General features: G+C 34.8%; 1 protein-coding gene across 1 annotated transcript; it reads left to right on the forward strand.

Annotated features, from left to right (window-relative positions):
* Positions 1–42,972: 42,972 nt before the first annotated feature.
* Positions 42,973–52,272, forward strand: LOC145096832 (ABC transporter G family member 35-like). Its single transcript, XM_079034194.1, has 17 exons — positions 42,973–43,393; positions 43,487–43,696; positions 45,720–45,964; positions 46,193–46,323; positions 46,503–46,593; positions 46,688–46,989; positions 47,313–47,911; positions 48,003–48,273; positions 48,789–48,942; positions 49,029–49,243; positions 49,328–49,660; positions 49,748–50,122; positions 50,208–50,341; positions 50,657–50,884; positions 51,178–51,349; positions 51,423–51,677; positions 51,757–52,272. The coding sequence occupies exons 1-17, from the start codon at positions 43,005–43,007 to the stop codon at positions 52,027–52,029; spliced, it is 4,377 nt and encodes a 1,458-aa protein (XP_078890320.1). The 5' UTR covers positions 42,973–43,004; the 3' UTR covers positions 52,030–52,272.
* The last annotated feature ends 19,817 nt before the right edge of the window (positions 52,273–72,089 follow it).

The raw sequence follows: 72,089 nt of genomic DNA on the forward strand, positions 1-72,089 counted from the left end.
TGGTACTGACTCCGATTCCATCATTCCAAGCCCTTGTAGAATTTTGTTAAAAGATGCTTCAGGGAGAGCTTTGGTGAAGATGTCAGCCAGTTGATCAGTGGTTCGAACAAAATGAATTTCGACGTTCCCATCTTCCACATGATCCTTAATGAAGTGATACCTCAGTGCGATGTGCTTAGTCTTGGAATGTTGCACTGGGTTATGACAAATGCTAATTGCACTTTAAGAGTTGCAATATAGTGGGATCTTTTTCATGTTGAGTCCATAGTCCTGGAGTTGGCTTTGGATCCAAATCACTTGAGATGTACAGGAGGCAGCTGCGATGTATTCTGCTTCAGCGGTAGACAAAGATACACAGGTTTGTTTCTGTGATTTCCAGCTAACCAACTTCCCGTCAAGGAATTGGCAGCCTCCAGTGGTGCTTTTCCTGTCTAGTCCACAACCTCCAAGGTCTGCATCTGAGTAGGCTTGAACAAAAAAACCTGAGTTTGATGGATACCATAAACCGAGAGAGGTAGTTCGTTTGAGATACCGGAGTATGTTCTTCACTGTAAGCATATGAGGTTCACGAGGATTCGCCTGAAATCTAGCACAATAACAAACAGAAAACATTATATCGGGCCTGCTAGCAGTAAGGTACATTAGAGAACCGATCATCTGGCGATATAGCGTAATATCGACTGTTGGCTTATCCAAGGATGGAGTGAGCTTGGTGCCGAACGCCATTGGAACTTTAACCTTTGAGTCTCCCATCATGCCGAATTTAGCAAGGAGAGTCTTGGTGTAAGCTTCCTGGTTAATAAAGATGCCTTCGGGTCCCTGTCTGATATTTAAACCAAGGAAAAAGTTAATCGGACCCATTGAGCTCATTTTGAATTTAGTCTCCATCAGCTTTCTGAATTCAGCTGTTAAGCTAGGATTCGTTGAGCCAAAGATAATATCATCGACATAGATTTGAACAATCATAAGGTGGTTACCTTCCTTCTTACGAAAGAAGGTTGGGTCAACCGAACCTTGTTTGAATTTGGACATCTTTAAAAACTTGGTTAGCGTTTCATACCAGGCCCTAGGTGCTTGTTTCAGTCCATAAACTGCTTTGTCCAGAATATAGCAGTGATTGGGATATTTTTCATTGACAAATCCCGGAGGTTGCTCCACGTACACCGTTTCTTCCAGTTCTCCATTTAGAAATGCGCACTTTACGTCCATTTGGTAGACCTCAAAGTTCTTGTGTGCAGCGTAGGCAAGAAATATTCGAACAGATTCCAGCCTAGCTACAGGAGCAAAAGTTTCCTGATAGTCGATTCCTTCCTCCTGGCAGTATCCTTTCACCACTAGTCGAGCTTTGTTCCTTATCACATTGCCTTCCTTGTCCATTTTGTTCCTAAAGACCCATTTGAGACCAACAACCGATGCATCTTGAGGAGTTGGAATGAGGCGCCAAACTTTGTTTCTTTCGAACTCATTAAGTTCATCTTGCATAGCTTAAACCCAATCGGAGTGATCAAGAGCAGTGTTAACTGTCTTTGGTTCAACTTTTGAGACGAAAGAATTAAACATGCAAAACTCTACTTTTGAGAATAGAGAAGTTTGCTTTGCCTTCAGTTGAGATCGGGTCAGGACCTTTTCAGAGACATTACCCACAACCTGTGAAACAGGATGATCTCCAGTCCATTTGACAAGAGGAGGGTAATTTGGATCATATGATGGATCTAATTCAGCATTTACCATCTCTTCTAGTTCGGATTGACTGTCATCGTCATAAAACATGTCGGCATTCTCCCCCTCGACTGATGAGCTTTCAGGTAAATCTTGACTTTCCGGAGCAACAGGAGTTTCGGGTGGTGTCGAGCTTTCGGGTGTTGCAGTACCTTCGGGTGCAGTAGAGCTTTCGGGAGCTACAGTACCTTCGGGTGCAGTAGAGCTTTCAGGAGCTACAGTACCTTCGGGTGCAGTAGAGGTTTCGGGTGCAGCTGGAGAAGAGTTCTCCCCCTCAACTTGTGAACTTGGCTGTTTTGAAGAAGATGGATTCTCCCCCTCAACTGAAGCACCGTGCTGAGAAGGTTCAGTTGGAACTGATCCTCCTTCACCCAGTCGTTTGGTAGCGTCATCGACGATTTGCTTCAGATGATCAACTTTGTTGTCCGCTGCATTAGCTTCTGAGAGAGTAGCCTTCTCTGGTTCATCGAACAACTCCATAAACCGCTCAAACAAATTTGCAATCGAGGCTGTGACTTGGCCTGTTTGAGAGAAGATTTCTCCAACTATTTCTTCCGTGGCCTTCAGCTTCTTGACATAGCTTTCATCGAAAGTCACATAATACGTTTCTTCAATCTTCCTCGAACGCTTGTTTAAAACCCTGTATGATTTCGAAGTGAGAGAATATCCTAGAAAAATCCCTTCATCGGCTTTTACGTCGAACTTGTTATGATGTTCTTTAGAATTGAAGATAAAGCATTGTGAGTCGAATACGTGGAAGAATTTGACGTTTGGCTTTCTGTTGTTGATGATCTCATAAGGAGTAAGAGTGAAACGCTTATTCAGATAGGACTTGTTCTGCGTAAAACATGCTGCAGCAATAGCATCAGCCCAGAAATATAGAGGTAGAGAAGCGAAACTTAGCATAGTTCGTGCTGCCTCACACAAAGATCGGTTTCGTCTTTCGACAATCCCGTTTTGTTGAGGGGTGTAAGGAGCTGAGAAGTTGTGGCTGGTCCCTTTTTCAGCTAAAAAGTCTTCAAATTCTTTATTCTTGAACTCCAGCCCATTGTCGCTTCTGATGTTGCGAACGACTTTCCTCAGCTGCACTCAACCTGCTTGATGAACATCTTTAGCTTGAGAGTTGCTTCAGATTTGTGCTTCAGAAAGAACACCCATGTAAAACGTGAAAAGTCATCAACAATAACAAGAATATACTTGCTACCACCAATGCTTTCGATAGACGATGGACCACACAAGTCAATGTGAATCAACTCAAGTGGTTCAACGACTTTAGTGTTTATGATGGATGGGTGACTTTGACGACTCTGCTTCCCCATTTCACATGCAGCACACAAATGTTTTCGATCAAACTTGAGCAATGGAAGACCCTGAACATGACCTCCGATGACAAGTTTGTTGATATACATAAAGTTGAGATGGGAGAGCCTTCGGTGCCACAACCAGCTTTCGTCAGAGTGTGCTTTGGATAACAGACAGATAGCTGGATTTCCTTTGATAGGTTTGAGATTAAGAGGAAACATTTCGCCTTTGCGCTCCGATTTGAGAATCACTCTTTTTGTTTTCTTCTCTATTATTTCCGAGCCCTCATCATCAAACGAAACTTTAAGACCGGTACCTCCAACAAGCTGAGATACACTGATGAGGTTATGCTGTAGTCCTTCAACATATGCAACTTTTCTAATCGTGAAGTCTCCATTTGTAATCATCCCATAACCTTTTATTGTGTCGTATGAGTTATTCCCGAATTTGACATTCCCGCCGTTTGGAAGAGATCTAAATTCCCTCAGTTCTTCCTTCCTCCCTGTCATCTGACGTGAGCAGCCACTGTCAATATACCATTCTTCGTCGAACTGCTCGTCACTGATAACCTGCAAAAATCAAGCAGATTTAGGACCCAAAGTTTCTTGGGTCCACGTGAGCCTTTCACAGGAACAGGAATAGTAAGAGAGATGTCAACAAGATATGTTCTTTTTATTAAAGTTGTATCATCTTTCTTTTTAATGGTGAAAACTTTAATTTTGTTAGGATTTGTTACAGACGGTTTGGGTTCAGGATTTGACGTTTGGGGCTTGGAATGCTTTTGAACATTCTTGACTAAGGAAACCTTCGATTTTCCTTTCAAATCTGCTGAATGTTTTGGATTTTGACTTTGAACAGAATTGGATTTAGAATGGGGTTAAGAAGAATTAGAACGAGAGAAGTTAGACTGAGAAGTTTTGTTTACTTGAGGTTCTAGGTGCCCCTTTTGTTTTTGGTCATTAGTGGGACCGAACCTTGAACCTTGATTGCTTTTGCTCTCGGAACCGAACCTATGCTTTCGGTAACTGGTGTTCTCTGAACCGAACCTTTCCCTTCGGTTGTTATTCCTTTCAGAACCGAACCTGTCCTTTCGGTGTAACTACTTTCTTGCATTCTCATAGTACTTTTCTCTGACTTGGAATTTTTGTCATGATAAAAGAAATGGCGTTTTGAGATTGCCAAAACTGTTTTCGTTCTGAGAGATTCTTCTTGTATCTCAGATTCCTTTGCTGCTTCTGATCCTTTACTTGCTTCGGCTGTCGGTGGATGTTGGCTTTTTGCTTTTGCTTTTTGTCAGTCGGTTCACTTTGAACTGATGATGTTTCGCTCAAGGGAGTGACTTCTTCTATAGGAACTTCTTTTGTACCACTAGTACTTGGCACGTCGAAGTTATCAGGATTGTTTAGCGGCTCTGGCACATATCTTCCTTTGGTTTTCCAGGAAGTCCGCTCTGACAGACCAATAGTTTCGTCTGCATTATCTATAGGAGCAGACCAGAAGAATTCATCACAACCATCTGCATTATCTTCATTTACAATGGCTGTGAGTTCGGCTGTCTGATGTTCGGTTACTTCTGTGACCTTATATACCTGATTTGGTGTTGTTCTCACCTTTTGGTACACAACAGCCTTTTCTTCTAGAATCGGGGACTTATTTTGGGACAAACGAGCAAACTCCACAGAATTTTCAGAAATAAGATTTTTGTGGTTTTCTGGTTCACTCTTGATAAACTCAGAATAGTCAACTTCATCCTCTACAGAAATTTCACTCATATCATCATCCTCATTAAGCTCAGACGCGTTTTCAACATCTATTTTATTTTCTGAGCTCAAGTTGGCATTCAATGAGTCAAATTTTTGTATAGTTTCAGTCCTTAGTTTCAGTTTATCATTTTCATCCAAAAGGTTTTTCAGCATGTCCTTATGGTCCTTGGATTTTATGAAAGATTCAATTTTGTCTAGACCATACATGTAGGTTGGATTCACATCATCAGACGAAACTACACTTTCGCAATTATATGCTTCAGCGTCGATTTCATCCTCCTTGAATTCAAGGAAGGGCAAAATCATGCGATGAATTTTCTGTCCTATTTCACAGTTTAAATGAAGTTGAGTGATGTTAGAATAAAGACGCTTAGCAATTAAATAAAACACATTTCTTTCTTTCAAAAGTTTCAAATTGTCTCTTTGTAAATAAATGTTTTCGTCTGTGGATTTAATCAGCTCCGACTCCTTCAGCTCTATCCACATCCTCCGTTCCTCACTCTTTGATGATACCCTGCTTATTTGGTCAGTTAGGTTAGAATTGGTGACCCGTGTTTGAGTTAAACTGCTATCTAGATTTGAGATTCTTGAGTTTAAGCTTTTCAATTTTTTTTCATATGAGTTTTGTGGGACTTTATATGAAATAAAAACGGATTGTACCTTCTTGATTAATTCATCAAGCTCATTGAATTGCACGCTAAGAGGTTTTGCTGTGAAGCATAGGTCCTCTCGCTCCTTCGTTTCTTCATTCCCACCGTCTGTATTGTATCCCCTCATTTGAGATACATCCGTCACCATCAAGCACTTCCCACTGCTTTCTTCACCTCTAGCAACATACGCCTTTCCATGAGATGGCTTCCTGACCTCATCATCCTCTGAGTCGGTTGACCAGACCTACACACCACCGAACTCATCATCCGCTGCCGAACCCTGCACAATTAAAGCATTCATTGAAGGGTTAGCAGTAGCTTTCTTTCTCTTGATATCTTCCAGCTTTTTCATCAGCACAGCCTCTTCATCATTTTCCTCGTCCTTCTCTGCCATTTTCTTCAAGACACAGTCTTTGGCATAGTGGTTCTTTCCTCCACAGTAGTAGCAGTTCACACCAGAATCTCCTTCAATCAACTTCCTTTCTATATCGTGTTTGATCATCTTACTAAGAAGATGATTGAAGCGATTGAACGTCTGAGTAACAGTTTCATCGGGATTCTGCTTAAATTCGCCAAACTCTGATAAGAGTAAAGTCTGAATGGAATGCTCCAGATCTTCATCTGTGGAATATAACTCTCGCAGCCTATCCCAGATCTCTTTAGCAGTGCTGCATGAACTCACTAGCCTGAACGTATCGGATTGAAGAGCGAATCGAATTAGTCTCAATGCTTTAATGTTGCACTAAAACTTTTCCTTTTCGTCTTGAGCAACATCCTATACATCTTTTAACAGATCATTGTACTCTTTCTGAGTTTTAATGATTTTTGACGTTGCAGAATGAGCAAATGGTCCAGAAACTATTGCTTCCCAAATAAGGTATCCATTGTCTTCCGATCCAATGACATAATCTTCGAAGTGATGTGCCCAGACTTCATAATCCTGGGTGTAAAGAATAGGAATCTTCGTCGTTGATCCGATGTTGTTTGAGATATTGATGGGATTTGATTGTGACTCGTCCATGCTTGATCGTTTAACCTGTTTGAAAGATCAGACTTATAATGAATAATATTAGGGCAAAACAAATAAATGTTGAGTTACGTCAATTATAGAATGACGGCTCAATAAATATTAGTTAATGCGGAATAACCCTAATCGCAAACTCTTTCACAGAAAAGATGTGTATGAATTACATAGCCTCCCGCTCTGATACCAATTGATAAGTTATTAATTAACTTGATGATCGATTAGATCTATGTAACAGGTAAGCGATGAATATATAAACAGTAAATAACCCAAGTATGAATCAAGATGTGTCGAATGATTAGATTACTCAATCCTCAGCAGAGCTCGACTAAGAACTTCCGTTGTAGAGGATTCTAGGGTTACAAAAGATAAGAACTTGTATGCTATCAAATCTCTATCAATCTTACGTTAAGAATGCATGCAAGCATCTATATATAATAAACCCTAAACAAAACTCACGGATGGACAGGCCCATACCAGAGATACATATTAGACTAACTAACGAGCCCAATAGACGCAACACAAAATGCGACCCAACAATGATTTTCCATGATCCTAATTTCCCACAATCTACACTGTAGAACTCGAATTAAGGAAACACTAATTTCCATGAGGAATTAACCCAAAATAATCAAATAGCTCTTCAAGTCACCATCTCTCCAAATATACAATTGTATTCGGTTGAGTTCTAATAGAATACGCTACGAATTGAATTTCGGGACGAAATTCTTTCAACCGGAGGAGACTGTCACAGCCGTCAAAATTTGAGTCAGTTCTAGATTTGACTAAACTTAGTTGCACATATAGGCATGACACATACTAGACTTAGTAACTAGAAGCTAAGTTATAATCTACTAGAAACTTGGAAACAATTAGAAACGACGAACAGTGTACTTAGATTTCTCATGGTTATGTGAATTCTACAACTAATTAACTGTAGAGACTACCCATATTCGGTTCACTCTTTGACTCGAACACCTTTTCATGAATCATATACACACATCATTCACTTGACCTATAAGTAGAAATTAGGTCAAAGTCTTATAGAAACTTAAGTCAAAGTTGAAGACTAGGACTAGTATACTTGATTCCTCAATTTCGCTTGATTCTCGGAATCACTACATAGAATGCCAATAAACCGGTAAAAATAAATTACAAACATTATTTCTAACTTGAATAAGAGTTATGAAACTCTAAAATAGTTTGAAGTCTCAAAATTTAATTAATTTTGATATCTAAAGACTTACAAACTCCTCAAGACCCTAAAAAGCCCTAAAAACTCAAATTTATAAATTTTAACACCCAAAATTCCATAAAATTTGTTATCAACCACATAATATCAATTTAATATAACTAAATTCAGGAAAATGCAATCAAGGAAAATAAAAATTAAGTCATTGACATTTACCCTTAATTTATAAGACAAAATACAATTGAACCTTGTAAAAACTAAAGATGATTTTTTTATAAAAACTAAAGATGATTTTTATAAAAATGATTAGGAGGCCATATCTAATCCCTCCTAAAGTCGGCCTCCACCTCCCAAGAAATCTCTTCCTAAAAACACTCAATCAAGTTATTCACTCCTACACTCTTCTCTCATGTCTCTCATTTCTCTCTTACACTCTCACACACATTTTCTCTCTTCCTCTCCCTAACACACACGATACTCAAATCTTCATCTTCTAGTGGTGTTTATTAAGGTTTAACACAATTTTCCTTCATCTTCCTTTAAGTTTTACATGTTTTCTTGCATTTTCTCCATCTTCTACTCCATTCTAATGAAAGATCATGAACACATAAACATACACACACACACACACACTCACAGTTGTTATAATGATGGTGTTAGGATTTCATCCAAAAACAACTTACACGTTGTAAATGGTGAAATCCAAGGACCTAAACCTAAGTCAAGATCATGAAAATGCACTTTTCTAGTAGTTTTGGTGGAAAATCACCACTTGCAATCTAAGTTTTCTTTGAAAAATGAATTTTGAACATTTCAAACACATGATTGGTCTGCAAACCAACATGCATGTAATCATCTTCAAGCTTAGAGGCTTGACCATCAAAGTTTTTTGTTAAAAAACATTCAAGTAGGTTCATAAAGGATTTATTCCCAAATAAATATCTAAAACTTATTTTCTGTTCAAATTCAATTTTTCCCAGAATTCCATCAACAAAATGAGATGTTCCACAAATTTTCAGAAAATAATTCATTTCTCTCGAATTATTATAATTATTACAAGAATATAGGGCAATAATTCATATAAAATACTTTCTGAGATTTATAAATCCTAGGTAAATTCGTGAATGACCCCTAAAGTTAATGATGACAGCTCAGTGAGTTTCATAGATTTTTGTTGCAGTTTGCTTTGTTTAATTCAAATAAATCATAAAACCACTTTAAGGAATATGAAAATGGTATCTAATAATTTTCACAGCTCTTAACCTTTGTGTAAGATTTAGAAAAATATTTTCAAAATTTTTCATAACGCATTCCTATTTTTCCCCGATTTTTGTATTTATAATGGATTAAAAATAGGAAAAATAGTTCTACTTATCCAAAATTAATGAAAATTTACCAAAAGACCTTATAATATATTAGAACTCCAAATAAAAATTTGGATGATTTTTCTATTCAGTATGCTATTTTTCTTCTATTTTCTAAGATAAAATAAACTTAAATCAACAAAATCAGATTCCAGTAGATAAAAACCACCTTTGGTATTTTTCCCAAATTATTTACACTATAACTGAAGTTTACAAAAATATTTGTAATTTACTTTTACTGTTTATTAATTATTCTCCAATTAATAATCATTTAAGAGGATAAAACAAAGAAAAATAGAAAGACTAAATGAAAGATATCTTTTATATTTTTCACAGCTTCTACATGTATAATGACAGTGTTACAAAAAGTTTGGGCAATTTGGAAACTTTTTTCTATTTATTTCAAATTTTATTAGAATAAATGCACAAAAAACATAAAATTCGATTAAACAGTTTAGAAATCCATTTTAATATTTTTCACATCTTAAGTATGTCTAATTCTAGTATTATAAAAAGTTTGGAAGTTTTTATCATCTGGATTTTATTTTTCACGAATTTATATTGTTATGAAGGCATAAAAATTTGGAAACATTGTTAATCACATCAAAAATTCAAGAGAGGATTTATGGAAGACATCTACTATATTTGTAACAAAAATGTAAAATTTGATGAATTTTGGAAATTGCTTGATAATATTTTAGGATTTTTAGGAGTTTAAAACACCTTTAAATGTATTGAAATACCCTCAATTAATATTACAAAAATATGGAAAATAATATCCAAAATTATCTTAATCACATGAGTTATAAAATTTCACCATTTCAGAAAAATGTTTGTAACTTAACAATATTAGATTTTGACACCATATTGGCATAATTCTATTGTAGTAGTAAGTATACTAGTGTTAGATTTCGATTAGAGACTCACTAGTGAATACCATTACTGTAGGAATCAGTAGTGGTACAAGTGGAACGTAGTTGAAGGCACCATTTGCATCATCTCAATGTATTGTGAGTATTCACGACTCCCCCTATTTTCGGTTTTTATGTTTTGGGGTGGAAAAGCATGTCTAAAAAACTATTTATTGTTTCTTGTATTCAAATTGATTTGTATCAAACATGATTGCTATATTTTGCTATATTTCTCTATGTATGTCTACGCAACATGAAACATGTGTCCGTATCGTCTTAAGTCCCTTCCGTTTACACTTTAATCCAACCATTAACTCTTTGAGCCAATGGTCATTATGGATAACACTATTAGGAATTGACAACTCCTCACTCGCCCGATTGCTGCAATTCATGATACCATATAATCTATGGAACGATAATCATAGATCTTGATAGGGCATCAGTCATAGGCTTGGTTGGGAACTCATTGTTTGCTCATACACATACAAACTCGTTACTTATTATAGCAATAAACTTTGTATCTCATTATAACAACGAACTTTTATTACTGGAAACTTATATACATGTTTTAGCAGTGAAATTGTTTGCTCCTTGTAGCAACGAAATTGATTGCTCATTTTAGCAACGAAACTTGTTTACTCGTTTGAGTAACGAACTTTATCTTCCATGAGAATAGGAACGTTGCATCTCATTTAGTCAACATACTTTATCTCTCATGATGACAAAGAACTTTGTTTTTTTACAAACTTATTTACACATTTTAACAATATACTTTTATTATTGGAAACTTTTCTCAAAAATTTGATTTCAATTCATGGAACCAATATTATTTTGTTTATCTGTGAGTACTCACCAACTATTTTTATAGTTGACGCTCGTTTTACATGCTTTTTCAGGAATTATCGAGTAAGTGGCACTTAAGGACACTTCACTTTTAGGAGCATTCGCATGTGTTGTATTTCAGTTTACATTGTAATTTCATTTGAAAATTTGTTCAAACTCATTGTAAATTTGTAATGATTTTAATACTATGGTTGGTGTTGTCTTTTAACTTTTGCTATGAAACCCTTTGTACTGCCACGCCTCGTGTTTCCACTTTAGCGGGGTGTGACAGCTTTCCTCTTCTTTCACTTCCCATGTCCAATTGCCAGGACTGTGGTAACAGTAGGAGTGGATACAACTGACTTGCCTTTTAAACTACTTTCAGTGGTTCTCAGTAGGCCTTGAATCTTGCTCAGAGTGACTTCCTCCTTGTATATATGGTAAGTCATTCTGAACTTATCATAACAAGGAGACAAGGAGTGTAGGAAAATGTCAATAGCCTACTCTTCGTCAAAATTGACATTCAACTTTTGCAAGCGGTCCACATATCTTTGCGTCTTTTGCAAGTGGGTCGTGATGGACTCTCCATCCTTCATTTTTGTTGTTATCATGGAGGCAATGATTTCATTCCTTTCTTGTCGAGCACTCTGATGGTACCTTTCCATCAAGTCTTGGTGCATCTTGAAAGGCCAGAAGTCCTCGTAGGACTTCTGAAGCTCAGAAGTCATAGTGGCTAGCATGATGCACGAGACCTTTGTTGCGTCCTTCTCATGAGCCCTATACTCAGCTAGTTGCTCAGGAGTAGCAGTTTCTTCATCAATCTCCTTTAGCTCTTTGTCAATGACATATTCCATTTCCTCATGTCGAATGGCCATCCGAATGTTTCGAATCCAATCATTGAAATTCGACCCATCGAAAATGACCCTCCCACATAAGTTCATGAGGGAGAAAGAGCTAAAAGCATTTGAGTTTCAAGCGTTGTTTGAAGTAGACATCTGAAAAGAAAGACAAGTTTCATTAGATATAAATTCCTTAATATATCACCCCAAAGGAAATATTAAAGCTAGGACCCAAAAAAAATATTTCACAATTCGGAAGAGGGATGTTCTAATCCAATTGCAAAATATTTGAAGGTAGGTAATTGACAATTTACCAATTTCACCACCCAAAACTAAAATTTTAAATAATTAAGTTTTATGAAATTCCTAGTTCTTTGAGATTCATTAAACTTTTTAATGGCATGTTTAACTCTCGATTACACCCTTGAAGTTTGTGACTGGGATAACGAGGATCACAAACAAGGTGTGAATAACCATGTAAATATGTGTGGTACTCCTGATGTCATTTACCACCTAATCAATGTGCCGGTGAACCACACATGCTCTATTGATCTATAACAAACATCGAGCTACCCTTCGCCACCATTGTTATTCTAAATTAGTGTGTCGGGTAACCACACATGCTCCACTAACGGCTTGGCAAGGTGCATAGTGCAATTTCATGGAATAGCACCATTTTCACATTTTTCCTAAAGTAACTAAGATTGGGAATTTAGAAAAACATTTAGTTACTTTTATAATTATCATTATACTTTTTAATGAGAATTAAGGTCCTATCATACCCGTTCGGCTAACGACCCTCCACTACTCAAGGAAGCAGTGAGTGAGAGTGGACACTCATTCAATTGCCATTTTATAGGCAATTTCCTTATACCCCCTTATAGACCCGCTTCGTGAATGAGGCCAACTAATGGTAAGACTGACTGTCTTATATATATATATATATATATATATATATATATATATATATATATATATATATATATATATATATATATATATATAAGTATTAAGTTAGTAATATTATAATAGTATAAGGGTTGAATTTTAAACTTTTAAAACTCTAGGGTTTAGAATTTAAATATTTCAAAATTAAAACTTTTCAATCAACTTTTTAAATTCCAAAACTTGAGGGCAAATTTTGAAACTTTTCAAAACTCTCTTGGATCAATTTGAAAACAATTAAATTAATCATATAATTAACTATATCACAAAATTGACATAATCTAATTTCATATAGCAAGATGATTAAAATCAAATTCTACAAATAATTAATATTTTCACAAAATCAAGTAATTATCTTAAAATTTGACAATCATCATTTAATTGGATGAGAATAATCATTACCTTATCAGTAAAATCGAATTTTATTAGTCAAAACAGTTTCTGGTAATAATCCTAATCCAAATCTGGCTAAAAACTCAAAAATTCTGCCAACAGATGATCCAACTCGTCGAGTCATGAAATGGACTCATCGAGTTGGCTCTACTCGTCGAGTTCCATCATAGCATTCGTCGAGCCCAGTAGTCAGAGGCCAAAAATGAATTTTTTCCAGCATTGAAAACAATACCATTACATCAATATAACAGAAAACACCATAGGCTCTGATACCACTGATTGGTTTTGAGAACTATAACAATCGTATGGTGCACATACAACCCTAATGCTTTGGATCTAGGTTTTCTCAATTTATACATGCAATTTCATTTTATTCAAAGCATATACCCTAGCTAGAATGCAATTGGAGATATACAACATAAAAAGTAGTTAGATGAATACCTCTTAGTTGTAGCTTGTAGTTCTTGGTCTTTCAAGACCTTAGTACCTCAAGTGTGATACCTCTAATAAGTTACAAACACCAAAAGCAAATGGAGACTTATTAGAAAGAGGTTAGGATGCACAAATCGGCTAGGGTTTCACCTTGGAATTCTTATGGCCGATTTTAGGGATGCTAGGGGTTACTTTTTTAGTGTGGAATTCCTAGGGTTTCTTACATATAAACCCTAATTCACCATGACTCTTCACATTTGGTAGGCCCTTTGACTAAACCTTCATGGACTCTCATATAGGTTTAGTCCATCCCTAACTAACATGGATCATTAGCCCAAACTATAAGTATTACTGATTTACCTAATCAGTCCCTATAAATTTAATCAGTCTCTTTTAATCACTAAATTAATTCCAAATTAATTTTTGATCAATACCAATCAAATAATATGATTTCTCAATTAATATATTATTCATATAATATATTAATAAATCACAAATAACCACTTTCTCAAATATCCATCCTATCATATTGTTCCGGTGAAGGCAACCCAAAAGGACCATGCTACTACCAGGTCAAGTACATACCAATTATAGTTATGGGCTTAGAAACCTAATACAACAATTACCTAGGATGAAATGATAACTTATGGAGTCATTATACACGCCCTCTTTTGTTGATGATTCCGGGACATAATCATTCTAATGGGGAGATAATTGTAACGCCCACAGATTTGGGCTAGTTAATTTAGAGATAATAAGCGTCAAAAAATGACTTTTTGTTAGAAGATTATTGAATATAAATAATCTTAACCAAGTTATAGTATATGTCACAAGGATTCCGTACATATAAAGAACGCATAAATCTAACTTATAAAGAAGAAGTTATGACACATCAAAGTTTTACGACCAAACCGACATGATGTCGCTTAACGTAAAAAGTGAATTTTTGATAAACTACTTTTTAGCTTTATAAATCTAAACAAAAGTTGTAGTATACATTAACCGAGATCGTGTATATAGAGAACATCCAAATTTGACTTCGTATGAGGAAGGTATGGTTTTTCAAAGATTTAGCATAGCAGTGCACAACCCGAAAATCGAATTTTAGATCTGTCGATTTTTTATCAAACACAACCTAAATGAGAATTCAAGATCTCATTAATAGGAGCTCAAGGATATACATACATTCAAAAACGGATGTCGAATGACAAAGTTATGAATTTTTAACGGACTTTAACTATCTAAGCCTGTTAAAATATAGCTTTAAAAATAAAGTAAAAATTAGTCGATGACTTATAAATAAAAGTTGTTGATCTTGTCAATACCTACGTGTGGATATAAATAATGTCAAAAATGGAGCTCATATGTGAAAGTTATGAATTTTCTAAGAATTGTTGTTTTATTTGTGTCCTACACCATGTGTCAGCACCACGAAGCCTTGGTGCCTAGCCAAGGTCACGACGTGAAGGTTAATTTCACGACATGAAGACCCCCTGGATAGCTTAGAAATAGAGCCAAAAATCACTTCATTCTTCACACCTTTCAACTCCATTCTCTCCCAAACCCCTAAGGTTCCAACCCCTTTTCCCTTGCACATCCTAAGTGGTAGAAGCGAGCCCCGGAGCGCAGGAAAGCCCCAAAAAGAAGCGCTTTCGGTTCAGAAGTTCTACCCACACAGAACCCGATTTCTCGCTAAACCCCCTATAAGTGATTTATGCTTGCCATAATTTAAGTATAACTTATGTTTAAGTTCATTATCTTTATTATGAACCTATAAACAAGATTTATCAGTGACTCCAAGTCGTTAAACTGATTGATCTACTTATGGGGATGATGTTTAGATTGTATTTAGTGAGGTGTTTAAAGTGGGATTTCCAAACAGTATACTTCGTATACCAAACGGACCCTACCTCTGATATGATCCTACCTAGTTGTTCCTTACATGATAGATCATGAAAGTAGACTCCGAGTTAAAGATAAATCTAGACTAATAAATAGTCGCAGTAAATATTAGACTAATAATTAATAATAATGATACTAGGTTTCATCAAAGGAAAAGACAACTATTAGAAGCAAAGCGCTACTCGAATTTTGAGTCGTCACTTTAACAAGTGAAGTACATAGTAACTTTCATCTTACACATAGATATGAAGTATTTAATATTAATCAAGGTTGAAAAAACGCTCGACGTTAGCTAGTCGGTGGACTGGGGTCAAGGGATTAATCGGCTAGGCGGAGATTTATCGGGAGATTAATCGGGGACCATTAATTGCTAATTTGTTGAATTTTAAAAAATTAAATATGACTAATATCATATCAAAGTTCGTAAATACCACTAATATGATACCAAAATAGGTTAATATGATTAATACAACACTAATCATGCCTCAGATTGTTTCCATTGAAATAAAACTTCTTCAAAATGTTAAAATTTCATCGTTTTATAATGTTTCACTCATTATGTATGCAGAGATTAATCGCTATGCGCCCTTTAATCGGCCGAGTAGTGCGTAGGGATTAATCGGAGATCAATCAGGACCTAGTCGAGATTTTTACAACAGTGATATTAATACATGTTATATGTGCTTATTATCTATGATTCTTCATATCTATGCTAGACGAACGATTTATACATGTTTTACATGATTTAAACTGTATATATATTTTTATACCTAGAAATATATAGGTTAAAGATGGGTTGATGAATGATCAGTGATGAAAGATGATATAGATGATGAGAGGTGAAATATGATGAGAAGCCTTGACTATAAAGTTGATCCAGTCATCTAGCAAAGTATAAATGACAACCACAGACTATTCTAGACAGTCCAGTGGAATGTTAGCATGCTCGCAACCTGTAGGTATTTGTGAACGACGTATTCACTAGATGTACTCTAAAAACCCTGAAATCCATGGACTTAGTGCCTTACAAATGAACATTAGTAGCTATGGACTTGGTACCATACAAATGAACATTGGTAACTATGGCTAATAGATAACATCGATAGCTATGGACTTAGTGCATGTTTGATAAACCCTGACATCGATGGATTTCATGTCTATTCCTTAGAGCAATCCTTAGGAATAAATAAATGATGAATATATGATTCTTATGGTAGATCCTTAAGAATAAGGAAGATAATGGGGATGGGAAATTGGGTTAGTTGTTTGATGATTAAACATAATAATTATATTATTGTGGTTTGAAAACCCTATGTACTCACCAGGTTTCCCAACCTGACCCACTCAGTTTATTCTATCACAGGTGGCTATATGAAAGATATATTCTGCTGAGAGATCCAAAGAGTATTAGGCCACTAGTGTAATTACTGTAAGGCTCATAATATTTTATTATGCTTATGTTTTTGTATTGACGATGACATCCAAATGTTTTAAATATAAATACATTTCTTCAGAAATGTTTTGATAACATCTTTATCATGGTTTATGGGAACAAATTCCGCAATACTATTTTTCAAAATGGATACTCTGATTTATAAAATAAGCATAAATAGAATTTTTAAAAATGACTGTGCATTTGGGGATGTCACAGTATGGATTAGGTAAAGTTGTTAATTTATATCCGAGAGCATAGATCATTTCGTTGTGAGGATCGATGGGGTGGTGTAAAATTGCTTATATGAGGCGAAATTGTATATTCTAAGTTCTAATATATATATATATATATATATATATATATATATATATATATATATATATATATATATATATATAACATTGTGGGATTCAAATCCCTATGTACTCACCAGGTTTTGCAGCCTGACTCACTCAGTCTGTTTGTATCATAGGTATCAGTGTGAAGATATACTACACTGTGAGTTTCAAGGAGATGTAAATCATTAGTATCAATGGATGTAAGGTCTGTTTATGCTTATGTTTCTATATTGACGATGGCATCTCAATATTTTAATATAAATAAAATACATTTCTTTGGAAATGCTTTGATAATATATTTATCATATTTTTGGGACAAATTTCGTAATAATATTCTTCAAAAAGGATACTCTAATTTTTAAATAAGCATAATTAAAATTTTTAAAATGACTATGAATTTGAGGATGTCACAGACCTATGGGTTATATGTATAGTTAGGTATATCGTAGTTTCGATTTTTCCACTACCTAGGTTAGAGTGTATTTGATGCGTAGAAAACCCAACGATGATATGATATGATATGATAGAAATGTTTTATAATCTAAAACCCACTTAATGCATGATACATTATTGTCTTACGTATATCTTTTTAAGGTCATGTATCCTAGGTTGGACTTAAGGATAAAGGATTATACATGAAATTTAGAAGTTAAGAGATAGTGGGTGGAGTGGAGCTTATCAAGTTCCTTATTAATGGTAATGATGTAATTCAGATTTGCTTGCTATTATTGTATGGTGGTTAATGGTAACACTTAATGTTTTAATTGTAAATGTTTTTGTCGGATTTAGTTTTGTTAAAGGCGGGGTAATCCCTTGAATGATTTTATAACCATATCATTTTAAACTTTTAAAGAAAAATTTGGGGCTTTACACTTCTTGGCTAGTCATCTGGTGCTTGAGCTAATTCCTTACTCATAATAGGAACATACTTACAGATAATACCAATATGTGACATATAAAGTACATTTGGCATACTGTAATTAAATGTAAGTTCGTTTCAATTATAGAAAAAGTACATTAGTTGTACAGGTAATTAAATATGATTAAATGTAAGTTCGTTCCTATTTAATGTCAGTATGCGGGTAGAATGCGTAAAAATTCACATATACCCTTATTTCTAGCGTCAGTTCTATTCATTCTAAAAATGAATGAAGGAATAAAGCTTATTGTATAAATCTTTATTTAGCCTCAAATACTTCAACATTTACCAATACAAATTCTCATAGGCTTTTTATTGAAAGATTAATATTGTGCTTTGTCTACGAGTGTTACTTTGTAGACTAAATGGAAACGTTATTGGTTTAAATGTAGTCTTACATGGTTTGCCATTAATTATGGTTACTTTTGCTGAAATTCAAGCAGTTTTAGTCTTGATTTGCAACAAGTAGCCTCTGTATGATCTTAAAAATTCAATGAATACATAATTCAAATTACTAAAGTACTTATTACACTTCTTTTTTAATTTATATGAAATACTTATATTTATGCAAATTTCTCTTAGATTATTTTCAAAATGTGTTTTTGAAGTGGTCTTTAAATATTACAGTTGAGTGCAATCTATAAAGAACAATGTTTGGAAATTCTATTTTTTTTTCATTATCTTTAGTATAAAAGTCTTTTAAGGAGATGTTATTGAATCCTCTGACACAGTAGATAAGGCGAAAATCCACAAGTGGCACCCTAACATAAGTTACTTGTATATTCTTGCATTTACTTTTCTTGTTTTTATCTCGAGTGTAATATTAGATGATTTTCAAACAGATGACAGCGAGAAGCTTGTTAAACTTAGTGATGCAGACTATTACTATCACTACTAGAAAATTTGGTTTTACCTACCAAATATTACCTACCAAAAAATGTTGTTGGAAACATCCATCTAATTTCCTACAAACTTGCAACAAAAGTGAAATGCAACAAAATTTCAACAAAGTACCTACTAGAATAGATACCCTACATATTCTATTGGAAAAGTGTAGCTATTTTCCTACAAAACACCAACGAAAGTATTAAATAATATTTAAAATTAGTATTTTGTTGGAAATTCGTAGGAAAAGTAATAGCGGGAATTGAAAACGTTTTCCCACCTTTTGTCTTTGCTTCTCCCTCCTAATATTTGGAGTTAATTTTTTTTTTTTTAATTTTAAGATATATTATATAAAACAAATTAACAAACAATTATTAAAAATAACTAAAAATATAGAATTTGAATTGGATAAAAAAAAACTAAAATTATCAAGTTATTCACATTAGCAATAATAAGAAAATAAAAAAAACCTATAAAACAAATAAAAACAATAATTTGTTATGAAGTTAATAAAAACAATAATTTTTATCAAGTTAATGAAAACAGTAATTTCTAATTTCTAATATTACATATACATATAACTTGAAAATATACAAGGCTTTTGGTTTGCTTTGAAACAAAACGTGGAATTCAAATGTTCAATTAGCTTTATTTATTTATTTATTTTTGGCTTCCGTTGTAAATTTGTTGGAAAGTTCCGACAAATTTCCTACTAAATCAAAACCCTTACTCTCGGTTAACCTAGCTGCTCTTTACATTTGGATGAAAAAAAAGTATCGTTCTCCCCAAACCATGGCCGACGAATCCCTAAACAATCTCTAGCCACCGGCGATTTGTCCCACCACACTACCGTTGCTGTGATAAACCACCATCACAGCCGCTTCACGCCGGCGTTTCTCCCCACTGTTGCTGCGACACACCACCAGCACACCTGCTTCACGCTGACGTTGTCTCCATTGCCGACGCCGGATACTTCTAGACCAACACTTGCTTCCTCTGCCAGTGACTTCAGGTCAGTTGCTTGATACCGCCTCTATCAATTTCTACTTGTTTATCAAATAGTTTCATTTATTAATTTCTATCTGTTTATCAAATCTATCGGTATGTATGATTAGAATGTAACAATAAGTATGTATGTATGTCAATGTATCACTATGTGTGGAAGGTATCTGTGTGTAACAATTTGTATCTGTTCTTTTTCTCAATTATGTTTGAAAATTGTGCTCATGGATTACCTACTATTATAGCATTATTTTGATAAAATTTTGTGATGATTAATAGGAATCTTTTTTATAGAATTAATAAATGATAATTTCAGTTCATAACTCTAGATATACAAACTAACATAATAAATCAAGTACTTACACAATTAATAAATCTTTCTTGTAAAATATATCAATTTCCTGTAAAATATATAATTGTATCTTACTGTTGATAGATGTTACCTCATAAATTTCAAGACAAATCTGTTAATTAGTTACATTCTAACATTTGCACTATCTTAGAATTACATATCAATAATGGTGCCAAATAGAGAATGGATGTACACGATGAGAGTGCATAGTAATCAAAATTTTTTAATCCAGAATTTCAATACTATGTCAAGCAATTCTTGGATTATGCATTTAACAACGCCACAGTTGTCAAATATAGAACTCTAAGAAATGGGTTGGTGGTTTCTGAAATTAGATGTCCGTGCATAGATTGCAAAAATCGGACTTACAAGTCGAGACAGATGGTTGAATTTGATATATATCAAAACAGGTTCATGCCCAACTATTATCAATGGTCTGCGCATGGTGAGTTATATCCAACACAAGACATGGGTCAATGTTCAACCGCCGGACCGTCTCAAGATGTGGGTCAAGAGGACTCTGTTGATGCTGGTGTATATACAGGATACCATGAAATGTTTACAGAAAGCATGCACTAGATTCATGCCCCTTATTACCAACAAACGCCACAAAACCCAAATCAAATGGCCGATACTTTCTTTTCCAAGATGAGAGAATTCGATGAGCCTTTGTGGGAGGGGTGTAAGAAAGCTTCTTCACAATTCGCCACCTCAAGATTTTTACATTGGAAATCAGAGTGCAATGTTTCAGACTCGACATTTGAGACACTACTTCCTATATTAAAAGATTGTGTACCCGATGATGCAAAGATACCTAGAAACTTCTACGAGACTAAGAAAAAGTTAAAGTCATTAGAGATGCCGTCACAATGGATTCATGTTTGCATCAACCATGGCATGCTATTCAATGGCCAACATTCCGATTTGGATCATTGTGTAGTATGTAAGCAAAGTAGATACAAGAAGAATTCTAACAAGGTGCCTAATTTGGTCATGACCTACATGCCGATTGGACCAAGACTTCAAAGATTGTTCTATTCAAAGAAGACAGCCCAGAATTTGACTTGGCATGCAGATCATCCAATAAATCATGAAAAAATGACACATCCTAGTGAAGGAAAGGCCTGGATTCATTTTGACACAATGTTTCCTGCGTTTGCACAAGAGACACGCAATATTCGTATAGGTTTGTGTACTGATGGGTTTTGTCCAAATAATTCATCTGGGAGCCCGTATTCATGTTGGCTGTTTTTTATTACTGTTTATAACCTACCTCCTTGGTTATCTTTCAAACATGAGTACATGCAAATTCCTTTGCTCATTCCCGGGAAGAAGAATCACGGGCAAAATATAGATTTTTTCCTACAACCTTTAGTAGACGAGCTGAAGATGTTGTTCACTGATGGCATCGAAACTTATGATGCTTATTGAAAGAACAATTTTCAAATGAGGGTCGTACTGTTATGGACAGTTAGTGACTTCCCAGCTTATGCAATGTTGTCTGGTTGGAGCTTGCATGGGAAGTTAGCTTGTCCGTATTGTTCAGATAAATCAGGGTCATTTTGGCTTTCAGAAGGGAGGAAACCATGTTGGTTTGACTGTCATAGAAAACATTTACCCAATAGACACAAGTTCACCAAATATCAAATTAATTTTATGAAAAACAAGAAAGTGAAGGGAGGAGTACCCATTCCATATCCTTCTGGAGATGAAATTTGGGAGACAGTCCGACATTTCAACACTGTTTATAATGGTACTCCCTATGGTCCAAAGTATAAAAAACCGCGTGGGTTCAGGGTCACACATAATTGGGTAAAGAGGAGCATCTTTTGGGAGCTTCCATATCGGCGTAAATTGTTGATTCGACACAACCTCGATATGATACATATCGTGAAAAATGTGTTTGAAAATTTGTTTCACACAAGTATGGGCACCCCCAAAACCAAAGACCATTTCATTGCAAGGAAAGATATTGAAAAGCTTTGTGACAGACCTCTTTTAAACCCAATCCGTGAAAGCAATGGAAAGATTACCCTAAATAAAGGAGATTACACTTTGGAAAAGGACGACCTTAAAAAAGTGTGACAACCCGAAATTTATTCTGTCACAATATTCCATTTCCGTTAGTAAAATCGTTCGTATTTCAATTTTTCCGTTAACGTTCGCTTTAAATTAATTAAAGTGGGACTTTTATTATGACCTCATGAGTATCCAAACCCATTAGAAACACATGAAAACATCCTAAATTATTATTTAAAAATTTTTTAGTTACGACTACGTCGGGTTACAACAATTAAATCGGATACGACCAAAAACCTCGTTTAACGTAAGTATCGGATAGATTTCCACCGGGCCATCAACTCAACCCCTATATAAGGGATTGAGTGATCACATTTTGAAGCTTTTTCACTCTCTTAAAACACTTTCTCTCTCTACTCTCTCTCTAAAACTCGACTTTGATCCAAAACCACCCTTTTCAAGCTCCAATTTGGTAAGAAATTCATCCTAGCTCATAGTATAACATGCTTGGCTTTCAAATTCGTGTTTAAATCATGAAATAGGACCAAGAACTTGTGTTTACAGTCTAGGAACCCTCCCAAAACCGTGAACTCCTTTAAATGGGGTTTTGAAGCCCCAAAACCCTTCCAAACTACTTCTAATGCTTAGTTATGACCTTTGGACTTGCAAGAATGGACTTAGAGCACCAAAATCTTACCATTTAAGGGGTAAACATGAGTTTATGGCCCAAGAACATGCTTGGACCGTAAACCCTCATTCATAGACCTTAAACACCTTTTAAGGTGTTAAATTGCCCCTTAAACACCTCTAAAAGCTTCTATGAGCCTCCACGAGTGCATAGAACCTTATATTCCTTCATGAGACGCACCAAAACACACACAAATGATTCACAATTGAGTTTACAGCCCAAGAACATTCTTGGACCGTAAACACCCCTCCTTAGACCATAAACTCCTCCAAAGGGTGTTAAAGTGCCCTTAACACCTTGTATGGCTTAAAATTGGACCTAGAACTTTGTATGCTTAACCTACAACCACCAAAACACATGATTCATGGACAAACATGAGTTTATGACCGTAAACTCATGTGTTTAAGGTAGTAAACTCACCAAGAACATCTTTTTAGACCGTAAACTCCTTTTTCTAAGTCAATTCAAGTCCAAATCACTTGCTAAGCCATGGAATCAACCCTAGAACCTTCCCTTGTGCATTGTAAGACCATTTAGCACCCAAAACACTCCACCCATGAGTTTACGGCCGTAAAATCATGTGGATATGGTCATTAGGCCGTAAAATCCTCAAAGAGTTTACTCTTGAAGAGCAAACTCCATAATTAAGCCCTACATACCCTTAGATGCAACCCGAGTCACTCCAAACACTTGAATTGAATTGTTTTCTCGTCTAGAAGTGTTTATTCTTATTTAATTAATAGATCAAGGTCTAATTAGATACAAATTATGTATCTCTTCATATTACATAGGAACCTCGCGTGTTTTCAATCCCCGAACTGACAATTAGCATCCAACCGGCACATTTCTCGTCTGGTGAGTTCATCCCCCTACGCCTTTTTCCAAGTTTTTCAATGTTTTCAGGGGGGGAATACAAGCAAACTATAAATGTTTTCAAAACTTAAAACTGATGTAATTCTATAAATATCTGGCAAACTTTTAGATATCTTTACCCCTTTTGTATCATGCAGAGCATAAGGGATGTTTTTCAGAATATAACTAAGTAGATTTCAATCATAGTGTAAGAGACAACCAAAAAAATCAAATTATTATGGGAATAAGTTGGGATCTCTAGTTCTTGTTTTACAAGTACAAACTTCATGCAAAGTTAATAGATACACGATGTCTGATTCAGTTTATCTCTTTTTAATTTAGAGTATCATGCAAGATAATTTCTTTGTATTCAATTGTTTTTACTGTATTATGTTTCAAAACGATTACGAATTTTGATAACGAACGAGTACATCGTGAATAATTTAATACTAGCTTGTGACATTTGTCTTCATTAAACCCTTCGGGTTATCAGTAAATCCTCCCCGGAATTATAACTAGAGTTTCCTGGAGGGAGAGCGTGGAATTTGTGAATAGATCTATTCGGGACTGACAATCCCACACCTTAATTGCTAGCTATAGTTAGGCGGGCACGCCTGGGGTGACAAATTTTGGATATCGTCCGACGCCTGAAGAACGTCAAGGAGGTCTCGTGTCATATTAGCATGGTTATCCGACTCACAATACGTATTAATATAAATTTTGTTCACGGATTTTATATCTTCCTTTAATCTATAATTTTATATATTAAAACTACCTACTGTTGTACTGGATGGTAGTCTAGGGTTTTTCAATATATAGTTTTACGTATTAAACTATCTAATGTTGTACCGAACAGAATTCAGAAGTTTAACTAAACTGTCTTTATAAGAAAATATGGGATTTTCTTGGATAACAACTTTTCAGAAAACCAAAGGAAACGTGATCTTTTTACATAAACAAACACTTATGAACTCACCAGCTTTATGCTGATTTTTAAACTGCTTGTATTCTCAGGTTCTCCTTAGACAGGTATCCCGCGTTCTTTTGCAGAAGATGGAGCGTATGGAAGTCTCGTCTTATTTTTCATTAAACTTATGTATCTACAAAACTTGTATTACTTTACTTTTAAACAAATGTAATGAATCTATGTAATGTAATGTTTTGTGTTTACTATGCTTACTATGTACATTGGTTCCGATACATCATGACGTCCTCCGCCCTGGAACGCTTCTGCCTTCGGTTTCAGGGTGTGACAGATTGGTATCAGAGCCCTTGTTTATAGTGAACTAGTATACCAAAGCTTACATGGTATAAGACTATAAACACTAAGGGGCCAAAGTGCTCTGAACTAAAAGTATACTTTAAAATATAAGTATTTTTCAAAAATATACAAGTATACCTAATCGCCGTAACCCGTAACCTCAAGTAGAACAAAACATAAGTAAATGGGTGTTGTACACTACAGTTAAACTTGGGCAGTTATGTAGTCGTGTCTAGGGTCAATATAGCCTTATCAACTATATTCATTCGAGACACGTCTAACATGTGCTTGGGAGTGACTGTGGTATACAGCATGCCTAAAACTTACCCAATACCCGAAGAACGAGCCGTCGTCACAACGAAACGTAAAATACTATGGGAGTATTTTAGCCAAAGTCGAGTAAGTCGTAGAAATTCATTCCGAGTATTGCTACTCGTTCCTTCTTTAGCGGTAGTTTATCTGCTTTGATAACTATTTCCTGCTTATCGCTTATGGGACCCTATATCTGTCATAATGAGATATCCCCTGTTTCATATCTTTAGATTAAATTCAGAGGACTTACCATCCTCTTTTTCCTAATCATTCTAGATCATCATGCCTCCAAAGAAAGGACCCAACTCAAGGAACAACAACTCTCCGCCACCGTATCCTTCTGAATTTGACCCTGTCCTATTTCAAGCAGCTGTTACTGCCGCAGTGACCACTGTAATGGCACTCTTGACCCCCGACAGGTCCAGTGGACCAGGAATTTATACCTATACCCAAAACCATGAAGACGATCAAGTGCACCAGAATGAGCGTAATGAGAGAAAGAAGGTTTTCTGGAAAAAGCGAAAGGGTCAGAGTTCACAAGGACCCTCCAAAAAGCACAAAGCGGTGGTAGTTCAAGCTACCACTACTCCTGTCGCTGCTCCTACAGCTCCAACGCCTACCACTAGGTATGATGGTAACCTCCCTTGGTGCAATGAGTGCAGTTACCATCATCTCACTTCCAGTCCATGCCGTGAGGTGTTTTGCTACAACTGTGGCAAGAAAGGTCACCTTACGCGAAATCACTAACTCAGCCAACCAATCAAGCTTCCGGATCGATTACCGATAAGGTCTGCTATGGTTGCGGAGAAGTAGGGCATTTCAAGCGAAATTGCCCCAAAGCAGCAACCACCAACAACGCTAGGATATTCTAGCTATGAAGCAGGAGGAGGCAGCCGCCGATCCCACCGTCGCCGCAGGTATGTTTCTTCTCGACAATTCTCATACTCACATCCTTTTCGAATCTAGTGTCAAAGAAGTTTTATTATTCATTCACTCAAGCGTCTTCTTAAACATAGTCCTCGTCTAGTAACCGAAACATTTACCATCGAGAATACGCCAATGATAGATTCATAGGTTGTACCCTTACCCCGAACGATCATTCTTTTCCCATCGACCTAATGCCAGTCTCCATAGAGAACTTTGATGTATCATTCGCATGGATTGGTAGAATCCCAATCATGCAGATATCCTTTGTTATGAAAAAGCCATCCATCTTAATCTCCCCTCTGGTCAGACTCTCATGATCCACGGCAATAATCTTAGTTCAAATCTTCGTATCATTTCTTGCATCAAAGCTCAAAAGCTTCTGCGAAAGGAGTGTCATGCATTCCTAGATCATGTAATCAACGAGAAACAAGAAGTTAAAGACCTCGAGAGCATCCCCGAATTCTGCAATTTTTCCTGATGTCTTTCCCCGAAGAGCTTCCAAGAGTTCCTCCCGAATGTCAAGTCGAGTTTCGCATCGACCTAATTCCTGGAGCTACCCCCGTAGCCAAGTCCCCATATCACTTAGCTCCAGCAGAAATGCAGGAGTTATCCAGTCAGCTCAGTGAGCTATTTAGTAAAGGAATCATCAGACCGACTTCCTCATCCTGGGGAGCCCCGGTATTGTTGTGAATAAGAAAGATGGATTCTTTCGGATGTGCATAGACTACCGCGAGTTGAACAAATTGACAGTCAAAAACCGATATCCTCTTCCTCGAATAGACAACCTTTTTGATCAACTTTAGGGAGCCAGCTACTTCTCGAAGATAGACCTTAGATCATGGTACCGTCAGCTTCGAGTTCATGAGAATGATGTTTTTCAAGACAGCATTCAGGACTCAATATCGACACTACGAGTTCGTAGTGATGCCCTTCGACCCAACCACTTTCCTTGGTCACGTGGTAAGCGAAGAAGGCATACCCGTGGACCCATCCAAGATCAAGGCGATAGAGAATTGGTCAGCACCGAAAACACCCACAGAAATCCATCAATTATTGGGTCTCGCTGGCTACTATCGCAGGTTCATGCAGAATTTTTCCAGAATAGCCAAACCCTTAACTACTCTGACACATAAAGACTTAAACATAAGGCAGCAGCAATGGGTAGAGATGCTCAGTGTTTATGAGTGTGAAATCCGCTACCATCCTGACAAGGCCAATGTGGTAGCAGATACCCTGAGCCGAAACGAGAGTTCAAACCACAAGGCGAAGACATTAACGATGACCATCCATTCCCACTTATCCGTGCAGATCCGAGAAGCCCAATTAGAAGCCCTCGGGTCTGCTCCAGCAGCCCGAGATACCTTAATGGAAATAGGAGATGATTATCATGGATTTCATCACCAAGTTACCCAAAATCTCCGAGTGAGTACGATACCATTTGGGCAATTGTCAATCATTTGACAAAATCCGCTCACTTCCTGCCGATTAAAGAATCATTCAAGATGGAAAGACTCACGCGAATCTACATCCAAGAGATAGTCCTACTGCACGGTGTACCTGTGTCCATTATCTCCAATTGAGATAACAGGTTTACCTCAAGGTTTTAGCAGTCTCTCCAGAAAGCTCTTGGAACTAAGTTAAACATGAGTGCAACTTGTCATCCTCAGACAGATGGACAGAGTGAGAGAACTATTCAGACCCTAAAAGACATGCTGGGAGCATGTGTCATCGATTTAGGAAAGTCGTGGGACACCAATTTTCCCTTGATCGAGTTCTCGTATAACAACAGTTCCCACACCAGCATCAAGGTTGCCCCGTTCGAAGCCCTCTACGGTCGTAAGTGCAGATCCCCTCTGTGTTAGGCCGAGGAAGGGGACATGCAGCTAGCCAAGAGTCAAATCCCCAACAGTGCTCTCACTAGTACAGAAATCATCCGTGAAACCACCAAGAAGATCATCTAAATCCGAGAACGACTGCAAGCGTCACAAGATAGACAGAAGAGTTACGCCAATAAACAACGGAAACCATTAGAATTCCAAGTAGGGGATTGTGTCCTGTTGAAGGTCTCGCCCTGGAAAAACATGATACGCTTTGGAAATCGTGGGAAAATTAACCCGAGGTACATAGGACTTTTCGAGATCCTCGTTAGTATCGATTCTGTAGCCTACAAACTCCGACTACCTTCAGAACTTAGCAGCATCTATCCTGTATTCCACGTCTCAAATCTTAACAAGTACCTAACTAATGAAACTATAGTAATCCCTTTAATGAGACCAAGATCAACAAAACTCTAAACTTCATGGAAGAACCAATCGAAATCATGGATCGAGAGATCAAACGTACGAAACAAAGTCGCATCCCGATAGTGAAGGTCCGCTGGAATGCCAAGCAGGGACCCGAGTTCACTTGGGAGCGCGAAGACTCAATAAGACAAATACCCGCATCTCTTTCCACATCTATAAGTTGTATCTTAATTTTGAATTTCGGGACAAAATTTCCTCTAACGGGGGGATAATGTGACAACCCGAAATTTATTTCGTCACGATATTCCATTTCCGTTAGTAAAACCGTTCATATTTCAATTTTTCCGTTAACTTTTGATTTAAATTAATTAAAGTGGGACATTTATTATGACCTCATGAGTATCCAAACCCATTAGAAACACACGAAAACATCCTCAATTATTATTTATAAATTTTTTAGTTACGACTACGTCGGGTTACAACAATTAAATCGGGTACGACCAAAAGCCTCGTTTAACGTCAGTATCGGGTAGATTTCCACCGGGCCATAAACTCAACCCCTATATAAGGGATTGAGTGATCACATTTTGAAGCTTTTTCACTCTCTTAAAACACTTTCTCTCTCTACTCTCTCTCTAAAACTCGACTTTAATCCAAAACCACCCTTTTCAAGCTCCAATTTGGTAAGAAATTCATCCTAGCTCATAGTATAACATGTTTGGCTTTCAAATTCGTGTTTAAATCATGAAATAGGACCAAGAACTTGTGTCTACGGTCTAGGAACCCTCCCAAAACCGTGAACTCCTTTAAATGGGGTTTTGAAGCCCCAAACCCCTTCCAAACTACTTCTAGTGCTTAGTTATGACCTTTGGACTTGCAGGAATGGACTTAGAGCACCAAAATCTTACCATTTAAGGGGTAAACATGAGTTTACGGCCCAAGAACATGCTTGGACCGTAAACCCTCATTCATAGACCTTAAACACCTTTTAAGGTGTTAAATTACCCCTTAAACACCTCCAAAAGCTTCTATGAGCCTCCATGAGTGCATAGAACCTTATATTCCTTCATGAGATGCACCAAAACACACACAAACGATTCACATTTGAGTTTACATCCCAAGAACATTCTTGGACTGTAAACACCCCTCCTTAGATCATAAACTCCTCCAAAGGGTGTTAAAGTGCCCTTAACACCTTGTATGGCTTAAAATTGGACCTAGAACTTTGTATGCTTAACCTACAACCACCAGAACACATGATTCATGGACAAACAAGAGTTTACGGCCGTAAACTCATGTGTTTAAGGTAGTAAACTCACCAAGAACATCTTCTTAGACCGTAAACTCCTTTTTCTAAGTCAATTCAAGTCCCAATCACTTCCTAAGCCATGGAATCAACCCTAGAACCTTCCCTTGTGCATTGTAAGACCATTTAGCACCCAAGAACACTCCACCCATGATTTTATGGCCATAAACTCATGGGGATATGGTCATTAGGCCGTAAAATCCTCAAAGAGTTTACTCTGAAGAGCAAACTCCATAATTAAGCCCTACACACCCTTAGATGCAACCCGTGTCACTCCAAACACATGAATTGAAGTGTTTTCGCATCTAGAAGTGTTTATTCTTATTTAGTTAATAGATCAAGGTCTAATTAGATACAAATTATGTATCTATTCATACTACATAGGAACCTCGCATGTTTTCAAGCCCCGAACTGACAATTAGCATCCAACCGACACATTTCTCGTCTGGTGAGTTCATACCCCTACACCTTTTTCCAAGTTTTTCAATGTTTTCAGGGGGGGGGAATACAAGAAAACTATAAATGTTTTCGAAACTTAAAACTGATGTAATTCTATAAATATCTGGCAAACTTTTAGATATCTTTACCCATTTTGTATCATGCGGAGCATTAGGGATGTTTTTCTGAATATAACTAAGTAGATTTCAATCACAGTGTAAGAGACAATCAAAACAATCAAATTATTATGGGAATAATTTGGGATCTTTTGTTCTTGTTTTACGAGTGCAGATTTCATGCAAAGTTAATAGATAAACTATGTCTTATTCAGTTTATGTTTCAAAACGATTACGATGTTTGATAACCACCGAGTACACCATGAATAATTTAATACTAGCTTGTGAGATTTGTCTTCATTAAACCCTTCGGGTTATCAGTAAATCCTCCCCGGAAGTATAACAAGAGTCTCCTGGAGGGAGAGCATGGAATTTGTGAATAGATCTATTCGGGACTGACAAAATCCCACACCTTAACTGCTAGCTACAGTTAGGCGGGCACACCTGGGGTGACAAATTTTGGATATCGTTCGACACCTGAAGAATGTCTAGGAGGTCTCGTGTCATATTAGCATGGTTATCCGACTTACAATACGTATTAATATAAGTTTTGTTCACGGATTTTATATCTTCCTTTAATCTATAGTTTTATATATTAAAACTACCTACTATTGTACTGGATGGTAATCTAGGGTTTTTCGATATATAGTTTTACGTATTAAACTATCTAATGTTGTACCGAACAGAATTTAGAAGTTTAACTAAACTGTCTTTATAAGAAAATATGGGATTTTCTTGGATAACAACTTTTCAGAAAACCAAAGGAAATGTGATATTTTTACATAAACAAACACTTATGAACTCACCAGCTTTATGCTGATTTTTAAACTGCTTGTATTCTCAGGTTCTCCTTAGATAGGTATCTCGCGTTCTTTTGCAGAAGATGGAGCGTATGGAAGTCTCGTCTTATTTTTTATTAAACTTATGTATCTACAAAACTTGTATTACTTTACTTTCAAACAAATGTAATGAATCTATGTAATGTAATGTTTTGTGTCTACTATGCATACTATGTACATTGGTTGCGATACTTCATGACGTCCTCCGCCCCGGAACGTTTACGCCTTCGGTTTCGGGGTGTGACAAAAAGTGTGTGAATGGTTGAAAAAACATAAATTTCCAGACGAGTATGCATCAAATATAGGGAACTGTGTGAATATTAAGGATACTAGTTTTTATCCTTTTAAAAGCCATGACTGTCATGTGTTCATGTAACGCCTACTTCCACTTGCAATAAGAGGGTTTGTTTCAAAAGAGATATATGAAGCTGTAACAGAGTTATGCACTTTCTTTCGGGTCTTATGTTCAAAAACGTTGCATTTGGAAGACTTAGGTAACATGAAGCGCAGTATAGTTCAAACCATCTGCAAGTTAGAGCAAATATTCCCTCCTGGTTTCTTTGATTCCATGGAACACCTCATAATTCATCTAGTTGATGAAGCTATTCTTGGTGGTCCGGTGCAGTATAAATGGATGTACCAATATGAGAGGTAAGTATAACGTTTGTAATTTTATTCAATATTCTAAACATGTTTATTATTTATTTTTGTAACACATGTTTGATAATTTTTGAACATAAGAAGCTGGGCATGATAAAAAAGAATTAGAAACAAAGCGAGGGTTGAGGGTTCAATTGTTAAGGAACATCCAGACGAGTATGCATCAAATATAGGGAACTGTGTGAATATTAAGGATACTAGTTTTTATCCTTTTAAAAGCCATGGCTGTCATGTGTTCATGTAACGCCTACTTCCACTTGCAATAAGAGGGTTTGTTTCAAAAGAGATATATGAAGCTGTAACAGAGTTATGCACTTTCTTTCGGGTCTTATGTTCAAAAACGTTGCATTTGGAAGACTTAGGTAACATGAAGCGCAGTATAGTTCAAACCATCTGCAAGTTAGAGCAAATATTCCCTCCTGGTTTCTTTGATTCCATGGAACACCTCATAATTCATGTAGTTGATGAAGCTATTCTTGGTGGTCCGGTGCAGTATAAATGGATGTACCAATATGAGAGGTAAGTATAACGTTTGTAATTTTATTCAATATTCTAAACATGTTTATTATTTATTTTTGTAACACGTCTTTGATAATTTTTGAACATAAGAAGCTGGGCATGATAAAAAAGAATTGGAAACAAAGCGAGGGTTGAGGGTTCAATTGTTAGGGAACATCTAGTGTCTGATATTGCTACATATTGTTCTCTATACTTTGACCCAAGGATTGAGACATGTCATAATCGAGAGCCACGAAATTTCACACCATAACATCCAGGTGGAGACTCTTTACTAAGCGTGTTTGCCTGTCCATCTAGAAGATTATATGAAAAGGGCGGAAAGAAAAAGGTCTTGTCCGAGGATGAACTTCACAAGCCACACACCTATGTTCTACTAAACTGTGTAGAACTCACCTCTTACATCATCGAGTTTGATGGAGTGGCTGAACAAATATATATAGGTGAAGAGGTTTCGAGTCTTAGAGATAAATATTTTGCTCAATGGTTTGCACAACGAGTAAGTAAAACCAAATAAATTGTAGTTATTCATATTAGTACATAATTAACCAACACTATGCATGCATGTTATTCAATCTAGGTATCCGATGGAAGTGCTAAACATTTGGACATTTTAGCAAGCAAACCATCAAAAAACGCAATATCTCACAAGGGGTACTTTGTAAATGGTTATAAGTTCCACACGCGGGACTATGGTGAGACACTTACAATGTGTAATTATGGGGTATGCGTGAGAGGGGAGATGTATAATTCCGAAGAATCCGACTACTATGGCTTAGTGGATGAGATACTAGAGCTTAAGTATTTTGGTCGTGGGCGTTCAACTATTGTAATGTTTAAATGTACTTGGTTTGATAATGAAAACGGTGTAGTAGTTAATAAGAATAATATGGTTGATGTCAAACCCAAGTCACGACTTCAAACTAACGACCCATTTTGTTTGGCATCTCAAGCGGAACAAGTGTTTTACGTACCATACTGTGGAGTTGTCTGTAAACCTAGCCATCAGGGTTCTAAGGGCAGTCAACAACAACATTCTGGGGGCAAACAGACATCTCATCGTGCAGATCGCAGATATGTACCGTATGAATCTATTCCTAGTCATGGAGACGCTAGAGCTCGATCACATGAGTCCACTCCCACTAGTAGTGGAGGCTCTATACGGACATTACATGAGTCTCCTAATACCAGCCATGGAGGAACTAGTCATGAAGGCAGCATACCTATATCACAAGACTTCATTCCTACTATTCCCAAACATAGTACAAGACATAGTACAGTGACACCATTGGCTGATGTAGATCCTGTTCATGTAGAACCAGTGGGTGGTTATCTTGGGTTATTACAACAGATGAACCCAAATGGGGGCTTTACAATGACGAGGGTATCGATGAGGGAGATGGCCACACTACGCCACATGGTTCAAATAACACGGACATACCTGCTTATGGTACCTTTTATGGTACCTCTCGGAGACGATTTATCTCTTGTGTAGGGAAAAAGTATGTCTTTAGATTATTTAAATTTACAACTAAATTTATGTTAATTCTTATGTTATATTTATACTTACTGGACTATTTCCACATTGTAGGTTTGGGAGATTTGATGTGATCCGGGCGATCAGGCGACTGATAGATCAATATATAGAAGGCTCTTGGATAAGTTTTAAAGAAATCCCTAAAGAAGTGATCGAACATATTTGGATTAAATTCAAGGTGCTATATTAAGTCAAGTGTTTTTAATTTTAACATGGATTAATTATTTGTATATCTTACCGTCATTTGTTTTAAATTTACACTTTTAACTTATAATTTTTCATTTTTACAGACACTTTATGATTGGGATTTGAATGAGGATGAACAAATCAGGGAAAACTTTGAGAATGTCATCCAAGATCGATATAAAGACATCATGGGTACGTTTAGGAACAGATCAGCAGATATGGCCAGAGCTGCTGGACATGATATCCCAAAGGATAAGAAAAACTTTGATATCATGCAAAATGTTGTACCCAATGGGATGCAATCTGAGAGGTGGAAGGATTTGTGTAGGGTAAGCAGGCTAATCCTTTTTTTTATTGTTTATTTCTTTTCATATTATTATACATATACCACTCTTTAAAGGAATGGAACACGGATGCGTGGTTGAAAAGATCTGCAAGCGGGAAGAGTAACCGGAATACCGCTGATAGTGGTGGGAAAATAGCAAGACCTACTGGGGGTAGTATTAGTTATGATGAGCACCACATTAGATTCGTAAGTATTCATATTATATAAATTTTAGTAATGTTTTTTTTGTTTAACATACATTACATCATTTATACTTGTAGATAGCAGAAAAGGGATGACCACCCACATTTTTGGAGTTGTTCTTGATCACTCATCTAGATAAAACATCAAAGAAGAAATATTTTCATGGAGATGTTGAGGGAAAGCAGTTTTGCACCGAGAGAGCAAGGGAAGCTTATGTAAGATATCTTTATCATTTTTAGATTTTTATGTCCCAACTTTCATTACAATAATAATTGTGTTTTATTTCCTTGTAGGAAGCGTACTCTCGAGCCTTGCTTGAGAAGTATGGGGATGATTTGGTTGATCACCCGATTGATGATGCTGAATTGTGGGCGAAAACCCAAAGGGAGATAAGTGGTGCTTCGAGGAGTAGTTATATCTATGGAGTTGGATCCTCGGATATAAACTCTTTGTTCAATGGGAAATCATCTGTTGGTGCAGGGTGTTCGTCGTCCTCTTGCGGGTCTCAACAGGAGGTATATTTCCTTTAATAAATAGATTTTTTATATTATAGATAAATAAAGTACATTAGTATAATTAAACACTTTGTGAGACATGAAAACAGCCACTAAATAAATAATTTGTTGTTAGAATTTTGTTAAAATAAAGTGTGTTGCTATTATGGATAGAAATAAGTACAAGACCTATATTGGTAGCAAATTAAAGTACATTGCTATTATGGAATATGTTTTTAGTATGTTTCTATAATGGATAAAGTATGTTGATATATTGTTTGTTTGCTAATTATATGTTTGTTTTTAGGTTAAGGAGCTACGAACCCAACTTGAAAACGTGGAGAGGGAAAGAGTTTTGATGCAACAAAAACAAGAAATTATGGAACAACAATTGGCTCAACTAATGAGACGATTTTGTAACCCTCCTGAAGATCGATGTTAGTTTTGTTTTTGGAACTTTTTATTAAGCATGTTGGTGAAGTACACAATTGTATTTGTTTTGGTGTAGTAGTAGATGGTAACTATCATTTGGATGAAGTATTAGATATTTACATAATACATATGGTTTTGTGGATATTTAGTAATTACTATCATGTTGTTGAAGTAATGAATAGTAGATATCATTTTGGATTTGTATTGAATTATTTGTGTTTGTTGTTATTGTGGTTAAAAGTGCATATTTGAAGAATTTGTATTTGATTTATAGTTTATTATATAATTTATGTAGAAATTGCATTATTTACAATTTCATTAATATATTTATAAAAAAAAAACTATAACATAATACCAACATAAAAAAAGCATCAAATCAAACTTTTTTAAAAAGGGAGGCTGTTGGAAATTTGTTGGAAAAGTTTGTAGCAATTTCGTTGGAAACATGATTTGTAGGAATTCCGTAGGAAAAAATAAAAAGGGAGTCTGTTGGAAAAGTTTGTAGCAATTTCGTTGGAAACATGATTTGTAGGAATTCCTTTGGAAAAAAAGTGGCAAGGGAGTCTAGGGAAAACATGTTGGAATTTTGTTGGAAATTGGTTGAAATTTCCTACCAAATATTTTGTAGGAAATGTGTCAGACTTTTTGTTGGAACTTTGTAGGAACCTTGTTTCCCACCGCCTTTTTTCCACCAACCACTTTCGTTGGAAATTTATAGCTAAACCTTATTTCCTACAAAATACCAACAATATACCTTGTAGCTAACTATCCATTTTTCTAGTAGTGTATGACATGTCATGCTTTGTGCCTTATTTAATTTTCCAAAACTTGCCACATGGGTACAAATCAAACAAATTATAGTTGAACCGGTCACAATCATATTCGAGGTATTATTCTTACACTGGTTGTGTGTAGTATCTAACATCAATCCTTGCTCTAACATATATAGCAGGGGGACTCGCACTAACTCTTCATCGTCAAATAACTGATGAAGTGAATTATTGAACACTTGTATCATGTCAGTAACTTTGTCTAATTCTAAACCCAAATAATAAGGAAACCCACGATGTCTAAAACATGTGGAAGATAAACAAGCTGGAAAATACTTCCCGAACCGCAACCGATGAAAATGTAGAAAGCTCTCTAATCAAAGCATACCTGGTAGTCACTTGTCGAGAATAGTAACTCCTCCACTTTCACAAAAAAGTAATGGCATAATAACAGGTTACATTTTATACCCATCGGCATGTCAATCCACACACCGAAGCAAGAGTCTCAGAACAACGTCGCATGTGAAGAGGTGTGTAAACGGGCCATTTATTTCCCTGCCTAATTGTGGTTTGTAGGTTGTAGTAATAACCGCTCCATCTACGCTGTCATGCTACAATGAAACAAGGTAAACTAGCCTATGTTGCATGTTGAAAACTAAAATGTCAGTTGTAACGACCTGAAAATCTATGGAAAAATTTTCAATTTTAAAACATTAATCTCTACAACAATTTGTTCCAAAAAACATTAAAGGTGAAAAATAATATTTAAAATGTTAGAATTATTCGTTGCTAAAAGATGACATTGTGAATTTGGAGTAGTATGGAACCAGAGAGAATAAGCCTCAAATACTATCTGAAATAGGTGTTCTAGAGAAGTTGTCCGACATTTTATATATAGGAGGGACTATAATACCCTATGATCATTCGACCTATTTACCCGATTCGTAATACTGGTCCAGAATGACGGCTTTTCAGACTAGGTGGTCATTTAAAAAAAATAAGCGGTTATTTTTAAAAAAATACCCTCTATAAATGGTTAGATTATTCTATTTCCCTATATTATATACAAAAAACACAACCCAAAGCTAAGTAGAATAGCTAATCGATTTACAACAAACTAACTAAGTGGTTTACAACAAATTAACTAACTGAATTATTAACACTTTTGTATTGTACTTTCTCTTATGGCCTTAAGATTATAACACCAAGTTGGATTATCGAATAAAAGAACACAGGTAATGTTATTGTTAGACTAAACTGCACAAATGGTCCCTGTGGTTTGCTTAAAATTGCCACTTTGGTCCAAAAAAGTTTGGACTAGCACTAGAGGTCCAAAGTTTTCATTTTGTTGCTTGTTTGGTCCAATCTATTATGATTTTTCTCAAAATGACGGATTTGCCCCTGTTAATATTATTTTCTCCTTTTTTTTAATTGATTTTTCTGATTTTCATATTTAAAAAAATAAAAAATAAAATTAAATACAAATAAATCTCTCTCTCTCTCTCTCTATGTCTCTCTCTCCCCACTATTTCTCCTTCCTTCTCTCATTTGTTCTTCCTGGTTCTCAAGAAACCCCTCGTCGTCGACTTCACCATCGTCATCGCCATCAACCACCACCGCCATTATCCCCTATCGTCTCCACCACCCACCATCCATCTGTAAACCCTTACTCCGATCTCGTCGCCATCTTCTATTTCTGTAAAAATTCATTTTTCCGGCAATCTGAAAAACTCCGCTGCAACTCGACGAAGCTTCAGATCTGTAAAACATCGTTCTTCTGGTGAGCCTCGTCTATCTCCATCTTTCTCCGCTTTCTTCATCAGCAAACCCTAGCGATTTAGTGACGACGTTCCAGAGAAGACGAAGGGCGGCGACGAGTGAGGGTTTTCAGAAAACCCTAATCGGTTATTTTTGTTTCAGTGCCATTATCATCCACCGAAAACCCTAGCTTTGTTATCTTCATCACCAAAACCTAATGCTGGTATGTGTTGAACGACCCCCTTACCTTTATCTTTCCAGATCCAATGAGAAAAAATAGAAATAGGGTGACGAATAGATCTGTTGGTTAATTTCTTTTTCATATTTTTTGGCAGATCTAGCCTTGTTGGTGGTTTGGATGTCATTATGTGTTGATTACAGTCGATGGTATTTTAATGGTGGTGTGATGATCTGATGGAGAAAATGATGGGTTATATGGTCAGTGGTAGCTAATGATGGATAGTGTCAGCTGTGATAGATAAATTAGGTTTTTGGGTTGTGTCTGGTGGTAGTATAAGGTTGAATGGTGGTCACGGTGCTGGGAATGGAGACGGAGAAGGGTGGCGTTGGGTGGTAATAGATGATGAAAGGTTCAGGTGAGGTTGAATTTGAAGGTTGGTGAAGGTGATGAATGGTGAGAGAGAGAGAGATTTATTTTATTTTTATTTTTATTTTTATTTTATTTTTTATTCTTTTAAATCTGAAAATGAGAAAAACAAATAAGAAAAAAGAGAAAATCATATTAACAGGGGCAAATCCGTCATTTTGAAAAAAATCATAATTGATTGGACCAAACAAGCAATAAAATGAAAACTTTGGACTTCTGGTGCTAGTCCAAATCTTTTTGGACCAAAGTGACAATTTTCAGTAAACCATAGGGACCATTTGTGCAGTTTAGTCTTATTATTATTATTATTATTATTATTATTATTATTATTATTATTATTATTATTATTATTATTATTATTGGAATGAATGTGTTCCCATTGTATTTTCCTATTATACTAGATTATAACCCGCGTTAAAAGCGGGGAACGCATAAAAAACATACAAATGTCTATAGATGTTGCATAATAATTATAAAAAAGATTATGGTTATTAGTATTATTGAAATGTGTAGAAGATACATTGAAATCGATAAATATCTATAATTGTTGAATAACCTCTTTGTTTACAACATTTTTTGTTTTATTAATTGAATGGTCTTTTATCGTCACATATGGTTATGATATTTTTATATAAGCATAAGTATTCTAATAAGACATTCCTTCCATAATAAGGTTACTTAATTTAAGCATATATTGACAACAAATATACCGTTTTTTTTTCACTGCATTAAATATTGATAACTATTTCATTTATTCAATTAAAGTCATAAAGTATAACTTATGGAATGTTAAATGTTATATGGATTTAATTTTAGTATATCATCAATGAAAATTCTTTTCTAAATCATGAATGGTTTATTTTAAATTGATTATGAATATACGTGCTAGCTTTTATGTTTTTTCTTACTTATTTGGTGTTTGCAAGAACTTTGCATTAGTCTTAGGGTAATTTTGAATAATTTTAGTATATCATCAATGTAATTTGTTATATCTTTCAATTATATGAAATATCAAATAATAACATTTCATTACTATTGTGATAATTTAATTTGTATATTGCATTTTTACTAATCTTAACGATCTTTTTTTTCTCTAATAACCATAACGCTTTTACTAATTGTAATTACAAATTTCTTAATATCTTATAATTTTTTATCTTACTTTATAATTTTTCATAACTATACTATTATTAAGATTGATTGTCTTAATAGTTTTTTTTTTCAGTCTATTCAATTTTATATTTCGTTGTACAACATTATCGTTCGTATGTATTCTGAAATTTTATTTAAAAATGCTTAATGTTTACATCTTGATATTTTTTTAATAAACTCATGTAATAACTATGGAATATATATTTTGTCTGAATTAACATTTACTTTATTCACTAAATTAAATTCCTCATTAAACGGATATATTTTGGAAAGTAATAATTATAATGGGGCAACATTATCTAAGACATAAATGTTTGATATACTTTTGGAGGGAAAAATATAGGGATCATTAAAAAAATTATATAAAGAAAATACAAATTTAAATTGGGTGAAATTAATTATCGATAAAAATACTGACGAAAATTATTTTGGAGGGAATTGTATTTTGTAAAGTACAATACTATAACAAAATTCGAAATATATATTGTTGTGTAAATTTATAAATTTTATTGTTACTATATAAAGATAAAACAAAATAGGTTGGTATGTTAAACAAAAAAAAAACAATTTTAATGAACATATGTAACTAAAAAATGGAATTTGAAGATGAAAATTGAAAACTTAAAAGTATGAAGAAATGTGATAAAAAATGTGTGAAAGAGCTCTAACTACAGTTGACCAATTTGTTAGTGAGAAGATCATAAGTGGACCCTCTGATAATGATCAACGAATTATTCCCTATATGACAAAATGTGAATTCTATAATTAGTGGATTCGAAATGTTTTAAATAATGCTAAAATAAACATGTATATTGAAGTGTAGATAAACATTTAATTTTCATGTATATTGAAATGTAGATAAACATGTAATTTTCATGCAAACGACATGTTTTATGGTATCATGTAGAAAAATACTTAAGAAAATAAAATGTTTTAAACACATATATTTGACTTAGATCCTGATCAACCAGGTTCATCAACCATTTCTCTCTTGAATTCTCAATAATCACTTTTATGAGATTAGTCGACACAACTTGACCAAGAAATTCTAGAACAAAAAAATAAATGGTTGTGTATTATAGATGTGTAATACAATAAGTATTTACGTGTAGATAAGGTAGAATGTTAAAATCAAATCTTACCAAATACAACACGAGTGTCGAGATTCCTGGCTATTAAATCCTGGAAAGTATCAAAATTATAAGGATCCATTTGGTACGCGAGCTTTGGTTGTTTTGTAGAAATTCTTCTTATGCTTATGTTCAACCAACATGTAATCTCCTTCATTTCTGGCCATAGTAAAACAACTAATTTCCCTTGCAAATTCTTCAACAAAGAAGGCTTCAAACAAACTAATGAGATTTTTTTTATTGTTGCTTGTATTTTAGTGTCATGTAAGTGAAAAAAAAATTGGTTAAGCTTAAAATTTTATAAATTAAAAGCAACATAATAATAAAAAGAAAAACTTGTACCTACTCGTTAACTAAAATCATGTCCAAGTTGTTGAACATGTTTGAGTTGTTTTTTTTAAGTTTGCATCCAAAGCAAGAGTACTTGAACACAAATGTTTCAGGTTTCCTTAGATGCATTGATGTCAACAACCTTTTAAAAGACGATCTCATCACGATTGTTTTGTGTCATGTGTGTAAAATGAAAGAGAAAACAATTATAATTAGAAAGAACTTTTATATGAAATAAAAGAGACATATACAATGTATTTATCTATAAAGATATATGATTCATAAAGAGGTATTAAAGCTATTATAGTCGTCAACAAAATTGTTTCCAAACATAATTTTAAAGAATGTATAAATAGATTATATATTATTTCCTATTAAATCAACCTAAAGTGTAACTGGATCATACCAAAATATTTTTAAATCATACCAAAATTAACCGGATTCTTATGACATAATAATTAAAAAAAAATCATAATCATCTATAATATATAAAAATAACATTTTCCTTATTAGTGTCAATTCCAAATATAGTTAATTTTTGTTTTGTTAAAGGTACATTATATTTTCCTGTTCATTTGAAAAGTTTCAAAAAAATAGTTAACCGATTTCATGTAATTTGTGACATACAAAATCGAAATATATGAATACATATATTTGATATAGAAACAAAAAAAATAATCGAAAACAATATAAAAAACAAAATAATGTACTAACCTTCGACTGCACAACAACGAATGTTTGAAGCAAAGAATGACGATGAAAGTTATAAACAATAAGAATGGTGTTGTAGAAGAAGGTTTGAAGAAAAGCAACGATTGAAAATAAGTATGAGCCGCAAATTCAATGATGAATCGTATATGTATGTGATAATTTGAATCTAATTTTTTGGTATTAATGGTTTCCTAATAAAAATTGATTTTATGTTAATGTTTTACTAATATAAACAGATCTATATTAATGGTTGATATTAATGCCTTAATTGAAATGGTTTGTTACTAATATGTTTTTAAAACTGACCATATTAAAACCTTTATAACCGGAAATTAATATTTTAAAATATGGGAAGATTTTATTGGAATTATACACATTCTATTTCAACGGAAATAAGTTTATTTTGTTTGACAATTGGAAAGCTTTTATTGGAATTAAATACATTCCATTTGAGGAAGATGATGTCAGCAATTTAATCTAAGGGTAAAAAACATAGGATTAAAATACATCAATGACCCAGATTATTTAAGATGATATCATAAGGTTTCTCTTTTAATAATATTTAGAGATTGGAATGGAGTTATTCAAATTAAATAATATTCTAGAATGAATCTGATACTATTACGTACATATTCCCATCATCTCGGAATAGATCTATTCAAATTAAATAATGTTTAATTCATGATGTTCTAGAATGGGTGTGTTTTCAACTTTCCATTACATTAAATTTCCCATTACTTTTCTCCTTTGCTTTTACTTTTATGTTATTTTTCTTTGACCCCAAACGATTTTTCACACGTCAAACAAAATATCAATTTATCGGACTACCAAATTGGAATGGAACCATGATACACAGGTCGTCTAAACTTGCAAGAGGAGGAATAAATCAAAGCGTTGAAATTTTGACTATTCGGTTATAATGTATTATATAAACTGCTAATACCTCGATCATTATTTTAAGCAAGAAAAACCATAAGAGACAAACAAAATAGAGATTTAAAAATGGAGGAAGAGGGGAAGTCAAATTTAGCAAGAAACATAAGTAGGAGTATCAGCGTTGCTGCAGGGAGTTGGCGGATTGAAGATGCATTTTCCGGCGGTGCAGGTGGTAGTCATGACGGCCGGAGCAGTCGTCATTCCATGGAAGATGAAGAGGCATTGCGGTGGGCTGCATTGGAGAAACTACCAACTTACACTCGATTACGAACCACCATTTTCAAATCATATATTCCACCGGGTCAACAGGAAACACATTCAGCTGATCATCAGATGCTGGTGGATGTACGTGAGCTTGACCCAACTGCTCGACAGAGTTTCATTGATAAGATTTTTGTGGTTCCTGAAGAAGATAACGAAAGGTTCTTAAGGAAGTTTAGAGATCGCGTTGACAAGTAAGTCTTCTTCAGTGTTAAGTTTGTTGTCTCAAGTACATTTCACGCTTCATATGTAGTAAACTTATTTATTTTTGTTTTAATTAATCTCAGGGTTGGAATTTCGCTTCCAACAGTTGAAGTGCGTTTTCAAAATTTGAGTATAGAAGCTGATTGTCATGTGGGAGATAGAGCACTTCCAACGCTCATAAATGCGGCTAGAAATATTGTTGAATCTCTTCTCGCTACTGTTGGGATTAGTTTCTCTCAGAAAGCTAAATTACGTATTCTTAAAGATGTGTCCGGAGTTATCAAACCAAAAAGGTACAATCTCACACTCCAAAATCCGATGCATGACAAATTGTTAATTACTATATAATTAAATTTCATATATATATGCCTGTTATTAAAAATTATGGTTATATATATGTTTGGTAGTAAAACATGTATAATCTATTCCATTACTTTAATTACCAAATAGGAAATCTATGTTATGGATTTTATAGAGTTCGATTAATCATTTAATCATCTGTTACAAAAGGTTATTAATTTATTACTTATCAACTATTAAATACCATTGGAGTATAATTTTTTAATTGTTCTATGAACTATTTATTATTTTCAACCATTTATTTATCTATTGTATATTAACTACTAGGTGTGAAACTCATGTATTAAATGAGTTTATTTAAAAAAATTAAATATGAAATTTTAACAATTTGAATAGTTCGAATTTATAAGAAGAATGAGAAAACTTTTGAATTATTAAAATTAAAGAAGCTTTAATGTATTGAATACATTACATATATAAACCCTTTCTAATAAATACCTTATATATTAAATGTGAAATTTTAATTTAGTAAAATGAAAAATATAATAAAATGACAAGTGGAAAATAGAAAATTTAAAAAATTTAGAAAATATCATGTGTCCAAATAAATGAGAAGATGACATGTGATAAAAAAAAATTCATTTATTATAGTACAAGATTACCATCTCATTCTAATATATAACATTTCTGTTTTACCTCGTTCATAATATTGTATATCTATAACTTGATTATTTTTACTATATATTCCATTTTATTAAAATGATATGCAGGTTCAAACATTAACATTTTTATTTTTTAACTAAATATTTGACAAAATAACATAACTATAAAATATAATGTACATTTAGAAAACAAAAGGGTATATAAAGAAATATAAAACATTTTAAACAGTTGAAAACAAATGTTCGATTATTAATAAACTTTTAAAAATGTTTATGTATTAAAGAAAACTGTTAAATATAACCTTTCTACTTAAAAGAAGTAAGTTTTCTAGAAGTTGACATTATGACGTTATGCTCCATCGATCATGTAATCATGCACTTCCAACATATTATCAACTAATAATAATAATAATAATAAAGAAAACTTTTAAATATAACCTTTCTAGTTTCTAATTATTTTAAAAAAGTAAGTTTTCTAGAAGTTGACATTATGACGTAATGCTCCATCACCTTCAACTTCAAGGTCAAATCCACATGCAACATATTATCAACTCATTTATATAATAATAATAATAATAATAATAATAATAATAATAGCTAAAACAATATATAACTTTTAAACTATTAATAAATACATACTTAAATAACTTAATGTCAATTTGGTTTGTATGAATAAAAACGATTAAGGATATGTTTGGGTTAGCTTTTTTATGTCAAAAATGATTTTTAAAAAAAAGTGTTTATTAGCTTATAGTTTTTAGGAAAAGCTGGTTTTAAAAAGTGTTTGGATACGAAAAGCTGCTTTTTTCATGAGTAAAATGGTTAAAAAGCTAAAAAACTAGGATTTTTCAGCTTTTTAAAAGCTTTACTTTTTTCTCATCCAAAAAGTTGTTTTAAAAAGCGTTTTTTAAATAGACAAACACTTTTTTAGCTTATTAGCTTTTTAAAAAGCTAAAAAGCTAATAAGCTTTTTTTAAAAGCTATCCCAAACACCCACTAAATGTACACTTAGGGGGTGTTTGGATTAGTTTTTTAGCTTATTGCTTATAACTTATTTGTGGTGGGAATAAACAATAAACATGGGGAGAGATGCTTATTAAAATTAGCTTATTTAGCCTAATAAGCTGGAGTTTATTCAAACACTCAAATTAGCTTATTGTGGGAATAAGCAATAAGCACCTCTTTTTTTCCTATCCAAACACCCCCTTAACTAAAACCTTTGTAAAACATCCAATTATATATATATATATATATATATATATATATATATATATATATATTCTATTTTTGGGTGATTAACTGGAATATATGGTTTCACTAGCTAGTAGCTGATGCAAGTGTTGTAATATTACAGGATGGCACTTCTGTTGGGTCCTCCATCTTCTGGTAAGACATCCCTTTTGTTGGCACTAGCAGGAAGGTTGGATCACAACTTAGAAGTTGATGGAGAGATAACTTACAACGGTTATAAGCTTAATGAATTTGAACCACGAAGGACATCAGCCTACATTAGCCAGACCGATGTTCATGTTGGAGAAATGACTGTGAAAGAAACTTTAGATTTCTCAGCAAGATGTCAAGGAGTTGGATCTCGTTTAGGTAACTTAACTTCCTGCTAATTAGATATATATGTTTAACATTTGACTTTTTTTTTAACATATATAGGATGATATGAAATTATGCCTAGCCAATATAATGTGGAACACTAGCTCTTATACGATGCTATCATGCTAGTTAAATAATTTCTCTTTAAAAGAGCATTCAGGGATATTGGGTCTAAATAATATTTCTAGCAGACATAATTTATAGCTAAATAATGTAATACAGAAATGCTAGCGGAGCTTGCAAGAAGAGAAAAGGAAGAAGGTGTCACCCCCGAAGCTGAAGTTGACTTTTTCATGAAAGCAACTGCAATTGAAGGAGATGTGAGCAGTTTGATTACTTATTACACTCTAAGAGTAAGTATTCATGACTCTTTATTGTCTTAATCTATCCACACCCAAATCAAAATATTTCTTACTTAGATTTGTGGAGTGCTAAATTTTCTCTCCAACATAGTCTTGAGGAGAAACAGTAGACTCCAACATATACACAAGGTCGGACACTAACAATACTCATATTTATTAAACCAAAACAGATATTGGGTCTAGATATATGTCGTGACACGTTTGTTGGAGATCAAATGAGACGAGGTATCTCCGGAGGACAAAAGAAACGTGTAACCACAGGTTTGTTAACTATCTTTCTTTTTCTTTTTTTCTTTTTTCGCATTAATTAAGTGTTGTATCGATAAAATACTAAATGGATATATATGGGTCACAGGGGAGATGCTTGTTGGACCAGCAAAAACTCTGTTTATGGATGAGATATCAACCGGTCTAGACAGTTCCACTACTTTTCAAATAGTCAAGTGCTTACAACAAGTTGTACACCTCACCGACTCCACCATCTTCATGTCTCTACTACAACCCGCACCCGAGACATATGATCTTTTCGATGACATCATCCTACTATCTGAGGGTCAAATCGTTTATCAAGGACCACGTGACAATATCCTTGAATTCTTCGAAGCTTGTGGATTCGTGTGTCCCGAAAGAAAGGGTACTGCTGACTTCTTACAAGAGGTAAGTAAACACATACCAATCTTAATATTTGCAAATTTTGTACTACTTCCGTCTCAAAATTATTGTCAACAAACAAAAAAAAACACAGATTAAAAAATATTAATTACCATTGACTTTATTAAATGAAATAATAGTTTTACCTTTTTGTTGTATTTAATTTCATGGTAGCTTAACTAATACTGAGGGGCATTTAGTAAAAGGGATATTTTTTTTTAGAAGCATGTTGTTATTTTGGGATAAACCAAAAAAAAAAAAATGGATGTTAATACGGGACGGAGGGAGCATATCAATATTAAATTGTTTTGTTATTTTATTTGTCATAGGTGACATCTAAAAAGGATCAAGAACAATATTGGGCAGATAAAAATAGACCATATAGATACATATCAGTCACTGAATTTTCGAAGCGATTCAAGCATTTCCATGTGGGGGAGAAGTTGAAAAACGAGTTGTCAGTTCCATACGATAAAAGCAAAAGCCATCAAGCTGCTTTAGTTTTCAAAAAATACTTGGTCCCCAAAATGGAGCTTCTCAAAGCTTCATGGGATAAGGAGTGGTTACTAATGAAGAGAAATGCGTTCATATACGTTTTCAAGTCTATACAAATCGTGTTTATAGGATTTATCACCATGACATTGTATTTTAGGACAACTATGCACCAAAGAGATGAACAAGATGGTCGAATCTATGTAGGGGCACTTTTGAATAGTTTGCTCATAAACATGTTTAATGGGCTTGCTGATCTTTCATTAGTTATCATGAGGCTTCCTGTTGTTTACAAGCAAAGGGACCTCATGTTTCACCCTTCATGGGCTTTCACTCTTCCATCTTTCTTGCTTCGTATTCCTATATCTGTGCTAGAGAGTATTGTGTGGTGTGGCATCTATTACTATGGAGTTGATCTTGCCCCTGATGCTTCAAGGTAATTAATTATTTAAAAGTTGTTTATTAATTTAATATATATACCACTTTGTTATTTCATATTTTATATGCTAATGGAATATGGTTTACAGGTTCTTCAAGCATCTTCTGTTGGTTTTCTTGATACAAAATGTGGCGTCAGGACTTTTTAGACTCATTGCTGGGGTTTGTAAAACAATGAATATTGCGAACACAGGTGGATCTGTTGTACTTCTTATGATATTTCTTTTGGGTGGTTTTATACTTCCTAAAACAAGTATTCCAAACTGGTGGGAGTGGGCTTACTGGATTTCGCCTCTTTCTTATGGATTCAAATCGTTCGCCATAAATGAGTTTCTTGGTTCTAGGTGGACAAGTAAAATGGTGAGTTAGTAATTATTAACTCAATTAGCTCAATAACTTACAAAATGGGCTATTATATTAGGGATAGCTTTGCAGTTTAATCACTTCTACTTTTAATTTTTCCTATCAGTGAAGTTATATAACCTTTTCAAATTAACCATTTGATCCAGTAAATTATTAGTTTGGAAAATCATCCCTGAAACATGATACAATAAAATCATATGTAAAACCTTATTTAACATATCAAAATCGTTAAATTAAAAAAAAAAAAAAAAAAAAAAAACAAACAAACAAATTAACCATTTGATCTGATAAATGGTAAGTTTGGAGTCAAACATGACACTACAAAATCTTATGTAGAACCTTATATAACATGTCAAAATCATTAAATTAGAAAAAAAAAATCTTTTAATTTTTTTTTATTTGATTGAGAAAAATATATATTAGTGTAAATGGCAAAACTACCCTAAATAATTAAATTTCTTTCTAATTTGCCTTACAAAAAACAAAGAAATTAAATTTAATATATTTTGCAGAGCTCGGACAATTCAACCAACTTGGGTTATGCAGTGTTAGAGAACCTCGACATCCCAACTAAAGAAAGCTCATATTGGATCGGTGCTGCTGCTCTTCTTGGTTTCACATTTCTCTTTAATTTCCTCTTCACTATTGCTCTCGCGTATTTAGACGGTAAGTTTCAATTCACTCCCCTATAGTTCACACATATATCCACTAACTAACCCTATTAATATATAATTCTTCTTCTGAATGATTAGCCCCTGGAAAACCACAAGCAATTATCTCCAAAGAAGAAGCTGCAGCCATGAATTTGGAAGATCAAGATACCAACGAACAATCAACATCGCATCATGCTAATGGAAATAAAGTCGCTTCTGATGTTACTAGTGTTGCTAAGAAAGGCATGGTTCTTCAATTTACTCCATATGCCATGTCATTCGACAAAATGAGCTATTTTGTTGATATGCCTTATGTAAGTTCATTTCTTTAATCTATGTTTCTACTAAATATTTATAGTAGCGGAGACTTAATTTACGATTGTTTTGTGATTAAACAGGAAATGAGAGAGCAAGGGGTGACAGAAAATAGGTTGCAATTACTTAGTCAAGTAACGGGTGCTTTTAGGCCTGGAGTCCTAACTGCATTGATGGGAGTAAGTGGAGCTGGAAAAACTACGCTAATGGATGTTTTAGCAGGAAGAAAAACTAGTGGTTATATCGAAGGAGACATAAGAATATCCGGATTCCCAAAAAAACAAGAAACATTTGCAAGAATCTCTGGATATTGTGAGCAAACAGATATCCACTCTCCCACAATCACTGTTCACGAGTCTTTAATCTACTCTGCTTTCCTTCGACTCCCAAAAGAAGTCAGCAAGGAAGACAAAATGGTAAGAATTTTATTTATTTATTTATTTATTTGTTAAATTAGATATGAGAAAGAAGCACAAAGTGTTAACAAATTTTTTATGTTGCAGACTTTTGTGGGTGAAGTAATGGAGCTAGTTGAACTAGACAACATCAAGGATGCGATAGTGGGACTTCCAGGAGTTAGTGGTTTATCAACAGAGCAAAGAAAGAGGCTAACAATTGCAGTGGAGCTTGTTGCTAATCCTTCAATTATTTTCATGGATGAACCGACTTCTGGGCTTGATGCAAGAGCAGCCGCCATTGTTATGAGGGCTGTAAGAAACACTGTGGACACAGGGAGAACGGTTGTTTGCACTATTCATCAGCCTAGCATTGATATCTTTGAATCGTTTGATGAGTTATTGTTATTGAAAAGAGGAGGAAAAGTTATCTATGCGGGACCCTTAGGCAGACATTCTCAAAGCATCATTGACTACTTTGAGGTATTTAGTCAAATACATAAATATACATATATAAACTATATTTTCAAAAAATTTGAGATTAATAATTTGTTTTCTGTATAATCAGGAAGTTCCTGGGGTTCCAAAGATCCCCGAAAAGTACAATCCAGCAACATGGATGTTGGAAGTCAGCTCTGGTGCTGCAGAGACGAGGCTCAACATTGATTTTGCTGAGCACTACAGTGGGTCATCTTTGCATCAGTAAGTCGTCTAATTGGGAAAAAGTTAAATTGTTACAATCACATAGACTAATCTTTCAATCCGATCACCTAATTTAAAAGATTTAACTCACTTTTCTTGGCAAAAACAAGAAAATATAATAAAAGAAAATCAAATTCATTAAGTTAATTTTGATTGGGATACTTTGAAACCAAAGCCTTGTACTAGTTTTAATGTTGATTGGGATACTTTGAAACCAAAGCCTTGTACTAGTTTTACACTGTGGGACTAATTTTTTCTTTTTATGTTAGCCAAAATATCAACAAATTGTAATTATAACGTGTGTATGTTTGACAGGAGGAACAAGGAGATGGTGAAGGAGTTGAGTGTACCTCCTCCAGGTGCTGTAGATCTTCACTTTGAGACACAATACTCTCAATCAATGTGGGGACAATTCACATCTTGTCTATGGAAGATGTGGTGGAGTTACTGGCGAAATCCCGATTATAACCTTGTCCGTTTCTTCTTCACTTTACTTTGTGCACTCATGGTCGGGACAGTATTCTGGAAAATCGGAAACAAAAAGTGAGTACAAAAAACGAGGCTTAGGGGTGTTTGGCTTACCTTTTTAAGGGCTAAAAGTCCTTTTTGAAAAAATTACAAAAAATCAGATTTTCCTGACTTTTTCAAAAAGTTGATTTTCCTTCTATCAAAAATCTAAAAATAGGTTTTAAAATTGTTTTGCCAAACATCTTTTGGCTTCTATCTTTTCCTAAAAGATCTTTTAGCTTCTCAAAAGCTAAGCCAAACAACCCCTTAATTTACTTCTTTTGAAATGACAATTTTGCCCTAATTTTAATATTCTTTATAAATTTCAGGTCAAGTAGTAACGATTTGAGCACAACAATTGGGGCAATGTACGCGGCTATATTTTTTGTTGGTATTAACAATTCACAGACAGTACAACCGGTTGTTGCAACAGAAAGAACAGTCTTTTATCGTGAAAGAGCTGCTGGGATGTACTCCTCGCTACCATACGCCATGGCACAGGTTAGATAATTTTTAATTAAAATTTATTTAATTAGTAATTATCTAATTACTAACTTACCCTTTCTTTGAATAGGTGTTTGTTGAGATACCATATGTATTCATTCAAACGACATATTACACTTGCATTGTGTACACTATGGTTTCATTCGAATGGACAGCACCCAAATTCTTCTGGCTCTTTTTCATCAACTTCTTTTCGTTCCTTTACTTCACGTACTATGGAATGATGACTGTTTCCATTACACCAAACGAGCAAATCGCAGCCATATTCGCAGCTGGTTTCTACCTACTTTTTAACATTTTCTCAGGCTTTTATATCCCACAACCCGTAAGTATCAAAGTTAATACATTTTTTTTAGTATAATTGTATTTGTTGTTTAATGTTTATTAAATTGTTTTATTTTTAGAAAATTCCCGGATGGTGGGTGTGGTACTACTGGATCTGCCCCATGGCGTGGACTGTGTACGGGTGCATTGTTTCGCAGTATCATGATGTGGATAGCACGATTACAGTGCCTGGCATGGCAACGGACCCCACCCTCACATCTTATCTTAATGACTACTATGGTTTTGAAATGGATTTCATGGGTCCCGTTGCTGCGGTTTTGATTGGTTTTTGTGTATTCTTTGCCTTCCTATATGCCACTTTCCTAAGGACAATGAACTTCCAGATGAGATAGAAAGCAAGTTCTTAAATACCTAATGTTTATAGATTTTTTGATATATGAAGTCAAATTTATTTCGTTTTGGTATCGACATTGTGGTACTATCATATTTGTAAGTTGAGTTTTAATTTTTTTTTTTTATTTTGAATTGTAGCAAGTGAATAAGGTATATATACGTGTATAGTCTTTTTTTAATTTGTGTATCCCTTTGACTAATTTTTTATTTAAAGTTGTATGTATGTATTTTATATTTTTAGATATCCTATGTTGATTTGCATTTCGTTCGAGTTAAAGTTACCTATTCTTTGATGGTCATCTTCAACAATGAGTAACTTGTAGCTTTGATCCCTGAGATTGTTTAAAAATTGCATTTTTGATCTCAAATAGTTTCCTCTTGTAATTTTGGTGACAATTTTCAATAGTTCTAATGATTTTGACCAAAAATGTAACTTATTCTTCAGAAATTTATTGTTTATTGGTACTTGAAACATTTGGAGAAAGTTAATATAATTTTGTTAAATTATGTGTCTAGTTATAAGCTGATCGTTTTAATTAGAGGAAATGTTGTAACTACTTTTTCCTCAACACATTTTAAGCTATTATCCATTTTACACATTAATAATTGGAACAATAATTTATAAAAAGATCTTTCGTTTATAGTTAAATGTATTTTGTTAAAGAAATTTAAGTTAAATAATATGTCCATTTATATGTTGAATCCTTCTTCATCAAAGTTTATTTATTTTTGAATTAGAGCATCTCACTCTCATTTCTCTCAATAACTTTGTACTTCCGATATTATATGCATCTGGATGGCATGCAAGAAACACCAACAACATTTAGTTTATTTCTATTACAACATTGCGCTTTTCCATTACATGAACATACTTTCACTTCTTTCTTATTAAGGCATTGTACTTCAAAGTCTACCAAATTATAGCATTGTACCTTTAATCTTTTTCTTATTAAGGCACTAAAACTTAAAAAAAATAATCTATTGCAACAATGAAACTCACTTTATATTTGACCATATGGATTCCTAGATGTATAAGGTTATAAACAAATTAGATGAAAGTAGGATGATATGAGAAATAAATCAATGAAAGTAACATTATGCACTATTCATGCACAATGATAATCTTTTTGAGTTTCTTGTTGGCCTTCTTTTACAAGATTTTTATTCTAGTCAAGATGCAAAGTTAGCAATTTGATGTTAAAATTTACAAGCATATATCTATGTAGATATTGTCTCAAGGAGTCCAAATGTACAATAAAGGACCAATTATTTAATCACATAATCGTAACCACCAAAATCCATGAGTTTCACATAAAAATAAAGGACCAATAACATAAAGTAAATTTTATTGTGTTTCGTATCAACATTCTAGTACTATCATATTTGTAAGTTGAGCTTTAATTTATTCGTTTCAATCGTAGCAAGTGAATATAACACACACACACACACACACACACATATATATATATATATATATATATATATATATATATATATATATATATATATATATAGAGAGAGAGAGAGAGAGAGAGAGAGAGAGAGCTAGGTTCAAATGTTTTTAGCAAGTATTGTGTGCCTAAATGCACCAATAAGAATTCAAGAAATAATAAACAATTAAATAAATCATTTAAGGGTATTTTGGACCTTTTATACTTTTAATTAAGGAAATCATTTAATTGAATCTTGCAATTAAGGAAATAGAATAAGTATATTTGACCTAGCCTCTCTCTTAAATCCTGTCTAATAAAACCTCCAGAATTCTCAAACCCTTTTCACTCCTAGTTCACCAACCGGAAGATGCGATTGAAAAATTCTTCAATGGCGGAAGATGCGAAGGAAGACAGTCAACGGTTCTTCGTTCCTCTCCCGTCGTCGGCAGCAAAGAAGATCAAGGGGAAGATCCCCCTATGCTCATCTTCGTCGGATTAAGGAGGAGAAGCACGATTGGAATCAGAAATCGGGAAGCACCTCCAGTGATTCACCGATTCGAAGGAGGAGGAGGAGGAAAATATCGATTCCATGAAATCGTTTATCGCTAATCGAGTCATCTGTCATCAAAATCGATTCTAATCTTATTAATTGATTTTGTGTTTGAACTAAATCAATCTGTTGAACAGAAATCGGGGAAAAGCAACAGCAGCAGATGGCGGTGAAGAGGTGCTCGGTGCCTGTTGTGGAGTCTGAAAAAGGAGGTGAAAACAAAGGCAACAGGGGATTTTAGGTCGTCAACGACACCACCAAGAAACTAAATTGGTATGCTCTTGTACTAATCATAACATGTTTTTTTAGTTGTATCTCCAGTTCTTGACCACCAAGAAACTGAATTGGTAAGACTCTCACTAATTTTTTTTTGAAGAAATTGAAGAAGCACACCAAGTGTTCGATAAAATACATAGTTGAAATCTAGGTTTTTTTTACTGGTTCTGGTCATGTTATTTGGTGTAAAAATAAACCATTTGTTAATTGTTAGTAAGAATTTCAATTGGAATTCAGATACTTGTGTAAATGAATTTCAATGTCTGCCACATTCTATTAGAATGGTTAATTGTTTATATGCATTATGATAGAATTTTGGTTAATTGTTTATATGTATTTTGATAGAATTTCAATGTCTGCGACATTCTATTAGAATGGTTGTATTGTGTACTTCAGAATTTATAGTATGTTTTTTTAGTTACAACTTAAATGAATCATTCTTGCATAATGTCTTTTAGAATGATGTTAGTAACAATCATCAATTTGATGCCTATTATTCGCAAAAGATTTTTAAAAGAATGTTATTTAAGTGCATTTTGTAATGTTTTCTGTCAGAATTTATTTATATAAATGTATTCTGTTAGAATGTCTTTATGAATGTTTGTTAACTAGTATATTTGTTTAACGGGTAATACTAACGAGTAATGTATCTTATTCTTTCATAATTGCATAGAGAAGGAATTCAATATTGATTATACAAGAAAAATATTTGGAATCGAGTTCAACAACAAGTATATATGCAAAGATCAAGTGGATTATACGGACCACTGAAGAAGATCAAGTGTATTTGTTCAATAATTGTATATTCAAGAATGCTATTTTTTAAGAATTTTATTCATCTTTAATGATATTCTTTTAGAATATGTATAACTATTTTAAATGTATAAGGATATTAGTCTGTAAGAATATGAATCAATTTTTTTTTATTTCTCAAATCAAATATCTACATTGGAAATATATTCTGCAAGAATAAAATCGAAAATATATTTACTAGTTTATGGTTGACATTCTGTCATTCTAACAAAATAATATTCTATTAGAATAAAATTCTGAAAGAGCATCATTCTAACAAAAAATATTCTGACAGAATAAAATTGGTAAAAAAAATTGAAATTGAATTAATTAAAAAATTCAGATCTTTTTAAATTAGGATAATTAATCATCCATAAAAATCCGAAAATTTCCTTTTATAAATGTAGTTAATTGTCTAAAATACACTTTTGCTTAAAATTGTGTGATTATATGCTACATGTTACCCCATTCTAATATCATACACTTTCAAATCATGTCCATTGATTAATTTCATCCATTGGTCCAGATCTGTGCGTTCTGGCACACAATACTTAGTAAAAACAAAATAACCTAACCCTATATATATATATATATATATATATATATATATATATATATATATATATATATATATATAGGGAAATAATCAAATGAGAACACTTAAAAGGTTGAGAACGCGAGAACATATATATTCATTTGTGATTCAATGTATTCATTTGTGGAGAAATGATAAATTTTTATGCACAATCCACATGAATATGTTTTTTTATCTTCACTTGAAATTAAAGGCGTAAAAATGTATCATTTCTCCACAAATCAATACATGTAATTGCAAATGAATATACTTTGTTCTCGCGTTCTCAACCTTTTTTATGTTCTCATTTGATCTTACTCATATATATATATATATATATATATATATATATATATATATATATATATATATCCTACATAATGAATACAGACTCGGTCTAATACGAGTCTGTATTTATTATGTGCCACGGGTCAGTCTTGCCATCAATTAGAGTCCACTAACAGTCAACATTCGTAATTCCTAATTTAATGGAATTATCTTACAAAACATATTCATATCACTATACGCTATTTAAATTTAAATAACATTTAATTTCTTAATATTTTGAAAGATGAAGTATAATTTATTTTATTTCGTATTGACATTGTGGTACTGTTATATTTGTAAGTTGTCTTTTGAGTTTTTCGTTTAAATTGAAGCAAATGAATAAGATATATATATATATATATATATATATATATATATATATATATATATATATATATATATATATACTAGCCGTTTACCCGCGCTAAGCGCCGGGCGACAAAAAGTTTCTTTCGGAAGATAGTTTTAATGTGATGAGTATCCATTTCTATCGTTTGACTTATGGTTATGTGCCCAAGGAGAATTACAGATTACTAGATAGCCCTATGATTGAATTGCGATAGTTGGAAGGCGTGGGAGAAAACAAAGTCCAGCTGGGCATGGATGGCTCTCCAACAATGAGATGCGGCCATTTGGTAGACTATTTTGTGTCAAATAGTTCATTTCAACATATTGTTTCTTGCTAGGTGCATAGTCATACAATACGACAAAAGTTGAGTCTACATTTCAAATAATTCATCTAATAGTTCATACTTAATTTTACAATATATAAATAACAACAATCTGCAATCATGTAGTTTTGTAAATTTATAACATGTCCAATATATAAACTACACCAATCTGCAATCATGTTGCTTCATCTGCTAGCCCTGCATTAAACATCGAATAATATTTGTTGATTTTATTTTTGGAAAAATATAGTAATCTAAAGAACAGTTTAACAGATCGGTAAAAGTTGACCAAAGGGTTATTAATAAAGCTTTGTCGATTTTACTTAATGGTCTTAATGGGTTATGCACTTAATCTGGACAGCTACACATGGCTGTTTCTTTTTCACTTAATATGGGCATAGTGACTTAATGAGTTAAGCCCAAAATATGCAAAGACCAAAATATGAGTTAACTAAAGAAGTAAAATAAAAAAAAACAATTTCCAAATTTTTAATAAACGGATAAAGAAAGAAGAATAAACAAAGGGTGAAGGGTACAAATGCAACTTTGTTTGTAAATTACCTTTTAGTAGGGCGTGATTTAATTTCAGACTCTTTATCGAGGCTGATTTTGTCATTTAATACTTTTGGGGATCCAACAAAACCCAGTCTGCTGTGTTATGTCCTAATACTTTTGGGAGCTAAAATCAAATAAAACAAAAGCAAACTACAAAAATGCCCATTGTTTTTCATAAGAGCTGCAATGTATAAAGTTTTACCACCAGAAGAAGCCCTACAACAAGTAAAATTTATTTTTTTAAATGTAGTAAAACAAAGAAAGTATATAAAATTGAGAGATTACAATTCCTTTAAAAACTTTATACAAACTAAAAGTTTTTAAATCATTATTTGGAGATAAAATGTAAAAATATGATGAATACTTACGCCATGTCAACAATTCGTTCTTCCTCTTAAGAAGCAACAACCATTACAGGTAGAAAAGAGCTTGCACTTTGCACCTGTAAAGAATAAGCAAAATTTATAATTTAAAATAAATAAACAAATAAAACTGTTGTGATTGTTCAAGGGGCAATTATGGAAAAATTACATATTTTTATAAACAAAGATGATGAATGATCCTTACCTTTGACCACTTGCTTAATGGATCCAAGTTGATGCCTCTATTCAACAAAACACCAGCCAAATCATGTCTCCTTGTCTAATCATCATGAAAAAATGGAGCTACATTAGTATGATATCAAAAAAGAAAAATGATAAAAACAAATAATAATAAGTTTTGTTTAATTATAAAACTAAAAAAGATGATGGATTTGTCCACTCTTAATGAAATTGCATGTGTCATCCTCACCAACTTGAAACTCAAACATAATATCCCTGTAAAAGCAACAAACAAGAAAAAAACAAGTAAAATCAAATATGAAAGTAACTATGAAAGAAGAGGATGCATGAAATGGAACAGAAACAGAAAGACTACCTTGGTAAGCATTTCCTGAGGTATGATTTTGGACATAGCCTACAGATAGCAAATTGCAAGTCTTTCACTTTTTAATTTTCTGTTTGCTTACACACAAGTATCGAATATTTCCTTGGGTACAGCAACTGAAATCCCATCCTTATCCAAAACCCTAACAACAGACAATCTAGAATTGAGAAGAGAATAAAAAATTTGTGTTAAAAATTAGATTCAAAATCGATTTTATAGAAGAAATAACTTAACAAATCAATTTAAAATAACAAATCAATTTAGGGAAGAAACAAAATTAGTTCAGAGATGGAGAAGAGAAGCTTACCTAATGAGGAAGGCGATGAATTGGTGGATCTAACAGAGGAATTCCATGGAGTGGTGGATGAAATCGCTGAAGTAGCTGGAGGTTTGAACCAGAGAACATTTGTGATGTGTGGGTGTCGAATTGTTATCTAAAGCATATGAGTTTTGGAAAGGACTGCAAGTAAATTGAGACCATATTTTGTCAACAAGTTTGTAGAAATAACAAAACTTTAATAGCAAAAAAATAAATTTAGGAAAAATGTCTTTTCTGTAAGTGGAACCTATGAAAAATACGAAAAAAGTAAACTAATAAATAAAATATCATACAGAAACATAATAAGTGAAAAAAATATATATTATTTAGAGGTGTTGACCTGATCAGCTTGTAACATTCGTTTGACACATTGACTATTTACATAACGAAACTTTGATGAAATATTTGAGAAATTGGGAGATAAAGTTACGCACAAATGTAAACAGAATACAATCATGAACAGAGGAATTACCTCGTTTTCTTCATCTCGGGGATCATAAAATCCAGCATCATACATTGATCTCTTCTTCTGATTTGATAGAATTGTTGAAATTTCCAGCATTGAAAAACTTGGATCTCAATTCTACATGCATGTCGTCTATCCCACTCATCCGTGTTGATGCTACTTTCTTCTCTTGTCTACAATAATAGAATCACAAAAATTGAAAATTTTGGAAGAACGAAAGTAATTAATTACGTTAAAAAGAAAAAATATAAATATATTCAAATGAATTTCTGACAATGGAGTTGTTGTCTGCAAGATGAGACCCCCAAAAGATGTTGGAGTCGAAGCTTCCTTCATTTGAAAGCTTTCTGCACTGGTCACAAACTCGAGCTTGGACACGAACCAGTGCTTGCATACACTTGAGTGTCATCTTTGTCCTCCTCCTTACATTGTGTCCTCTCACCAGGGCTTGTAGCTTCAGAACTCCTTTAAGAGCCTCAAGAGCTCTCCTTGCCTAAACTAACCAAATCTTATATATTGTTAGTATCTGGTGAATATTGAAGCTCCATCGTTGCTAATTATAGCTAATTAGTGAAAACTTAAATAAAGACATATTATAAGTTACCAGGTATCGTCTAAAGAAAGTCTGTATAACAAGAGCAGCATTGTGCTTTTGAAACGAAAATGAAGGACTTGTGAGCTGGATCACTTCAATCGTGCCTGAACCGTAGCAACTGCTGATTTGATAGAATTACCTGAATAAGCTTCCTGAATTTGTTTCCATTCATTTAAAAATACCAATTTAAAAATGCTAGAAATAAAACAGTTCTATCAAAACAGAGGAATTACCTGATACAACACAAATTGTAGCTGATAGATCTTTCCAGTCGTTATGTTGTTATCTCTAGTAAGCCTCACGTCTAAGAAGCGTTCATAGTTCCCCAAAACTATAGCTTTTCTCCTGTCAAATCCAATAATTTCCGCATGTTAGATTTAAATCCGATGGTAGTAATACAAGTTAAATTTGGATTTCTTGAAATCAAAGAGTAGTTGTTCACCTCTTTCTTTATGTTTTCCATTAAAGATGACATCTCTTGCAGAAAATCAGCAAAACCCTAATTAATTTAAAAAAAAAAAACATGATAATTGAGTTAGTAATTGATAATTGCCGATTAATTAGCGAAACTATGATGAAAGATTTGAGAAATTGGGAGATAAACACCTAAAGTTTTATTGTGTCAACATCATTTTTCTATGAAAGAACCTATAATTATCGATATGCAGTAAATTAATAGACTTTTAAGATTTTCTTTTGACTTGGCCAATAAAAAAATTAACAAATACCAACAACATATATTCAAATGGAAGTTGTTCTAAAGCACCAACTTGAAAACCAAGCAACCCCAGATGCTTTAAACTACTAATCGGACGTGGAAGCAATTTTAGATCCTTTTCTGCAACCAAAAACTGTGAGATGAAAGTTAGATTTTAACTTACCCAATAAACATACTCCATTATGCAAACTCTAGTTGAGGAGAGCATAAAAAACTTTGTATTATCATAAATATGTTGAAGATGGGTTTGAGGGTACCTGTGGTGGCTGAAGGAGGTTACGAAGGTGGTGGTAGGCGGCATAATCAACTGTTGAAAGGTCCGTTTTATTGAGACCTGATTCATCGTCACCAACGACTTCTCGAGATGATTGATGCATATCTTTAGGGTTTTTCAGGATCGAATATGTTGAGACCTGATTCGTCGTCAGCAGCGGCGTCCTCCTCCCCTCCGTGTTCGGGATCTTTGATAGCTGAGACCTGAGAGCGTGTTAGGGTGAAAATCGAATGCGGGGAAAGGGTCATCTTTGGTGGTGTCGATGTGAAGATGGGTTTGAGGGTACCTGTGGTGGCTGAGGGATGTTACGAAGGTGAGATGAATAGGTTAGATGGCAGATCTTTAGGGTTTTTGAGGATCGAAGATGCTAAGACGTCTGTCAGGGTGAAAATCGAAGGCGAGGAAAAGGTTTATATTGAAAACGCTGGAGATCCGCCATGTTAAGACCTCGACTGCTTGAAGGCTGACGATCGGATTGAGGATCGAAGATGCTGAGTATCATTAATCTGTCCTCATGACCATCTCTGGATCTCCGGATCTGTTCATCACCGCCTCTGGATCTGTTAATCTGTCGGTGTGAATAGGTTAGATGGCTATGGTTAGGAGATTAGGTAAGGTCATTGTACGGTGTAGTATATGATCCTTGTGCAGCGTGTAGTGTAGTATAATACGTATATTGCTTAATGTCATTGTACATAAGGTAAGATATGTTGTACCTCTTAATTTTCAAGAGGTGGGCAATATCCTTAATAATATAGTATATATATATATATATATATATATATATATATATATATATATATATATATATATATAGGGTTAGGTTATTTTGTTTTCACTATCTATTGTGTGCATGTATGACTGATTCTGGACCAATCATTTTAGTTATTTTAAGAAAGTAATTAATGCATATTACATGTTGAAGATATAATATGTATTAATTACATCTTCAACATTTAATAAACATTAATTACTTTCTTAAAATAACTAAAATGATTGGTCCAGAATAGTCATACAGGCACACAATAGATAGTGAAAACATTTGAACCTAACTCTATATATATATATATATATATATATATATATATATATATATATATATATACTAGCTATTTTTCTGCGCCAAACGACGAGTGCGAATAATTTTTTTCACAAATTATTTTCTAGAAGTGATTAATTCTTTTGTTCTTTTGTGCAAATAGTTTACTACATATAAAACAATTATCAATAAGAGACATGTTGGTAGAAACAAAATCAATAAGAATAAAAAATGACAAATTAGGATTCTTTACAAATGTAAATGATCACATCATTGATTGTGTATTATTAATCGTGCAATTCTTCTTTATACACCATATTTGATGTATAAACTTTACTGTGCTGAATTGTTAGTCAGAGTTCACTAATATTTTTATATTGGCACATGATATCCCTCTGGATAATGTCACATACATTTGGCCTACATTTGGAATTGTTTCTCCCTGAGCTTTATTAATGGTCATCACGAAACGTAATCGAATTGGAAATTGTTCTCTTCAGCTTGAATGGGAACATGTCATCTTCAGACAGAGATAAAGTAATCATTGGAAAAAAATACCATCTTTCCAACATGTTGACGAACAACTATTTCGGCATCAATAACATTGTGTTGAAAACTTTTATATATCAATCGGGTTCCATTACACAATCCATTTGTTAGGTTGCGATTTCGTAACAGTATTATTCCATATATAATAACGAATCACAGTATGAACTCCACATAAGATATAATTAGAACACTTCTAACATAGCTACATGATGCAACGGTAAACACAAATATCTCAAAGCTGATGGTCCTGTGTTCAACTTTTACCCTCTTTGTTTTTATCCCCTTTTTGAATGACATGACATGTAAAAGTAGGTTTCTAATATTTATTATGCAACTTTATCTAACTCTTACCGGTTACCGTATGAGCCCAATGAAACCCCATCTATTTGGAAAGTCAATCTATTTGATATGATTATACTTTTTGATCTAATAATACTTTTTAAAAATAAATATTGAGGTCATTTTTGTAAGAGTCCCCTTATTTTTTAAGTGAGATTACTTGTCACAATTGTTAATAAATAAATATAGTAATATATTCATTTCAAATATCATTGATTATTTTATGTATATTATTAGTATTTATGTTAAAAAGGAAATGCATGCCATTTTAAGTTCTAAGTTTTTGATAGTATTATGCCATATTTTGAAAATTGGGTCGGACCAGTCAATTCAGCCGGGATCATGTCTTAGAGGCCAAAAAACTGTTCATCATGTGAAACCGTAAAAACCAACTCATAGAACCAGTAAAAATCGGGAATTTAAAAAATTATTTATTTATTTTAACTTTGGTATTTTCTTTATATTAAAATTATTAATAATGTAATTATTACGTCATCCGGTTTTTCTAGTTTTTGAGGCTGATCCGACCGGTTGGACTACTACTAAAAATCAGTTATATCTATTAATTACCTAAAATAAACTCAAAATTAATATTTAATATGTCAATTAAAATTTAAAATCGTTTCAACAAACACTATCAATCTAAGGACTTCAACTTCTTTTTTATAACCATATTTAGACTGTCACAACTAGGAATTCTCATGCTTTTATAAACATTAACAATGATAACATTGTGACTAAAACTTGAAAGTATGCATGATGTTTATTCAATAGCACCAAAGTTCCATTAATCACCCTATGCAAACACTTCAAATAGTCAACAAAAGATTGGAAACCCTAAAAATCCCGGTTTAAGTCCATTATGGACTAGGATTTCTTTATTGGGCCTAATGGACCAATAAGTTTCCAATTTGACTAGTTTGGGCTTAGAACCCTTAATTGGGCTCTAATTCAACCCAACTTCATGAGATTTGACATTTTAGGCCATATTGGGCCTAAAATAGAATAAACTACTCCAATAAGCCTTATTAGCCTAATTAACCTTGTTGGGCCATAACTAATCTAATTACATTTTGGGCCATATTGGGACATTTTGGGCCATAACTAGCCTAATTAACCTTGTTGGGCCATAACTAATCTAATTAGCCCTAACGGGCCACAAACCTAATTTTTATGCTAATTGGGTCGTGAACCACCCTAAGGGCCCAATGGGCCGAAAAATTCTTTATGGACCTCAAAATTTCGAACCAAGATAAGAAATGGGCCAAATTGATCTATTTCCTTCCTCCTAGCCCAAGATTTCGGCCCAAGATAAAAAAAACTAATATGGAAAATATTATGGTGCCACCTCATAATCTCATGGTGGTTCTCCATGTAAATACCCCCTAAACAAATAAGCAAATCTCATATATATATATATATATGCACCTATCACATCTTCATCTCTCTTCTCCCCTCTCTTTTTCTACCTTCGGCCGAGAGTATCAACACCCACACACATAATTCATCCTCAAACATTTCCAAATTCTCTCAAAAACATCCTCTTCTCCATCCAAATTTTCGAAGAATCTAGGGTACTTCCAAGAAGATCCTTCACTTATATCACCATCATTGGTAAGTTAGTGTTATACATAAGTCTTGGTTTCCATTCTTAAGCTAGAAAAACTCCTTATATGACTCAATTTGGTGATCATACTTCCTAGAAAACCTCATAGTTCGAAATTTCTATTCAAGGAAGTGTCTAAGGCCGAAAAACACATCACCTTCTTCCAATTCTTCTTTAAACCATGAACAACTAAGCAAGGTGATTTCATACCCCTTCTTTTCGGTTTTTTCTTGTTTTGGGGGAGAATACAAGTACTATGTGTTGATCTATGTGTGTATGCTTGTTATATGTGATTTCTTTGGTTTATGTTGTGAAAATACGATATTATTGGCTAAATCTTGAAATGTATGGCTAAAGTGTGAAGGATACATGAACAAATAACATAATAAACAACTTACTTCAATGATCTAAGGGTCTTTAGGCTCAAGAAGTGAAAACAAAGTCAAAATCCTTATAAGTGTCGTTTTTTGCAAAAATAACAAAGCTTTGGGTCAAATATGATATTTTCGGTTCTATAAGTATAAAATGGTATTATTTACATAAAAATCTGACTTTTAAAAAAATAACAGTTTTCTAGGGGTCAAAAACATAAATTTTAGCTTATTGGGCTTTAATTTGGGCCTCATGAGTTTTTGGGCCCAAAGTTGCAAAAATGAAGTTTTGAGGGACTGAAATGGAAAACTTAACACACTATGAGTCTAAAACATGAATAAACTATTTTTAGGGGCTGAAAATGACTTTGATGCAAAATTTTGACTAGAAATGCAAAGTTTTTGATTTTGGGGTCAAAATTGTAAAACTTACGGAATTTGAGCAAATGTGTAAGCTTTTTACAACTAAGGGTTGGAAATGACAAATACAATACTTTTGGGCTGAAATTACTATTTAAATAAAGTTTGGGTCGAAAATGTTAAGAAAAATGGTTTAAGGACCAAAAATGTCAATTTTCATAAATAGGGACTAAAAGTGCCATTTTTATTGATAAAGGGGCTAAAATGGTCAAACTAAATCTTTTTGGTCCAAATAGACAAATATAAATTTTTGGGTTAAAAATATCAAGTTATAAACGCATGGTTTTATATATATATATATATATATATATATATATATATATATATATATATATATGTGTGTGTGTGTGTGTGTGTGTGTGTGTGTAACCAAAGTTTCATTATAAATCAAACGTCAAAGCATTTTAACACTTCGAATAAACATATAGCTGATAACAAATACCTACACTATTAACTTAAGATCAATATCATGATTATTGGGCCCAATATATTCACACATGTTTATTGGGCTTCTGGTGACCCAATTACATACCCAATGGGCCTTTATCAGTTTTAACATGCGATTGGGCCTTAATGGTTCATTTGCATTGCTAATAAGACCCTAAACATTCATAATATGCTTAATGGGCTACACGTGTCTGTAGCATACTCGACAGCCTGTAATAACATACAAAGTTATTGGGCCTCCGTTGCCCTCTTCTCTTCGTTTGTTAGGCTTACCTTTTATTCAAGTAAACATAAATCAGGTTGTAAAACAAGGTTATTCAATTTCAGTTGGATTTAGTGAGAAATAACGGGTGACACCAATAAGTGTCAGTCGTAGTCTGTAGTTATAACCAATGTTTCCTGGAGGGAGAGTGAGAGTTTGGGTATAGATCTATATGGGGGTGACTCCCCCACACCTCAGTTGTTCGCTACAGTTAGACTCGGCCAGTCTAGAGTGACAAAATCTTAATTCAAGACCGACATTCGATAAAATGCCAAGACAAGCGAATTAGTCATTATTATGCATGGTTATAACGACTCACATAGAGATCCATTACCGTCTAAGTAATCATGGGAAATCATATTCATACGTTGTGATGATACAATAATATAAAACTATCATACTATTTATATTGGAAAACATCGGGTTTTCCGGGGGAACAACATTATTCACTTTTACTTACAACAACTGTAATACAAGAAACTATTACGAAAGGCATTTCACATTTACATGTTTTGAAATCATTCACAAGTATACTTATGGATCTTCACACCTTTTTTGTAAACAATTTCGGTTACAGAAAATATCCGATTTTCTGGGTTTTACAAACAATACAAAACATTTACACATCAAACCTGCTTATGAACTCACCGACATTATATATGTTGACCATTTTCAAAATAACTTGTGTTCTCAGGTAACCATTAGAATGAAGAATTATCAAGCATATGTCTAAATGTCTTTTGTGTGATGTCATTTGATAAACAATTTATGTTTGGGATTATGTAATGTAAACAATGTACTTGATGTGAACAATGACGGTTGTAATTTATTAATGCATGGTGATGTTTATGTTATGTTTCATGTATATTCATTGTGATGATATTTCAATTTAAGTCACACGGACCCCAGGACGTTTCCGCCGTCTGGTTCGTGGGTGTAACATAGACATTTTGTTCTTCCTGGTTAAACTAATAAAAACACAAAATCTCAAATGAAAAACATGGAAAAAATAAAAAAGGCCATAAAGCATGTCGATTATGTCATTTTTTCACACGCTTCTACCAAATGAAAAACAAAGAACACTAACAAACATTACACAGTTTTTATACATTACTTTCAACTTTCAACCGGTAGATATACTATTCATAATCAGACCTATATGTAAAATTTTAAATAAAGGCTCAAGAAATTAGTTATATAAATCAACTAAGTAATTTATCGTAAAATTTTAAAACACTACATAAAATAGTTGTACAATAACAATAACTAACAAAATAGTTCCAGATGTCTTTTAGAGATAAAAAAATTGCAAGTTGTTCTCTTGTAACCTAAATCAACGCAATAGAAATAGCAAATAAATATGTAGCACCTGATTCCTGGTATGTGGGAATTTGTATAAGTGTTTGCATTCTTAGCCTTGTACTCGGCGAGTTGTAGGCCCGACTCGCCGAGTAGAGTCGGGACCCGGGACACGTTTTAAGTTGGCGACTTGGCGAGTCCGTATTCTGGACTCGGCGAGTCACCGCTGTTGGATGAAACCCTAAGTTCCAAGGGTTTGCACCCTATTTAAACTCTCATTCCACCCCAATCTCGCCCCCATTCACCCTCAGAGCCCTATATCTCGTTCAAGCTTTGTTTCCTTGTGAGTTTGAAGCTTTTGGTGTGTCCTCTTGAAGTTTTGGAGTGGGAAGAAGAGTAGATCAAGAAGAAGAAGAGGAGGTCAGGCATCTTTGAGCTATCTCAGTGTGTTTTCTAAGGTATAACTCGTTTTCCCCCTTGTTTTCATGGTTATTGTCCCTTATAGCTCCATTAAAGTCCTCTTTGAACCATTTCCAAGCTTGTGTATGTTTGAGGGTTTGTAATAAGCTGATTGACCTTTAGATCTAGGCATTGTTGAGCTCTAGGAGCTCAGATCTACTGTCTTTTTGGAACCATATTGCATGAAAGCCCTAGATCTACCCCTTTTGGTGCATTTTGGACCTTAAAACCCTCATGGTTTTCTATTTACACGTAAAGTTGGAAACTTTACGTGTTAATTAAGCCCCAGGATCACGGATCTATGTATGGCATGAGCTGGATTCAAGCAGAATCGACCATATAGTAATTGCATGGTAACGAATCGGTGAGTCGTTCATCTGACTCGGCGAGTCGGTTCACGAGTCTTCGAGTTTGTCCCCTTTTCGTTGTGTCGAGTAGAGTAGTGAGTCCTGAGTGGACTCGGTGAGTTGGAAGCCGAACTCACCCATGAAGGAACTCGGCGAGTCAATGCCTTGACTCGGCGAGTTCAAGGCAATCTTTTTAGATCAAGAACAGACTCGACGAGTTGTTCATACAACTTGGCGAGTCACAGCATAAAGTGTTCATCGGATGAAGATGAACTCGGTGAGTTGTTCATACAACTCGGCGAGTAGGATGAAGAACTTGGACATCAGTTTAGAAGGAGAACTTGTCAGGTCAACGCCTAACTCGACGAGTAGAGACAGGATACAGGTCAATCGATTGAATACGGACTCGGCGAGTTGGAGAGCCAACTCGGCGAGTCGGGTCAACTAAAACTTGACTCTGAACTTGGCTTATGACTTGGTCAGGGGTAAAATGGTCATTTTACCCCAAGGGACAGTTAGCAGTGATTGATTGAGTGTTTTGTGGGAATTATAGCCGGAGGATTTCCGTAGCAGCCGCAGACAGTTAATTCCCACACAGATTAGCAGCTACGTCGAGGTGAGTTACCTTACAGTAGCGGTGGGTCTACGGCCACAATGTTGGCCCACCAGTAGGAGTTGTATGTAGATGATTGTCTCTATGATATTCATCTAGGGATTACTACTACCTGTGTTATGTTTATGTGCTAGTGACAATAGGGGGAGATAGTCCCCAAGATATCCAGTCGGTAGGGCCGAAGGGGTAGTCATACCCAGCCATGCTAGATAGATTCTGATATTGTGATACATGTTATGTGGTAGTAGTAGTGGGGAGAAATAGTTCCCCAGTATCCGGTCGAGAGGACTGAAGGGGAGGTCAGCACCCAGATATGCCAGGCAGTATCCGGTTGAGAGGACCGAAGGGGAGGCCAGCACCCAGATATGCTAGGCAGTATCCGGTCGAGAGGGCCGAAGGGGAGGCCAGCGCCCAGGTATGGTAGGCAATGTCCGGTCGAGAGGACCGAAGGGGTAGGTCGGGCACCCAGATATGTCTGACAATATATGTATGTTATGTGATTATATGGTATGCGGTACAGTGGGGGAACTCACTAAGCTTCGTGCTTACGGTTTTCAGTTTTGGTTTCAGGTACCTCTTCTTCGAAGGGGAAGGAGTCGGCGCGGAAGCGGTGCATCACACACACGCTTTGCTTTCCGCATCATGAGATCCTCCTGGGAATTTGTACTCTGACACTTTAATGTTTTATAAAAATGTTTCTAGACACGCAGTATCTTTTGTGAAATGATATCATTGTCGAGCCTTTTATTTTTAATGTTTTGCCATGTATTTTAAAAATGAAATTTTTGGCTCGTATTTTTTTGGGGCGTTACAAGTTGGTATCAGAGCCCTGGTTCTCACCTTCGGGGGTGTCTAAACTCAAATCGAGGGAGTAAAATAATTTTCAAAAAAAAATGTTTTCTAAGAATTAAGAAAAGGGTTTGAGAAAGAACGAAGTGTGTGATGTGCGCAACCGGCCGAGCTCAAGTAAGTATTCCCCAAAGGACCCATACAAGCTTATGTTGTGTTTATCAGTGTTAGTAGAACAGCATGCTAGAATAGGACTAAGGATCTAGTAGTGATGCCTTATGTGCCTACTTTATGTGCTTCAGTGTATAAAAATTGCATGCTAGAATTGAGTAGACAGCAGTAGGATAGCCTGTTAGGTTATGCCTGATAGTATGAGTTTAGCTCTGTATGTTAGATCAGTTTCTCTCTATGAGAGCGGATTTGCTTGAGATTGTTACCTTAGTTCGAATGCTGCTTGTTTTGTGCTTTTGTGGGACTCCGAGTGGTGGGAGTTAGCCATTAGATGAATACGTCACGTCACATGTGATCAGGGTTGAATAATCTTAGAGTGCTGGATTTGGCCCTATTGCGCAGCTCTCGTTTGAGTCTAACCGTTGTAGGGACGAGTCTGTTACTCGAAGGATTATCCGAGCCTCACCCCATGTGATGGTATTCAGGTAATGGTTAATTGGCATTATTAGGAGGCCTTCAGCAGCTGATGACATGGTAGGGTGGAGCCTGAGATTTCCTAGGGCAAGCCTAGGATGAGTATAGCGGTAGTTAACAGTAGTGGAAGGAATCTGGTGGAGTCGAGGCAGTCCATGAAGAAGGTACGGATAGATGTGGAAGGTAGTATGGGCCCGTACTACTGAAAGCAGAGGATCCGTATCCGAACCAAGGAAGGCCAAGATAAGACCAGGGAACTTGTAAGTAGTTGTGATCCCTCAAGAAGTATCAATATCAGTAATGATTGTTATTATGTATTGCAGAATGGTGGTACTACGATCGAGGCCGATAGATGGCGGTTCAGGAGAGGGGTCAGGTTCAGGATCAGGTTCCGAGCCAGCGGATGAGGGACTACGCGAGTTCATCGCGTCAGAGATCACCAGGGGTATCCTTGAGTCGACCCCCATTATCTTCGGGTCGATCAAGGAAGGGATCATCGAGTTGATGGAAGATCGCCTCCGGGCGTTCAGGAGCGACATGGCATCTGGCCAGTTGGGATCTCGCACACTGTCGTTTAAGGACTTCAGGGGCAGTGTTGCGCCGGATTTCCACGGGGTGAAAGACCCCATTGCCGCCAGACGATGGTTTGCAGACATTGAGTCCGCACAGTTGACTAGCTTCTTCCCCAGGGGGTCGAAGGTGAGGTATGCAGCAGGGTGTCTACGAGACCGAGCTCGAGACTGGTGGGAGTCAGTGGGTGACTTGTTGGGAGCCTCAGCGATCGAGGCTATGACCTGGTCAGATTTTGTGACCAGATTCAGGGCAGAGTTTGCGCCGGCTGTCGAGCTTCAACAGCTGGCCAGGGAGTTTTTGGACATGAGGCAGACGACGGAGACTGTGGCGGAGATCACCGCCAAGTTCCGAGAGAGGGCATTGTTGGTGCCCCAATATGCGGGTGATGAGGACATGAGGAGGACCCGCTATCATGACATGCTCCAAGCTGATATTCGGGAGCACATTAGTTTTTCAACCTGCCCCACCTTGGACTCTATGATTGACAGGGCGAGGGAGAGGGAGATAGATTTGGGGCACATCCGGAAATGGAAAGCAGAAGAGGGTCAGTCAGGAGGGGCTTCGGGGAAGAAGCCCAGGGGATCAGATGTGGGGCCGAAAGGCCAACAGGGACGGGGCTGCTGCAGGAAATGCGGCAAGACGCACAAGGGGGCGTGCAGGTTGGGATCATCAGGCTGCTACAAGTGCGGCAAGTCTGGGCACTATAGCAGGGATTGCACCGCTCCGGCAGCAGTTATTCAGACGTCTGAGTTGTTGTGTTTCCACTGCAACCAGAGGGGCCACAAGAAGGCCAATTGCCCGCAGTTGACAGTTACAGCGCTAGTGAAGGTGCCAACTCCAGCGACCCTGCGGATCACAGACGGCCGGCAGGGCAAGGCAGAGGCTCCAGTGGTGAGGAGCTGGGCATTTCAGCTGACCACCGAGGAGGCACGCGCAGCACCCGATGTGGTGACGGGTATGATTCTTTCCTTCTCATTTATTTATATGATGTTATGATATTGATATGTGCGTGGTATATGTATATATATGTATTTTGATCATTCCATGTGAACGGTATCCTAGTCCAGGTGTTATTCGACTCGGGTTTTACCCGATTGTTTGTTTCCCTTACGCTTAGCAAGAAGTTCACTGAGTCTTCGGGCACGTTGGATTGCCCTTTGGAGGTGGAGATTGCCGACGATCGATCAGTGCAAGCGTCATCAGTGTTCAGAGATTGTGTTATGAGGTTATTCGAGGAGCGCTATTTGGTGGATCTGGTTCCCATACCGTTGCGTGGGAACAAAGTGATTATAGGCATGGATTGGTTGAGCCCTAATGGGGCGGTGATAGATTGCGCGCGACAGCTAGTGCGAGTCAGGACCCCAGGTGGGGGAGAGTTAGTGATTCATGGCGAGAGGCCGCAGTGTGGACCTGCAGTATGTTCAGCAGCGAGGGCTAGACGCTACCTTCAGCAGGGATGCGCAGGATATGTCGCGTATGTGATGGATACCCAGGAGGTGGGTAAGGCGACGGTGAGCGAGGTTCCGGTGGTGCGAGATTTCGCAGATGTTTTCCCAGAGGAGCTTTCTGGGATACTGTTGGAATAGTGTCTAAGGCTGCAACTATATTAGGCAAGTATTTGACCCGATTGTGCATGGTCCTTTTGGGTTGTCTTCACCATACCAACTTGGTAGGATGATTTATTATGAGAGAATAAATATTATTAATATATTATGAGAAAAATATAAGGAATAATAATATTGTTACTTGATTAATATAAGTCATAAATTAATTAGTATTAATTTGGTGACTTAAAGAGATTAATTAAATAAGAGGGTATAAACT

The sequence above is a fragment of the Lactuca serriola genome, chromosome 4 (genome assembly GCF_051521515.1).
Source record: "Lactuca serriola cultivar US96UC23 chromosome 4, Lser_US96UC23_V15, whole genome shotgun sequence".
Classification (NCBI taxonomy): domain Eukaryota; kingdom Viridiplantae; phylum Streptophyta; class Magnoliopsida; order Asterales; family Asteraceae; genus Lactuca; species Lactuca serriola.

Excerpts from the sequence above, each read along its gene's own strand:
- LOC145096832 (XM_079034194.1), top strand. The coding sequence starts at position 43,005 with ATGGAGGAAGAGGGGAAGTCAAATTTAGCAAGAAACATAAGTAGGAGT. Across the intron at positions 46,594-46,687 it reads AAAGAAACGTGTAACCACAG|GGGAGATGCTTGTTGGACCA; the intron begins GTTTGTTAACTA and ends TATGGGTCACAG. Across the intron at positions 49,661-49,747 it reads TCAGCAAGGAAGACAAAATG|ACTTTTGTGGGTGAAGTAAT; the intron begins GTAAGAATTTTA and ends TTTATGTTGCAG.